This window comes from Gavia stellata, chromosome 5, assembly GCF_030936135.1.
Source record: "Gavia stellata isolate bGavSte3 chromosome 5, bGavSte3.hap2, whole genome shotgun sequence".
In the NCBI taxonomy this organism is placed as follows: domain Eukaryota; kingdom Metazoa; phylum Chordata; class Aves; order Gaviiformes; family Gaviidae; genus Gavia; species Gavia stellata.
This window is the reverse complement of record NC_082598.1, coordinates 59,018,396-59,090,484: the sequence shown is the minus strand read 5'-3', so window position 1 is coordinate 59,090,484 and position 72,089 is coordinate 59,018,396. Positions and strand designations below refer to the sequence as shown.

At 42.9% G+C, this 72,089-nt stretch overlaps 1 protein-coding gene across 1 annotated transcript; it reads right to left on the bottom strand.

The window, feature by feature from the left end:
* Positions 1-26,370: 26,370 nt before the first annotated feature.
* On the bottom strand, positions 26,371-62,728 carry ENPEP (glutamyl aminopeptidase). Its single transcript, XM_059818220.1, has 20 exons — positions 62,115-62,728; positions 56,970-57,111; positions 54,230-54,361; positions 49,920-50,040; positions 47,661-47,815; positions 46,917-47,030; positions 45,100-45,234; positions 40,755-40,820; positions 39,276-39,341; positions 37,836-37,987; positions 33,989-34,068; positions 32,181-32,308; positions 32,014-32,069; positions 31,033-31,183; positions 30,208-30,281; positions 30,013-30,114; positions 29,740-29,910; positions 27,671-27,811; positions 26,772-26,850; positions 26,371-26,520 (listed from the first exon to the last, which is right to left on the bottom strand). The coding sequence occupies exons 1-20, from the start codon at positions 62,726-62,728 to the stop codon at positions 26,371-26,373; spliced, it is 2,829 nt and encodes a 942-aa protein (XP_059674203.1).
* Between the last annotated feature and the right edge of the window lie 9,361 nt (positions 62,729-72,089).

The following is a 72,089-nucleotide window of genomic DNA, read 5'->3' as shown; positions in this document are numbered from 1 at the left end:
GGAGGACGGCGCGTGGCTGGGAGAGGGGGTCCCAGCCCGTTTGGTGCTCCTTTGAAGTCAGTGGAGCCTGAGCTGGCAGCGCTGAGTGCGAGGGGAGTTCCCAAGCAAGCAGAGACTCTCCCTAAGAGGTTTGGGCTGGTTGAATTCCCGTGATTTCTCCAGGGAATGTCATGCGTGCTTCCCACTCCTCAGCCCAGATGGGAAGAGCGGTGGAGACAGAGGTGGCTCTTCTGCCCTTTCTCCTCTATCCTCGGAGCCGAAGTCTCTGGCAATTCGCGTTTTTTTTAATGCAAAGTAAACCAGAGTTTGATTAAAATAATAATATCCAGCTTTTGGCAATGTTTCCTATAAATTCATGGCTTTAGCCTGGACTGTCTCATGGCCAGACTGTAAATTTTTGCGTTCTGACTCCCTGTGACAAATTTCTAGCCCCAGTCATTGTTATTTCCTTCAGCTTTCACATCCTGCTGGCAAAAACCTCCAACTCTGGTATTCTTCCCCCAAAACAGAAATTCCTACCACAAGGGCCATTACCCTGAGAACATTTTTTAATAAACATGTTTGGAAAATGAAAACAAGGCACATGAAATATATGAATATGAGTAACATTAAATGAAGACTTGGAAGCGCTTTCAAGTAGTGTTACAAATAGGAAATAGCTTTCCAGAGATAAAAATACTCCATGTGTTTTGTTAACGCCACCATGCAGCCGGGCTTTATTCTCAGGGTTTATTTGGACGTTAAGGGACACCTTTGTCCTACTTGATGTACTTGTAACCGCTGGCTGAGCCAGGAGGTCGGAGACTTAAGCTTGTAATCAGTGGGTGACCGGCAACATCCCCGACAAATGATGTCGGCGTGACGCGATCAGGGCGACAGCCGTTCTCGCGTGTCAACAGCTAGGGCTCAGCGAGTCCGCACGAAGGACGTGGGGAGGGATGTTTCGTAGCACAGGTCGTTTTTTTAGGTTCTGGTCCATGCACCTGAGATGCAGCCCCAGATACAGAGCGGGGAAAACGGAAAATCCCAATGGCAGGGGTGCTTTGGGTTTTTTTTCGCAACAAGAAGGGATATTAATTACCCTGAGAAGCAGCCTCATTGCTGACTTAGTGACAGTTGTAGGCTTTTAGCATCTTATAGGGTGTTTCCTTTTAATTGTCTAGGGTGCAGGGAATGTTGCATTTTTCTGTCTTCTTAACAAAAAAGCTTCTGAAACTGGAGCGCAGCTCTCACAATTCTCTCCGTGACAATGGAGTGAGTACTTAATTCTTGCAATGGCCAGGCGCTGCCATTTGAGATCGCTCAAATCCCCTCCGGTAGAACTGGCAATTCTGGGGACATAAATAACGCAGCTCGGGGACCCGGGCGAGCGTTGTTTACATGGCAATGTTATGGGCCTGCCCTGGTCAGTGTAATGTTGTTTTCCTCGCCCTGGAAGGAGCAGAAGCTGTGACGCGCTCGTCGATCCAACGGGGCATGTATATATATGCTTAAATCTCACTGGCTTCCAAGGTAAAATAAGCACATGCTCATCTTGTACTGGAGCAGGAAGGGAGCGTGTGCCCGCAGGCCGTGCTGAATCAGGACCAGGCTCCACGGCTGGAGCGAAAGGACTGGGAACCACTTTCTTCTTACGGCCTTAGACAGGCTCATTTCAACTCGCACGGCTGGGCGAGGGGAATAACCGGGCAGGTTCTACTGTGCCTGGAAAAAAACCCCATTCCCAACCAGAAAATACTTAATTTCCTGCCACAGAAATCGATCAGCTGTTTGGGACCAGGGTGTGTCTGATGTTTAGGGAAATGGATGAATTAAAATTGGAGGAAACCCTCCAAAGGAGCTCCGTGAAGGCTTTTCATGGGGTAAGGAAGAGAACCTGCAGCCCAGGCTGTGAAGACCATGCTGACCCGGTCTGGAGGCTGTGCGCGTGAGCAGACAACAACGCAGCCTTGTGTTAGAAACACCTTGTGTTAGAAAACATAGAGCAGTTCCCTTACTTTTCTCTTCTGGCTGGAGAAATGAAGCCAAAGGAGGGGTAAGAAGAAAAGATGAAGCAGCTTGAGAAGAAGAGAAGAGATCTTATTTCTGGTTCCTGTGAGATGCCTTGTGCAGAGACTGTCACAAGAAGAAACCTTCGTCGAATACAACGCCACCAAAACCAATGTGCAGCCATACTAAGAAATGTCTACGTGCTCTCTAGATCAGCTCAGGGTTGGTATGTTATAGGAGTGATAATGCTGAATCTCAGTCTTTGGTGGTGATACCCAAGCAATTATGTTTTACCGACTTATTTTAGTGTCAGACTTTGACTTTCTTAAAAGAAATCTTGTTGAAATAAGCTTGCAGAGGGAAAATGGGACAGCTAAGTTGGTAATCTTAATGTAGTTTCAATAAAGACAATGACGATTCTCATAATCTGTTCTTTGTTATTCTTCATGGCATCTGATTAATTTAACTGCAAAATTTAGCTTACACATACATGCAAGCAGAGCACGTGGAGCGTTGTGGGCAGAATGCCCACCCTGGCTATCCCAGAGGATTAGGGATGCCAAGCTGTTACGAAGAGAATAGAGCCTAGCACAGGCCTTAAGAAGAAACCCACTGCCCCTGTCCCGCCACTGTTTCCGTTAGAGGGAACGGTGGGGTGTTTCCCTTTGAGAAGATACCTGCTCGAGGAGTTGTCCTCAGCTCAGCGAGGTCTCCCAGTGGGGCAAAGAAAAGCCTCACTCTGCCTGTTAGGAGATGCCTGACTTGAGGCTGCAAACATGGACTGTAGCCAAATGAGTGAAAAGTATAAAATCGCAAAAAAGCAGTTATTGATATCCTGGCAAGAAATTCAAGACTGCATCTGACACTCATCTACGCATAATGCTATAGTCCAACACCACTTAACTCCTAAGGGCATGACATTAGATATGTAATCCTGGCTCTGTGGCCTCTGTGATTAAAATGCTGTCGTGCAATCTGGCTTAGTAACGGATGCTGGATGTGCTTACAGTTCCCCAAGAGGCTCTCGATGTTTTAGACTGTAGCCGAGAGACTCCTGCGAGAGTTGCTGTGGAGTGGAGATGCTGTACTAACCCGTCTTTCAGCTGCCCATTTACCCTGTGAAGTGTTTATGGATGGGACCTCTCTTTCCTCTGAAAGTGAACTCTTCTCTCCCAACTCCCTCTGTGAGCAAACGGTAAAACCCCAAGGGAGGCGGGGGGCTCAGTTGGGTTTGGGTCCCTTGCACGAAGAGGATGAGATGGTTGCTGGTTACTGTGCATGTGAGTGCAGAACGACCCTGTGCCTTTAGCACAGAGGGTCAGACAGACACACCGTGTCTCCCAGACCCTTCTACATGTAGGGCCCTTGGCCATGGTGTTACTGCCCCATCCTGCAAAATGGCAGCTCCTAAAGCTGAGCCCAGCTAAACTAGGTGTCAAATTGACTACGCATCTGCTGAACTCAGCGAAATGCAGGACACCAGCGCTAGTTCACGTTTCAGGCACGCGGATGAGGTCAAGCCACTAAGACTGTGTTTAAACTGATGGATCTGGGATACTTCCAGACCTTCAGATCCACAGAGTCACAGAATCATTAAGGTTGGAAAAGACCTGTAAGATCATCAAGTCCAACCATCAACCCAACACTACCATGCCCACTAAATCATGTCCCACAATACCACGTCCACATGTTCCTTGAACACTTCCAGGGATGGTGACTCCACCACCTCCCTGGGCAGCCTGTTCCAGTGCTTCACCACTCTCTCAGGAAAGACATTTTTCCTAATATCCAGCCTGAACCTCCCCTGGCGCAACTTGAGGCCATTTCCTCTCGTCCTGTCACTTGTCACTTGGGAGAAGAGACTAACACCCACCTAGTTTGCTATAATGCTTTAAGCAGTCAAAACCATGTTGAATAGTCATATATATTCAACCACGGGAAGGAAACCAGGCATGCAAGCAAGCTAAGAGGGAACCACAACGTGTTTTCGCCAGGTCCTTGGCGTGTGCCAGAGGAGATGGGCACCTGCAAAGCCCTGCGTAGTTCATACGCCATGCAGGCTTGGTTCAAGTGTACTTTGTCAGGTATCACTTTCACCTGCTCTTACCTGAACTACAGCAACAATTGTTTCCCATGTGGTGTGAAGATAAAAGCACATTGGTGGTCATGAAATGCTCAGCTAATTTGGTGAGGAAGACCATTTCAGTATATGGAGAGCAAACTAAATCCCTAATTTCTAGCTAGCAACGGGCACTTATTGGGCGCAATGCACACATTCATTTTTGTTCATTTTTTTGGTTTTGCATACGCAAGATTAGCAGTTCCAACTCCAGGCCTTTTATTCAGGTGAAGAGCATAATCTTCATAAAAGTCTCTAGAGACAAAGTGGCTTCTTGGCCTATAAACTGGAAATAGCCTACCTCCGCTAAGCGCCACAAAAGGTTTCAATCAAAAAGGCAAGCGTAGCTACAAGAGAAACTGGCTCAGAAAGAAGCAGCCACCTCACTGCAACATCATTAAGGAAAGACTTTAATAGGCTGGGACAGTTTTATAATAATTAATACAACTTGCTCATTATCTGAGACAAGGCATCTACAGCATATAGCGTGTCTCTGCGTGAAATTGTAGACTTACTTGCACAAGTGTGGGCTGATTACATTACATGTAAGTAGCAGGGTGAAGCAGGACATTTGGTCCAAATACATGTAAATAGAGTACCTAATAGTTTAAAGAAAGTCATGTCATGGGTGATTTATACCTCCCTACTTCATCAAATCACATTGACCAGGTTAGATCTTTTCATTTCCTCTCCCCAGGGAAAAGAGCATAGCATTTTAGGGACTCGTCTCCAGAAAAAAGTGCCACAGTGGTAGAGATGCCAACTTTTCATTTTCCCAGTGGGTGGTCTGCTGTGAAATCCCCAAAAGGCGAAGGATCTAGAGCTAGCCAGGGCCTCCCTTAAGCTGAGGCGTTTAAGAGATTTTTATGTGTAATTTAAGATGTTTGCTGAGAAATAGAGCCTCTGATTTAACTATTTGCAGCTTATGATTTTTCCATTAGAAAATCTTAAGGAACCATCAGCACATTCCATATTTGACTGACCACAAAATCACAATTTTTTCCCTCAAATCTATTGCCCCACAGCAGCGTCCTTTGTTCTTCTCCCCTCTCATTTGGCTTGCACTTATCTGGAAATTGTCGGAGAATACACTGTTATTCACACCAAGCAATACCAGCCTCTAAAAGGATTGCCACCAGCTTCTTCTGGGGCAATTTGCAAAGCAAGGGTTTCATCTGCAAGACTGAGTGGACTGACATCCCTGCTTAATGTTTAATACAACTCCCCCAAACACCCAAAGGTTTCGCTCAGCCCTTTCTGTGCAGCCTCCCCCCCCTCTTTAGCACCCTGGGAGCTCAAACTGAAGAGAAGGCGAGCGGCACACAACGTTCTTGCATGTAAACCTCCCAGTCATCCCAAAGATATCGGAGCTGCGTCGCGACAGGCAAACGCAACTCCATCTTATTGTCTCCCTTATTTAAGTGTTATATTTTTTTGTAGGAAATATATAACTTCTGTTTGACAGTGCAACAGGGTGGTCCTCTTTAAGCAGTCAAAAGAACCTGGAGCCAGTTTCTCCTCCCGCTCCCCCCCCAGTAAGCTCTTTTTAAGGAAGTAGACGTGTGAAGGAGCAGCAGACAAGATAGAGACCGGAGCCAGATGTTCCTCCGAGAGCTGCCTCCTGACTGGGATAGAAACCCAGCTGTTCGCTGACTCAGGGGGATTCCAGGCAGAAAGCTCTGGGATTTGCCGTGTGTGCGCGAGAGAAAGGCACAGCCTGCGCTCCCCTACGCTGACTCTTCCCAGCTTGCAGATGGAGGGGGGAGGCGTGTGCTTGGCTGGGAAAAGGACACTGCGAGGACGGCGAGTCTGTGCTGAACAGTCCTTTCAGGAGAAAGCCTCAGCTCCCAAAATCGTGCCGATGAGGTAGGTAGGCGCATTTCTCCTGGGACCTGTATTAAAAAATCCTCCTCTGTGAAGTGAACTGCTGCCTCAAATAGCCTGGGCATTTGTCTAATTTATAGGGAGAATGCCGAGGAAATGGCTCTGCTATGGATGTGCTGCAGGCTGACAGCTTGCGCCTGGCTTGTAAAATATATTAGATATTTCTGGGCATATTTACAAACATCTCCTAGTTAGGATAATAAACCACTTGGCCAAAGTCAACATAAGCTGCAGCACACATTATATCCCTGACCAAAACATACCTTCCATCCAAAAATCACGATTCAGCCTCAGAAAACCTCCCCACTCTAACCTGTGATTAATGCCATTGGTGCTGGGGGAAGACAGAGTTTTCCTGCACCGTTGGTCCACGGGTCGCAGCCCCTAACTGAGGGTCTGGCAGGATACGGCTCTACAGGCTGTACAGATTGCTTGCTCAGAGATGTCTACCGATAACGTGCCGTGAAGAAGGAAGAAAAGCCTGTCCTCAGCGTTGTTTTTATTTTATACTTCTTCCAACATTCAGGAACAGGTGCCACATGTGCGAGTGCCCTGATAAATGGGCATCTGAGGCTCTTGCATATAAATTCTGGAGAGGTGTGCCCAGGAATCTGAAGGCACGCGTGGCAAGCCTCTGTACTCTGTACCTGTTCTTGTTCACGGTGCATTTCATTATGAGACGCGACCGGTGATAATTATCCACACTGGAAAAACTAGGGCAGGCGTGTCATTCAGCTGCATCTAAATTACCTCCTCAAGCACGGGGGGCTTGGTGGGCTGCGAACCGCCCGGGTTATCTGTCCTCTGCTACCTCAGGCTGGGTGTGAGGGTTGAAGGGAGAGCTTTGCAGGCAGTGATGCCTGTGGCTTTGCTCTGGGTGGCTCAGCGGGGCTGTGTTGCCTGGGAGCCTGAACCTCCTTGGCGCTGGTCACTGCTGGTGGTCCCCAAGCCCTGGGATGAGGCGTAGCACCAACCCGGGGCTGCAAGTAGGGACGGCTGAGGTCCAGCACCGCAGGCGGAGGAAAACCTTGGCAGCTCCGCAGGCTCACTTTCACTCGCCATCAGGATTAGGAGCACCTCTCGTCCTCCTTGATAAAGCCCAGCATGGGAGCGGATTTGACCTGCTCCTAAGCCAAGTGTGGTTCAGCAGCCACAGCCTTGCCAGATCTGCTTGACGCTGCTGCACCCCACATCTGCACAGCTTTGAGGCTCGCGTCCAAAAACCTGACCATAAAGCGGCAGTGTTGGTGATGCCACGTCACGGCTTCAGCTCCTGGATAGGAAGAGCAGCAGAAGTGCAGCACTGGAAAAGGGGACTTTACTGCTCCTCTGACTGCAGCTAAGATGCCCTCTGGAAAAATAGCTTATTAGTATTTTACGCTAGTGCTTTTAATTGGTAGTGTTACTTGCTAGCTTTGCAATACGGTAATCCCAAGGAAGACGGGTTCACATTCAGCTAAGCACTGCTAGCTAGCACAAGGTGAGAAATTCCCTGCTTAGAAAGGCTGCCATTTAAATAGATAAGGCAAATTGTAGGAGGAGAAACAGAGCTAGAGAAAAGTGAAAAGACTTGCTCAAGGTCACATGGCAGATCAGCGGCAGATCAACAAAACAGTCTGGGTCCCCCGGCTGCCAGTCTGCTGTCCTGCAAAATCGTTGGGAAAAAGTCTCTAATAGCAGTAGCTCTCCTCGTGCCTGTAGTGAGCCTCTGCAAATAATATATCAGAACTCAAATTCTGGCATCCCAGAAATGAGAATTCCATATTTTATGCACTCAGCATATGATCCCCTAAGGTGCCTAATGTGAAAGCGGAACGGTTGGTTGGATCGGTCATTTGTTTTTAAAAATTAACTTTTGGCAAGCGCAGTTATCCTGAAGTCTATTTTTTCCATGGTGAGAGGAACATGCTGGTGACCATAATCTTGGCTAAAATATAGGATAAGGAACTCTTCGTCCTTCCCCCCCACGTGCTATTTTGAGTTGGCATGTGTTTACAGAGATAACATTTGATGTCATAGTTGCCACATTTGACAGAGAAAAGCCCGAGAGAACCATTAACTATAGGACAAGTCAGCAATCTAAAGCATCTTTGTCCTTTGCTAAATGATTAGCCCAAAGCAATGCTTCTTCTGAAGTTTCCACCCCAAGAAAATCCTACAAACAAACACTCTAATAGCTATTATAAAATAAAGAACCCTTTATACATAACAGAATTTTACAACTGTGCAAAATCAGCTCATCTTTATTGCCCACAAGAAAAAATATTTATTTGTCATTGACTTCTAAATGCATTAAAGCAACGTTAACTACAGATTTGAAAGCATCAGCAAATGAAAGAATAGAAACTAGTGACCAATAGGAGTCTGGATGCCAGATTTCTTTTTCTGCTCTACCACTTGGTTGCTTTGCAACCCTGGGTATGTCACTTAACCTCACCACCTCAATGCATCCATATGCAAAAGGCAACAAGGATTTCTAATGTGCAGAAAGCTGCTTCTCCTTCTGCTGTAGACCCAGTTCCTTGACCCTCCCAGGGATCCGCTGGTGAAGATTTTTGGGGGGAGAAGTTTTTTTCCCAATGAATCCAAGTAATCCCCAATGAGCTGTGAGTCCTACAGGATCATGTTATTCAGTAGATTAGGTGTTGCTGTCAGAAAGAAGAATTGCATGGAAGATACATTCCTAGGACGCTGCTGGTCACAGCTGCTTTGAAGCCCCTTGAGGGGGAGAACGATTCTGGTCCATGATGAAGCCCCAGACCACACTTTATTTTCTTAGATGCCTCCAAGCAAGCAGAAGAGCCACTGGTATTTTTACCTGAAGCTCAGTTGGTTTCTGGACTGTAAAACTCCCTCGCCATAGCTGCAAGCAGGGGAAGGTGGGAACGGGACAGGGACAGCTTAATTTGTCTCTGTAGGGGAGGGGAAGACAGCACAGAGGAGGTGCTTTGGATAACGGGATCTGAGCAGCTGGGGGAAGATCCCACGCTGAAGCATATTTAACTTCATGGCTAATGGGTTAAGAAGAGTGAGATTATTTTTAACACTCTACTTGTGAAAGATTTTTCCTGTTCCTTGAAGAAGCACTTTGGCAAAAGGTGTGGCACAGATGCCTGTAATAGTAAACGCTGTTACTGGGAAACATGGCACTACATTGCATCCATAAGAATGTAAAGTTGCCTTTTGTAAAAGACTATTTTAGGCACTTAAAATTTTTCCATACTTTCCTTCATACTAAAAACATCCATGAAGGATGCCTATCTCTGGTTGATGACTTATTTATCTTTTGGTTAAAGATTCAGCAGAAATGGCTCAACCAGTATTTCCAGGGATAATGAAATTAATCCGTTTGGTTCATTTTCCAAAGGGAGAAAAACACTTCCATCCCACTGCAAAGCATTGGCTTGCATGCGCTTAGGAGCAGGGATGCGAATTTGCTGACAGGGTTACTCCGATGTCAGGAACATGCCCTTTGCTTTCCTAAATAATATCAGCCAAATTTGTGAAATTCTAGTTTGGACATACTCTGGAGAGACATGTTAGAGCTGGGCAGCTAAATTCTCTGAAGCTTACACGTGCTGTATCCCCTGCCAGCTCTCACCAGACTACGGCTGCTGTAGGAAACATGCATCCATGTGTTACAAAGCCAAAACGCTGTAGTATGTCCCAGCCGGCTCCCCGCGATGATGGCGAAGTGAGGGCTGCTGCTTGCTTCACTTTCTGGAACCACCCAGTCATCTGTCAAACAGACCCGCAGGCTGCACTTTTGAACCCCAGCTTTCCAGCCCAGGCTCCACCGGGCTGGGCAGGCTTGTCCTCGGCCAGCTTGGAAGATCTTACAGAGAGTTTGTGGCCAAGTAGTGGCTGGAATCGCCACTTTTTGTAAAGCAGAACTTGCCAAAAGAATTAAGTCAGCCAGACCAGGCTGAAATTTAGGGAGGGCTGAGTGCTTTCTCCGTAGAGATGATGGCGAGCTAAACATTGCTGGAGACAGAAGGGCATGCCCAGCTGGAGAGCACAAGAGGCAGCACAGACACGGGCACTATGGCGTTAGCAAGAGCTGCGATGGGTTATATCCCCCCCAGAGTCTGCAAGCACAAGCAGAGGACAATTGGCATGGGTAAGGGAAGCGACAACAGCCGTTGTGGTTAGAGGAGCTCTTCGTCGGCGTGGTGAAGAGCATGCCGGGGAAAGCAGCTCAGGCCGAGGCTGGGCACCGCTGCCTGCATCACCTCTGCTGCGGCCGTGCAAAGCCAGGCGGCTGCTGCTCCCACCCAGGAAGGGCTCAGCGCCGAGGTGGAGGAAGCTGTGGCTGGCAGGGAAGCGGGGCTGTCACCGTCAACCAGACTGGGAGTGACAGGCCTCTGGCCCCAGGATTTTGCACGCAGGAACCCAGCTCCAGTCCATCCCATTTTCTCCTCCCTCCATCTGGCAAAGCGGGCTGCCTCTGCCTTTGTCTTGTCCCGGGAGAGGAAAACGGTGATTTGCTACACAGCTGAGAAGCCTCATGCTGAATCTTTACTCGTAGGTGGGAACAGGGGGCCAAAGAGCAGTACTGGTGTGCAGCCTTCAGCTCCTGAGATGGTGCCTATATGCTCGAGACTGGCAGCGCTTTAGACTTCCACAGCGCCCGTATGTGTCCCGACGATGTCCCCAGCACACGTCGGGTCAGGACCTTGCTGTGCAAAATTCCCCACGCCTGGCATGGAGCTGCGGTAGGCCCCGGGATGGAGACCTGAGGCTCTGCCGCAAGTCAACATTGGCAGTTAGCGGCTTATATCTCTACATGAGCAGTTTTACACCTATGCATGGAGATTATGACTTGTTGTTGCGATAGCTAGAGGAGGGAGATGCGGGGAGCTGGAGGTTGAGGAGGCTTGCAAACAGTGCCACCCAGATCCTCATGCGACAGAGCAGGAGGCTATCAGCAGTGCTGGCTCTAAGGGAACACTGGACAATACGTTCTTCTGCAAAATCCTTTCTTCAAACCCCATTTAGTCCAACGGAAATAATTGCTAGACATGTTACAGGTAAATAATGCCAGTGGGATTTGTACCACGTAATGGTGAGTGCCCAAAGAATAAGTGTCACCTCTGAGGTATCCTAGTTCTGTGGCAACTTCTTGACTTTAGCCTCTCTATGCTCATTTCACCATGTTAAAAATGAAGACAATGCTTTTCCTTTTTTCCTTCCCCAGGAAAATTTTATTTGCCTTCTACCCTCAGGAAAACAGAGACAGGAACAAAAGAAAAAAAGGAAAAACAAAATAAGCAAGCAGAATTACATTTTTTTCCTTAAAAACTTTGAACATTTTAAAAACCAAACATTTTTCACAAAAAAAGCTCACATCTGTTACTTATAAAATCCCATTTTTATGTGATTTTTTTTTTTTACTGGGTCCCAGTCAGATACCAACAAAACAAATCAGACATGAGTATTACATGTTGTACCAGTAAGTGCTAGAGTCCCTGAAAGAATATAGCAACGATTATTTTTTTTCCTAAAGATTTGGCAAGGGATATGCGTTTGGAGGAGGGATAGAAGGAAGAGAGGTAGCTTGAGAACAAAGAGAGGGGTGATTAATAGAGTACAACCCTCTTTATCTTCTTTGTCTCCAGATACCAAAAATATTCAGGTGAGTAAGGAAAATGGCAAGTCAGCGTTACATCCCTGATGAGAACCTCAGTCAAATGAAACGGACTTTCAGATAAATCCATTTTCTTCTTCAGATGAACATATTCAAAAAGGCACAAGCTTGTCAGCTTGGGCACTAGACTTATTTTTAAACATTTATCTAGTCAGCATGCCAAGCTCCTAGATATGCTCACAAGCAAAATTCTTAAGCCCAGTGCTTTATAACTGCAGAACGGCGCTGTTGTCTTTCTTGGGAAAGGCATTATTTCGGTTGGGTCTGCACACAGAAGCTGTGTCGCTTCGACCACTCGGGCATAAGAGCACAGGCACAACCTTTCCCCTCTCTCCCAGGTCGTGACTGCCATTATACCAATATAAAGACCCCATACCGGTATTATTATTCCTCGCCAGGAAAAGGAATGAATTGCAAGCACCTTCCTGCCACTGTAAGTGAATTGATACCAGGAGCTGTAGATGCAGTTAAAAGACCCCCCTTGTGCTTCCCTCCAAGGTCTCCCACATAACTGACACAGTTACACTTGTACAAAATCTAGCTATAGAGGGGGCTTTCACGGACCAGGAGTCTTTACCCTTTTTTAATCCACTTAGATTAACAGCAGCGCACTGCTAATTCACATGGCAAATGGCAAAGGGCTTTTTGCAAAGCGCAACTTTTTCTTGTAGCAAAAATAGACGAACCCACTTTCCTCCAAAGAATTGATTACTGGATGCCTTTGTGGGTTTTGTACAGCGCTCTGGTCGTGTGAATTAGGCGTAGTTCGGTGAATGCGAAAGCTTAACCCCCCTTCCTCCAACCATATGTGGGGAAGGAAGGAATTTGTGTTTAGGTTTAGGATTGTAAAAAATACAGCAGCTGTATATTTTTTTTTTACACATAACAGTTCTGGTTTTGCATGTAATACCAAGCATTTTAAAATAACAGAAATACAGAGCCCTCTGAAGTTTTCCTAAAATGTCTGTCATGTTAAGAATCTCAATCTCCATTAAACTGGCAACACATTTTAATGGGAAACAAAATAATAAATTTATTATGCTATGGGCTGACTTTGTCCTGTTAACATTGCTGCTAGTCGAAAGGAGTCTTGGTCCATAAAGAAGTTTCTTATGGGATGGACAACTAAATATTATGGATTTATTGAATATAAAGGATTGCATGCACTTTACATACATAACTTGTTGAGACTGGTTTTTAGGCCACTCAGTATTTTCACTAATAGAAATCAAGCAATTCAGAATCCAGGCTGTTGCTACCGCCTCAGTTGAGCTAAGCTGCTAAAGTAATTTTTAGATACGACGTGGTCTCCTATGTACTACCTACCGTTCGGTGACATCAGTACTATTTGACCTAATGCGGTAAAGATAGGTGCTGCAATAATTCTAAGAGAACAGAAATATGCATATACACACAGTGGCCGGTGTCACCAGAAATGATTGTGAGCTGGAGGGGAGGCACATGAAGGCAATTTGTACCCATGTTCGTTAAATTTTTTTAAATCTCCTTTAGTATTCAGAATTTTGTTTCTAGATATTTTCTCAAAGCAGAGGGAGATCCCTCAGCAATTACATGAAGATGCAAATATTTTAAAATTTCTAACACTGGGCATAAGTATATGAACTAGTCAGTGACATTATTCACATAGTTAAAGTTAGGCTTGTGCTTCAGTATTTTGCTGAAAGAACCAAACAGATTTTTCCCTGCTCGCTCAGCAAAGGAGTTACGTCGGTGTTGTTAACAAAAAGACTACTTTCTGTATGAACCGGTTATTAGTCACATTCTGTCGGTCTGTCAGATTTCGCTTCCTCCTTGCCTGACGCCACATTTACTAAATCTTCATTCACCTGTAGAGTAAGGCAAGTAGAATAAACCAGGACCTGATGCTTTTTGGTGTAAAATACCACTAGAAAATCTCAGTCTGGAACCAAAAATAAAAAACCTGGTGGATTAATAGAGATTAAAACTACAAAAAGTTGTTTTCTCCCACTATTCATTCGCATTTGAGGGTATCCTTAAATCTGCACTTGCTTGCGCTTGCCATTCTTTTAAAATCTTCCAGTGAAAACTGAGATTTGATTTTCTTGACAGTAAAATGTCAGCGGCAGTAGAAGAGAGGCTGTTCTTCCAGGCCACGATGGAGATCAAGATTGCACGGCCCTTCTTTTCCTCTTCCCTGCCTCAGGCTCTGTTTCAGGTTCTTACCCTGTGATCAATGGCACTTAGATCCAGGCGGATCCTGCTGTACCGCAAGCACGGCTTCCTTAAGCATAACATTGCTCTCTCTGTAGCAGCATGCGGTCAGAGCCCGGGGTAGGGCGGAGCACATACCTCCATCCAGCCTCCTGAAATGCAGCCGGGATATGGGCGTAAGCTGTCCTCGCTGTACCTCAGATCTGGAAAGTAAAACCTGATTTTTGTTTGTATAAAGCATAGAGCCAACATCATCACCAAATGTAACTGTGATGCTAATAATTTCTGCTAATAACGATAACTTCGGTCTAATACATATCGTGGGGGGTAGTGATGTTATCTTGCTTACTAACACGTAGACCTTTTCAGCTCCCGTCCTGCAAATTATATCACACAGTTGGTGCTCCATAGAGAGAAGGCTCCTCTTTAGCGGACCAGATGGCAGGTTTAGGGCTTTTAAAGGCTGTATCCAAAACCCACCAGAGCAAACAGACTCGGTCGTTTTGCATCCAGCGACTCTTTGCTGAGCACATGAAACAAAGAGCTAGCTTCTGCTCTCACATAGATGCACAAAGCTGATCATTTTGGCTTTGTGAGAAGGGATTAATTCCTGGTGGCTGTGTCTCGCCCATGGGACAGGGGTGCTCCACGTTACTGTACCTCGTGGAGGTTGTTCCGCTTCCCTCCTAGCTCGCAGACCCCCTTTCCCCCCACCCCAGACCAGGCAGGGGGCAAAGCAGAGCGATTGCATTCCCACGTTTCCTCCCAACACGGAGTCGAGACGTAGCTGAGGCAGACAGCAGGACCCAGGAGCTAAGCGGTACTCAGGGTCAGACTGCATAAACACAGTCAGTATTAAATCTGTATTATTTGCTTTCACTGCAGTGCCTCGGGTCTCTGAGAACCTTACTGTGCCAGGCACTGTACAAGTCCAGAACAAACTTACCCCGATATAGACTTTGAATAAGGACAGTATTGAATCATGACAGATTTAGAACACAGCCTTTAAGGATATCATTAAAAATATTTTAAAACCCTGGTTTTTTTGAGCACCCCCCCCCCTTCAGAGGGGAGACCTTGTCAGGCACTAAATAAATGTTTACAGAAAGGTGTTTATGACTCAACATTAAATAATGATTTAAGATGGAAATGTTGACAGAGCCTGAGTGCTAGCAATACTTCTAAGAATCTCGATGCATCTGGGAATTTATTTCCTTTTACAGCCTATGATAAAAAAGAGAATATCTCTATCCATCTTTTAAAATAAAAGCAAAACTTCAGATCAAGGGCCAACCAAAATGATCTGTAATCCCTGAAAACAGGAATCTCTACTGGAAACAGGGACAAATCCTCTACTGTAGATGTTTCAGCAGGAAAAACAACATAAAAAATCATCTCCATATGTCGCATAGATTCCTTTTTCTGTTTACAACTCATTGTTTCAGAAGTTAGGATTTTTAACTAGCTCTGTCTTTTCATTTCTCTATTCCCTTTGTTTGTCTTTTTATCTTAAAATGCATATTTGCCTCAGAAAAGTCGTCTTAATTTTGACCCACTGGTGGCCCAGCTAAGCGCTGAGCTAATATTGACTAATATTTCAAAATAAATTGCTCCCTCTAGTGAGATCGCACCAGTACTGATGTCTAGCAGATGTGACTGAAAACTGCTTGAATGTGGTTTTCTGTACCACTCGATCAAGCGGTTGGCTCATTATGGATTTGATTCTGCGCTCCTTACTCAGACAAAACTCCAGATGATCTCAAGAGGAGACTTGCCTGAGCAAGGAGTGCATGATAAGGCCTTCTGCATTTAAGATAATATTATTTACAAAGGCTTATGCCTCCTACACCATTAAAACCTTACCTTAAACAATGCGCCAGTTAACTAGCAGACCTTTGGAGAAGCACGCTAGCTCGCAGAATGCTAAAGCCTTTGCTATGAATAGGTTTCATACAAACAATACTGTTATCACTGTCTCCTTCGTGTCTTTCAGCTCCAAGGTGTTTGAAAAAAAAATAAATCCAATTAAAGGTAGACCTCACTCCAAAATGAGCTGGATGCTTTGGGATGCTCCCCTACATCCAGCAGCTTTTAAAGTAAAAAAATATTAATATGGTATATTTTGTGGCATCTTCCAAAGGCTCCTGAGCAAAAAGACGTTAAAAAGGAACAGCATTAAGATTCTTTTCAGCACCTTCTACCATGTCGGCATGGTAGTACCAGAAGTAAAGCATTTCACACGGAAATGTGTGCCCTTTCTCTTTTTGATTAATAGACCTACTCTGGGAACACTCGGGAATAACTCCCGGAGAGGCAAAGACCAGAGTGCTGGGATGCTTCTCTGCTGATTTCTGTGAGCTACTCATTAGCGGCATTATCCTGAAGCTGGCTACGCAGTCGCTGCAAGTGCTGCGGACACCACCTCCCTCCCCAAGCACCTGCGCCATGCGGCCCGGGGAGGCCATCGCTCGAGGAGGCCCGGCCCGGGCGGCCTCCCTGAGCAACACCGTGCCGGCGGAGAGGCAGAAAACCAGTGATTGTTGTCTCCCTATCAGTCATCCCTGCTGTCTGCTGGGCAGGGCAGGGGCTGCTGCTGGCGGAGGGCTTGAGCCCACGCTGCTGGAGCGGCCGGCCGTGGACCTGCTGCCTGCCCTGCCAGCGGGTTTGGGGGGCTCTCGGCAAAGGTTACCCGCCGGCACGGCTGACCTGACGCCGAGAGCAGCGGCGCTGCGAAGCGACGCTGGTCGCCACAGGGTGATTTCATTAGCGGCACAGCCTGATTTCATTAGCGGGATGATTGGATTAGCATCCGATGAGTGGCTGTAACGAGAGCGGCCCCGGCCACCCGCCCCTGCCCTCCCTCGCGCGCCAGCGGTGTGGGGGACTCGACCTGCCGAAGGTTGGAGTGTTGCCCAACCTCACGCAGAGGGACGGGGCGCTGCTGACCATACAGTATGGCAGCAGGGCCTTACTTTCTCCCTCCCACGGCCCTGCCTGCTACGTGGAGAAGACACAAACGCTTGGCAGGCTCCAGGCACCCTGAGAGACGTCTCCCTCACGATGGTGGCCTCAGGACAGCCAGGGACCATCCCTGTGCCGGGAGAGGCCATCCCCTCCCTCGTCCCCAAACACTGCCGCCATCCCCCACCGTGGTGAGGAGGCAGAGTGGGCTGTGGGTGACCCTGCCGGGGAGAGCCCACGAGGGGAGCTGAGGCAGCGACGTCTTTGGGGAGCGTGAAGGGACCTCGCCGCGCAACGGCCGGCGTGAGGTGAAGCCAGAGCTGCCCTGGGCGCTCATGGGGGTGCAGCTGCAGGAGGCCGCCATGCCGTGGGGGCCCAACTCAGCTGTCGCCTGGAGCCCAGCGGCAGGGCCAAGCCTCCACCCGTGCTCTCAGGGAAAGGCTTTTTACTTGAAAAGAGAAAAATGGCGTGAGATGAGTATCTGGAAGAGGCCTCAGCCCCCTCAGACTGCGTAAGAGCAAGGCCTCCCCATTGGGTGAGGTAGGTGTGAGGGGAGGGAGGAGACAGGCCTAAATACAGGGACTTTGTGCTCTAAACCCTTGTTTCTCTCAGGCAAACGCTGCCCTGCCACTGGGCACAAGGCTTTGTTCACCATCGCCCGTAGAAAGTCAGCCGTGCAAGGGAGGCCGGTCCCTCCGGCAGCTTCTACTCCCGGGCCTGCCTGCCTGAGGGAGAGGGGCTGCACCGCCTGTGCCAGCCGCCATCTTCCCGGTGCTGAGGGGACAGGTGCCTGACTGCTGGCTGCTCTCCAGCCTGGGCCACCATTTCCTCGCCTCCTGCTCTCCAGCCTCCCTTTTTAACGCCGTGAAAGTGTCACTGAATCGCTGAGGCTACAAAGTCGTGACCATGAGCCTGGGTCTGTTTTCTGTAAGCAAATCTTGACTGGCTGGGGCAGTTCTCCGGAGGTCCGAGCAGACCCGTGTACGTGTGGGAGAGCAGCCACCACGGGCAGCAGTGGATGATTCGTTCCGTAAATGAAGTAACGACTTGAAGGCAGGTGCTAAGGTTTCTTAAACAAGCATTTCCTAACTTCTTTTCAGTGAGGAATAAAAGAACATATGACTTTCCAAAGCAATGGATTAAAAAAACCCAAACACAAGCCCATCCTGGAAATGTTGAGGGCTTTGTTGCGGGCTACTGGCAGGCCTTGGGGGGATACTGCCTCTGGGGGGAAGCGACTCTGCAGCATGGGCCCTGCCATTCCCTGCCACACCTCCAGCAGCGAGAGCTCGTTCCCGACTGCAGCGTGGGTCCTGCCATGGCCCGTCAGTGTTTTGCTGAGCGCAGCGAGTTACCCGGCATGATCACAGGCAGACGCTTGTTTCCACAATCCCTTGAAGCACAAGTGTGTGTGTGTGTTCTTAAAGAAAGTCAAGTTTGCAAGGAGAGGTAATATCTTTTTAATGCCTCCGTTGCTATAGGTGAAAAGAGCTAACAAATACCTGGCTCAGGATGGTGTAAGGGACTTTATGGGCATTTATGATCGCTGAAAATTACACATGCCTCTTTTTGCTAGGAAGCTTTTTTTTTTAGCTGCAAACAACTGCTTGAGGTAAACTAGCCATCATGCCAGAGTCCAGTGCTCCTGCTGCGTACAGGCGTGTACGCAAGCCCATCGCAACTGTCTTTGCTTCTGAGAATTTAGCTTCTTGGTCCTTTGTAGCAGTGCCCACTGCTTTTTGAAACATAACTTGCATTGTCAGCAATTTCTGATGGCTCAAATGGTTAAATGTAATCTTCAAAAGTGACATAGAAGCTTATTTTGTGGGTTGGGTTTGGTTTGTTTTTTTTTCCCATGCCTACAAATTTTAGCCTTAATGATTGCCATTTATTCTAGGTTAAGCAGTCTTATGCCATGTTACTTAGAAGCACCTGTGTGCTTAATGACTGGTGCTCTTCATAAGATCTCTAAGGCAACTTGTTGGGTTTTTTCCAGATGTATTACAAATAGTTAAGGAAGTATTTCCGTAAGCACGCACTCTGTGTTAAAGCCGGTATTATTAAATGTAATGGCTACCAACTGTCACTAGAGGCTGCTCTTAATACACTATGGAGAAATAAAAATAGGGAAAAACTTCACTGTACGTCTTCCGTCTCCCATAAAGGAGACCTTTTTTTCTTTCTTTTACTAGAGGAAAAAAAGTTCATCACCATGATGCATCTGCATGGTTATCCTCTTTATTTCCATTGCTAAACCATTCGTTTAACCATAAAATCATTCTAGCTATTACAACCCTGTGAGATTAGGCAGTACATGGACAAACCGCATTTCCCAGAGCACCAATATTAATTTTTTTCTAGTGCACACAGAAAATAAATCAAAATTTTTGAGTTGCATTTTAAAAAGTATTTGAGCAATACCTCCTAATTATAGTAGGAAATTTATGTTTTACTTTAACATATGTTTTTGGAGTGATACATTTCCCATAGTAAAAACTTAATGATACTACACAACTGTGTTTTCTAATGCTTGCTGTTTTCTGTCCTTAATTTTCCCCATTTGATTTGTCTTTGACAAGTTGCACTCATCTCCTGTTTAAGGAGTCCTAGCTAAAATAATAAAAATACCGTCAATATTTTGCAAAGAACTCTTAAATATTTTGTGCAGAACTGTCAACATCTAAACCAGGTGTGTTTAAATAAACAAAACACAGGCTGTTTGTGTCACTAGGACACACGCATCAACCTGCATTGACAACTTAACTGCATCTCTGTTCCCTTGTCTTGCACATTGTTTCCGTGTTCATTCGGACAGCCCAGAAGGTACACCAAAAATGTCTTTTTCCTGCATAAACCCACCCATCCATTAGATCAGAATGAGCAGTTTGTTTTGGCCAAATGAGGTGTTCTCGGTTCTTTCAAAATGCAAAGACGGCCAAACATTTTTCACTCCACTCTGTTCTCTTCTAGCCGTGCATCTGCAGACATGAGTAGGGGATGTGGGGAGCGGTCTGGCTGTGGTGCAGAGCAGAGCAGAAGGCGCCGTATCGGCATGTTAGCATAGCATGGTGCTTGCATGAATAACGTCCTTCGTCCTAGCCCTGACTTTTCTGACTGGGTCACTCTAGTGCCAACTAAGACACGCTGTTTGGTGGCGTACCTGATTTCCCCCTCCTGCAATCTGATCTTAGCCGTATCTGACCTTCCCCTCGGTTGTGTTGTTTCAATGCTAATTACGTGTTGTTGGCTCTGCTGGCTGTTCTGTTTTTGTAATAGGCGGTGACTGACTCAATGTTCATTAAAACCAGTCCCTGCTTGCATCAGCCTTTCTCAAATTGCGCAACTGTGTGCTTCTGTTTTGTGGCTAGGGCAATACCTGAGGGTGTAGTTTACTCCGGTTCACCTCCTAGCTTGCGCTGGTTCACTTTTGTGCCTGGAGCTTGTCTTTCCTCTGTTGCAGTCTGGCCCGGGAGCTCAGCAGCCCATATGTGAAGCCAACAGTCATGTTATTTCGGGAGCGCATTTTTGTTTATTTGTTTTTCTCCTGAACTAGGGAGGAGGGGAGTGACTCTGCAGCTTGAATGAAGCTTTGTTTTCTGCTGAGGAAATGAAAAGCTGGAATCTTGTCTCGCCTGACACAGAAACGTTCCCTTTCACAGGACTGAGCTTTTTGGTTTGGAGTCCTTGAGGTGGTAAAGTAAAAGAACGGCTGCATTTACAAGAGCACTGGAGGAGAGGAATGCCCCTTACGTGCAGTGGTTGGAGACCTTGTGCGGGAGGTGGAAGACTTGTTGAATTATTGTTTCTGCTGGAGAGAATTTTAAACCACACGTCTGCCCTTTCAAGCTATTGCTCAAACCACTGTGCTATGGAATGGTGCTCCTCTACATTTCTAATTACTTAGGGCCTATTAATGCAGATCTGAGCTTATTAGCAGCCTCCATCTTTACTTAAAGTAATAATAAAATCTAAGGGTCAGTCAATCCTGTGTTCTCAGGTGCTCATGTGAAGCACCAAACTAGAAAGTTACTAATTTGCTTTTGATCCTGGCTATTATTTAAGTACCATGGGAGAATTTGGAAGACTAGGCCCAGTTTACTGCCATGTGGAGAGTTCATGTGCATTTCTGTGGAGGAGGCAGAACTGAGCCTTGATCGGCTTGCTTGCTTTGCAAGTGCTCCAGCCCAAGAAAAAGAGGGGGGTGATGACTTTTCATCAGTGATTTTGTAACTTCAGGTCCAAAGTGTTTTCTCCAGCTGAAGTTGCTTAACGAACCTGGGTGGGCCGTAATTTCAGTTTGCTGAAAGTGACTATTTGCTAAAATAAATGAATCAAATCAGTTTTTGGCTGCCCACCAGACACCTGGAAAATCTGTTGCTTAGACTGCCACAGCAACTCTTTTGGCTCATAAGAACTTGACCTACGGCTTAACACCTTTTTTGCCGTAACGTTGTGCAACTTTTGCTCTGGCTAATAGCTATGTTGACTACCCTCCAGAGAGCAACCTGCAGCCGTTTGGTTTCAGGCTCCCTCTTTGCAAAAGACATAAAAAATACCCCCAAGCTGCAGACAGGTATGAGCTTTGTAGCTCCATGGTATGCAGTTCCTGGTTGGAGAGGCTTCTTCGCTGACCTGTGGTGTGTGAATGCGTTTGACAGCAGGTGATAGAGAATGGGAACTCTGGAATGGCAGAACCTCGTGATCTGTGCTTGGCCTTGCACTCCTTGGAAGAAACCATATCAGTGACCAGTCTCTTGTTCACTGCAAATGATTTAAAAAATTCAAAAGGGCTGGAAAGCATATTTAGAGGTCATTTGGCCTTTTCATCCACCTCCAAAGGAAAACTAACACTGATAGTTTAAGCTAGGGTGAAGGTTGTATGCTGGATATCACATATATAACTGCAACATATATTTCAAATTAACTTTTGATCCTTACTAAGCATAATGACGCTGTATCCCCAGCCTTCCTTTTGAAGAGTTAGGCTCCAGTCCTCTCTCATGCCTGGATCTCTTCCTTTCCCTGACTGCCTGGTTCTTGAGACCATCCGTACACATTGTTTCAGCATCACTAAACCACCGGCAAGCAGATGTCAGCTTGATAGCCGTCTCTGGACATCAATTTGTGAAGAAGAGAGGGTTGATATGGAAAGGTTTTCTGCGGGTGAGGGATTACTGAAACAACTAGTGACTGCTACTTGAGAATGGTGTCTCTCAGATACTATGTCATGGTCATGTTTTCCAGGATTTGTTCTCCCCTCACAACTCTTTAGAATATACGCTGGGAAGCCAGAAACTCTCAGACTTATCTGAACCAAATACATTTCAGATGCTTTTATAAATAGATTTATGTTTTTTTCTGAAGTGCATCTTGGAAAAGTTCAGATATCTGGGCAGCTGTATGAACCACTGTAGTACCTGTGAGCTGGAGAACATCTCCTTAGTCTCATTTAGCTATATCTTTCTGTACCAGTTTTCCACATACAGGCATACATTCAGCAGCCATAGGTGTGGATGTAAAGCTGGAATACCTCCAGGTCAGCTGGCTTCTGCCTAAACACTTGGGAAAGCAAACACAACCTTGTTTGACTAATGACTTGTTTCATAATTGGGTACAGAGAACATAAGATGAAGTTTTAATCTGGCAGGGTGGTGCTGCTGCTGCTAGCAACAGGATAAGGTCCTATCCTTCTGATGCTCTTTAGCTAGTCTCTCCTGTGCCCATCACAAACTAGCTTTTCCCCTTTCACCTTGAGTCCCAAAAGCTGCTGGAAGATGGCATCACCCAAAATGATGGTAGCCAAGAAATGGCACCGGTCATTGCAGGAAGACTGGAGGGATACTTCCTAGTCATGTCCTATTTCAACAGTGAGACATACATACCATCCCATATGGTATTTTTTTAATGTCTGCGTACTTTGTAGCGACCTTAACTGCTGTTTTAGAAACTTGCTCAGTGGGGGAGTTGTAGACGCCTTGGTATTTGCATTGGTGCTATTCATTTTTTGTTCTGTGCAGTAATACAATGTTTTCAGTTGTTTCTTTACCTGAACCATCAAGATAAAGCATTTTCATGCGCCTATCAGGTTTACTGCCTCCTGGGGCCCGCGGGTTCAGGCTCTATAGGACACACAGCTGTGGCTGATATGAGAAGGATTTGCAGAGCTAGTGTAAGGCAACACTGCAACAGTCACAAGTGGCCCCTCTTTAACTCCACCACATCGCACTTTGATTACTCAAAGTGTTTCTCCACCTCACTGCGTGCAATAGCTTTTGCTGTGGTACAATAGGAATAGCAGAGCCTCAAAAAGCTGTGTGGATCTAAGGGGCCAGCCTGTTCTGCACTACCTCACTTGGCTTTATCAGTGGAAATTCCTTCCTCGCTGATCGAATGACCGAGGGAAAATTATCTCTTTTTAAAACAGTTCACATTTCTTTGGATTCAGTTTCAAATTGGCATTCTTAAGCTTATCACAGACCATTTGTAAATGCACTAGTTCCTGACCGAAAGATTTAGCATGTACCAGATTTGTTATCCGTCTAGGACAAACAGTCTGAAAGAGGCACATGCCATACAGTACATTCTCCATGAGCCATTTCAAGGTAGCAAGAGCACTGCATAATCTAGAGAACATTATTTAAAATTGACAGAACTTTTACCCTACCATAAAAGCAGCCTTCTTCTGGGGCTTTTGGATTTACTTCCATGTTCACCTACCCACTTAAGATTAGTGTAGAAATCCAGCTAACCTTTCTGTAACATCAAAAATATTCAAGCATGAGCCAAACATCTCTCTGATCCAGTGTGGCTCAGGCACAAAAGCTGCACGTGGTCCCATCTTCCTGAACAGAGCAAGAATCAAAAGACAGGCGGCAATTGCTTGGTTCACTATTTAAATCCCTTTCTCTCCTCCATTCACTCAGGGTCACGAGCCCAGTAGTTGTTCAGGCTTGTCCTTGCCTTCCTGCGCTCTCTTTGCCTCAGTGGTATTTTTCTGTTGTCTTTCTCTGATCGACCTTTTTAATTTTTTCTACCACAGCGATACACAATGCTACCAATATGTGCCTTGTCTTGAACAGTGGTATGTCTGTGTGATTTGGATGAAGGCTGCTTTTCCTATAGCTTTCCAGCACCACAGAAAATCTTCATTACTTGTTATGTTTTCCTTGACGAACGCCTACTGCTTGTAGCTGACAACATTGGCCAGCCTGATCCCTCTCAGTGGTAGTAGGGGCTACATGTAACGAAGGATAGAAATCTTTTAAAGTAACTAGTTAATCTTGTATCATTCCCATAGCACTCATACTTTTCTTTCTACAGCAAATTGTGGCAGAAGGCTATGAATAGTTAAAGAATCAGTTCTTTCTGCCAAATTTCATTAAATCTTCTCTAAAAGGGAAAACAACTGAGCTATGTGCTTGAACATCTTCATATCGGTTTTGCATTGTTGCACGTCATGGCCAGCTGGAGTTCAAAACTTTCAATTAAAACATACAGCACCAGCAGCACACGGAAAATTTTTCTGAGCTGATCATACTATTGTATAGTCACAGTGATGCAACACGCTGATAATATTACAGTGCGGTGCTACCAAACCAGTTCGTGACCTTGAAACCAAGAGAGCTGTTGTTTGGCTTCTGCTCCTTCAATTCACTCATCGAAAGTGTAAAATTGTGAAGGCGAGTTGGCATGTGTCCTGCTGAGCAGGCAGCTGCCCAAGGACAGCCCACTCCCCGTGTGCTGAGCTGCTGATAGTTTGGGTGTGAGCAGCAGCTTCACTTTCACTGTCCTCTGCATGTGAATCTGAGCAAGAAGAAAACCTGGAAAAAATTGCTTGGCCCTTTGCCACCTCTTTACCTTAAAGAGCAGCTGGTATCTGTAGCAAGTTGTAACCACTGTTAGTCAAAATCCTGTCATGTTTTGTTTGCAGGACTGACATCTTCCTTTGACAGGACAACTCAGTTGGTCACAGGATTTGTCTGGGCTTGTTGCAGCTGTTTGCATAGCTAGGGAGAGGCCCAAAACAGTACCAGCCCTGCATCTCCTGGGGGAGCAGGGTGAAGTGTTTCCACCTGGGACTATATAAGCTTCTCTGGAGCCCTCTGTGCGGTACCGAGGCCCAGAGGCAGGCAGAGCCTGTAGCCCCGAAGTTTTGTACATTAGAGCCATCTCCCCAATATCTCTAGCTTTCCCTTTGAATGGCATTGCAGGATGAAGGGAAGAGCTTTTCCGTGCTTCTGTCCTCCCATCCCACTGCAGAGTTTCCTGACAGCTGTGTCTAATCCCTCCCAGGGCTACCTACTATGAGATGCTCCGTGGTCCTGCTCCCAGGGCATCCGGACAGGGACCGGCTCTAGCTGGTTCCCTTCTGCCGCGCCTTTCCACTCAGGAGACGATGGAGAAGGCAAGGAGGATGGGGCTGATGCTCACGTCTGCTGCCCGTACAGTGTCAGGACACAGCACATGGAAACATGGGAGCTCCAAGGCACCCCAGCTCCCAGCTTGGGAGGGGCAGGCAGAGCAGCCCAGCTGCCTTCTCCAGCATCATAGCGGCAGAGGGACTTGGGACTGAGACTCGTTTCTTTGCTGCCTGTACTTCTGCAGTAGACTGAATTGCAGCAGTAGGACTCATCTGCCCCCTCTGCCTGAATTTGCAATTTTTTTTTTTTTTTATTTTCTCAGAGGATATAATAGAATTTTCCCTCTCAAAAGTCACTGAAACTATATGTATGGCATAGCTGGGCTATGTAACAGCTGCTTTTCTATATGCGAGAGAGTTTTGCCACTTTATTAGAAAGAGACTGGGATTTCCAGGTGGATTTTTTAATTTTATTTTTCCCTAAGAAAAAAGACAGTAAGTACCATATGTCTTGTTTGCAGGAACCGCTGCCACAAGTTCTTCTTTTGCGAAGATTTAGAAATAAGACAAAAATAACCAAGACAACCCCTACAGTACAGAATCCCAACTAGTAACATTGAAAAAGAAGCTGATAATATTGATCCCTTGTGTACTGGTAGTTAAACTTCAAAAATCAATGGAGAGGGAAGTTTAACTGGCCTTTCTGTAGTATCAGAATACAAAGTTAAATCCCAAACGTTGAATTTTTATAGCTCTAAATATAGGGGATGATTTTCAGACAATGTTAAAATTACTGCTTAATTCCCTTTCCTTCAGGAGAAAGCTCCTATGAGGTGCACTTGGAAAGGAATCCCTGAGTGTACTAGATACACTTCCGTGCAAACCACGAAGTAGCTTTTCAGTGGTATGTGGAAGGAGTGAGACCAGCTTGATCAGCGAGGACCCCAGTTCTGTCATCACTTCTGCCTTGAGTAACTTTAAGCATTTTTCCTGTTTGTTCAGGCAAATTCATCTCTCAAAATATAAAGCTATTCCTGCACACAAGTGCTGGCAGGATCTGGGATCAGCAGCTACACAAACATTGCTCTGGCAGTGGTCTCCTGACTGTTTGTAGAAAAAATATTAGGCCTTGGTCCTCAAAGGTACCTGGGTGAGAAATCCACATTGCTAAATATCTCTGAGGATCTGAGTGCCTGGTATTTTTAACAAAGTAAGACTTTAAGGGTCTGGCTGTGCTTCTAGCCACGTTCGTATTTCCTCCTTGTTGACTTTTAGCCATTCAATGTTGTTCTTCACCTGCTCAATTGACTGACTCCTGGGCAATTCTCCTGCCCCAGCATTAGGATATTTCTCAAAGAAATTTTCCATCTGGAAAAGAGAGAGAAAAAGAATTGACGTGAAGCAAATAACGCTGCTATCGGGCAAGTGGCTTTTTACAGGGACCTGGTCAAGGGCAGTGTTGGCTGGGAGACACATTTAAGCTCAGGCTAGTAGCCCTGGGATAGTTTTACAGTAACTCATACTGCTTTACACATTTAGAGGATAAGAATTCAAGTTTCCTGGCCAGTAGACTGTTAAATATATTGACTTAAAACCCAAGAGAAGTGCTGTCACCATACCTGCCAAAGCTGGAGCTCAGTGTTGAAGGTTTGGGTAATAGTTACTATTCGACCAAGGGTTCTGTCATTGATAGTGAATCTAGAAAATCAATTTAATAAATGATGTTTTATGCAAAACCGTTAAAAAAGAAAAGGCACAAGTAATTAGCTGAAGCTTAAACTTCTAACTGTGCTGCAATAGAACAGGTGCACTCAGATTTCAGCATTTTTGGAAATACTTGAAAAATAGTACTCCTATACAATATCTGTGCTGTTCTCAAATATGTTTACTAATGGATTGATCTCTTCTGGGAGATATTTTTTTTTTTTATTAATGGCTTATTGTCTCATGCTGGAAATGAGGTGTATTGCTGCTCAGCAATACAAATGCTGTCCAGTTCACAGCTCTAGGCTTGCAGGCGTGCTTTGCTTCTGTGCCCTCACCAAGTGCTTAGAAAGGAGAAGGAAGGAGAGAGTCACTCAGATAGGGAGGAGCAAGGCTAAAAGGTTTGCTATTATTTCCACTGCTCATCTGTATGTCTGCTGCTTGCTGTCACCACTGGAAGGAATTAAAAAAAATTCTATACACTGTCTTCTTGTTATGAAATCAATAGAAAGAGCGGAGACATGACTGACTAATTTCCATGCCATAACCAGATTTCTATGTCCTCGGTAGAACTTTCTATGCTTTTTAATCACCATTTATTGGTAGCAACCATTTAGGGAAAAAATGGTTTTCAAGTTAGCAGCAAAGTACTTTTTCACAGCAGATGGATATAATTGCGTTGAATATGCTTTCAGTTTTCATTATGCAAGGCCAGTGATTATAGCTGTATAGTGAAAAAACAGAAGTGTATGGCATATAACAAGATATGCAGATGGATGTAGACCTGCAGTTTCCGATGAGTTCATTAGCATACCTGTCAACTAAGTACTGCCAGTTAAGTCGTATCCAGTCCCAAGCCATTGTTTTCCCATAGGTGTTGTAGGAGATGTATCTCAGGACTGTGAACACATCTTGGCTTTTGATGAGGCTGGTGTTGTAAATATATTTCAGATACCTAAGGGAGATGCCATAAGAATCAATGAGAGCCTTTCATGAAAGACCATGGAAAGCAAATAATAAGCTAACACTTTCAGTGTAGACTTAACTGATGATGATGAGAAATAATGCAATGCTAATGTCTATATTTCTGAAGTATTTGCCACCACAGTCTATAGCCCATTTCCAAGCAGGAATATTATTTTTGTCTACAGCATTTTAAAGGTGAAGTATACTGATTTCAAACATAAGTATCTGTTGATAACTGTGTCAAGAGATAATTGTATTGAAGAAATCTAAACAGTTAAGCATCTCTTTAGAAAGTAAGTAGTGTTTATGTCTCTAAGTTACTTGAAAATAGCCAAAACCCATTATTATTCCTATATTTTAATCAAATAGTGAAAACAAGATTGGATCAGTCAGTAGTCCAGCCCGTTTGGGTAGCCAAGCGCCAAACAAGTAGTAGTTCAGGCTATGAAGATCTTACAGGGACCATGAGTACACATGCAGGTGGCTTGCTCACCCTGAAATCGGTGCTGTTTGTTCTGAAACTCTCATCCACACAAAATTAAAATTCATTTGGGCATAGCATGCCTGCAAGTGCTGCAGTTATACTTGCAGTTACAGCACACATGGTTTTGGCTGACAGAGTGGAGGGATCCCTCGGCACGCACGTTTGCAGGGATATGAGTAATGTGGTCATGGCTTCACAGCAGCAGCTGCAGAAGAACACCCTTAAGCTGTTGTGTGCTGGGATTAAGGATTGTCTTCTTTTTTCCTATATGTAAGGGACAATTTTCTCAATCTGTTTGCTCTTTTCCCCTTCCTTGTTATTTTAATAGTAAATTAAGAGACAAATTCTCCCTGATTTAGGGGGGATTTTTTATTTTCTGCAAATATAGGCTGATCGAGCTAATTAATTAATGTCTTAATCATGTCAGCGATTAGTTATTGAATGGCTGTTGTGGTCACAAGAATTTAGGAATACAGCTGCCTCCTACCACTATTTTAATTACTCTAACTCTTATATTTACTATTCCTGAACCTCCTATACTTCCTTGTTTCATCTTGTTTAAACTTGGAACACTTCCAGGCAGAGACTGCTCCATCTTACAATATTTAGATAGGGCTCCAACAAAGTAGTGAATGGCCCTGGTGAAGATGTTTGCCTGCATCTCTGCTACATGATACAACTACATGCGAAGTTATCAGATAAGCTTAAAGGAGCTCTGCAGAGCGGCAGCCTGGGGAGATGCTCGCCCAGTCTGACAGCTAGAGCAGCCTGGGGCAGTCTCCAGACTCCCCACCACTGCCATGGCAGCGTGAATACATCATTTCTGGTTCTAGCTCAAGTACCTCTGCACAGCAGTTCCTCAGGGAGCGTTGCGACTTCACATGGATGCCTTCATAGGACTGTTAGTAACAATTGCTCAAGGTTGTTTGCTTAATTTTGGCTACTTAGAAGGCAGACATCTAGTCTAAGCAGACTCCCTCTCTAGCCAATGGAGGGCGACCAGCAACACCCAAAAGCAATTCTTCCCATTGATTTTAAGTCCCTTTCCTGACCTGGGATTAACAGTGCTCTGGAAGCCCTGCCTCCCTTCACTGATTATAGAGGAAACATAGAAGACTAATTTTCTCCTAATGGTTAACTGTGAGGCAGCTAAAATTACACAGGGTGAAGGCACTGTTGGAAGAGCTGAAGGCTGTTGACTGTGTGCAGAAACTACCATGTGTTCAATATCTTTCCACTAAAGCAGCAAGGCTTTTTTTCTACTATAGTACAATCTCAGAGGGGGGTGTTAGATAACTGGTCTTGAAAATGTGTTGCATTCCTCATGCTGTAATCTGACAAAAATGACAGCACAGGAGAGAGGAGAAGGGAATGAGCAAACGGTGACCAGTTGCTTCTGTAGGGAAAGAAAAATCTTTGTGTGTTTAAACCACCTGTCCAAAAGGGTGATGTTCTTCACTGATGCCAGGCCATACAGCAGCTTTTCTTTTTCTTGTGCTAATGAAGTTTCTTGGTATTTCTTGAACATGTAATTCCACGATGACTCATTGCCTGAGTTCTGCATTCCATAGCGATAGACCAGGAGTCGGAGATTTGCAGGAATACTAAAATAAAGAAACAGGACTTGAATATTCTTCCCTCTTTCCTGCTTGAAGTCTCTGACACATGCTGTGTCTTCACCAGCCACGAAAGCCATGAGCACTCACATTTTTCCTTGTAGCCATTGCTCGAATAGTTGAGAAGCATTGTTCAAAGAGTCTGTGTCATCCATACTGCAGGCAAAGTCTAGAACAGATGCACGGAGAAGCCTTTAAAAGAGAGGGAGAGAGATATATTTTCCTACTGCTTAGCATTCTCTGAATCCATCAATAATATGAGAAGGAAAAAAAAGATTGTTCAACCTCTCCAAATGGCCTCCAAAATCATTCCAGTGCAGTTGATCCACAATGGGTTTTACCAGGTGGCGAAAATACCCCTAAGGTAGAAAAAGGGGGTTGGTTACTTGTGTAGATTTCTTTAAATAATAATGTATTTGTGTTCATAGTTTTTTCTCCTTTTTTTCCCAGAACTAGCACCTCTTAAACAAAAAGTAACACAAACACGCACAATCTTTCCAGATCACCACAGCATGCTAAGCCTGAATGCTTGCAATACTGATGTGCAGATAGGACACTGGCAACCTGCTTCTCTCCGGCCTTGTCTGTGCTCCCAAATGAAGGTTGGGGTACAGCAAGGACACACTGCCACAACTGTTTTCCAGAGGTAATGCTGAGTTCAGGACATACTTATTTTAGTGACTGTTAAACCATGTTCAGTGTGCTAGGTCAACTAACAAACCTTCTCACTGCCGCATTGAGATATAGCCATCGTTCGTGCTGAGGACAGGTGTCAGAGATTTTGCTGCCCTATACATATTTCTTTATTGGATGCAGGACAGCCTTGACTAACAAAATGTCTGTACAATGACTTATGGTGATGGATTATAAGACTAATTAGGCATAATTTCTTTCCTCCAAGCACATAGTCCTGAATTGAGAATCCAGGTAATTCAGAGATCAGTACTAAGCAGTTTTCAGCACTTTTTTTTAAGAGTACAGTAACAAAAAGTAAATACTGATAGCTCAGCAATGTTGAAAATCACTTGAAGTTCAATATTATTGCTGTTACAGATCCTGAGCTGTCAGATCCAGTGGTCCCATGTAGGAATGTTTTTTTTGCTTCATCACCTGAAACCGGGGATAGAGATTTGTATCATCTTCAAACATGTTTGCGAGGTAAGTTACAGATGATATAGCTCTATGCCAAGGTAAATAGTCTGTTTCATTTGTTAGGTATTTTGTGAGCTCCAGGGGAACAGAGTAATTCACAAGTCCAGGTCTGTGGAAGGAGAAAACATAACTTCTGTTATTTTAATGAATTTGCAGAACTTGCTTCTTTAAAGATATTAGAACACTATTTACTTTAGAAGGTCTGAAATAATAAATTTTGGGAGAGGGAAAATAGTCTGGAATGTAACTTGGGAGCTGTTTTCCAAAGAGACCACCGAGGATTACTGTCGGTCAACGCCTAACCGCAGGAGCTCTCGCTGCCGTGAGGAGGCTGCTCAAGTTGTGCAGCAGCCCAGTGTGCCCAGAAGTGGGTAGCCCTCAACTGACTACATTAACTCCCATCCCACAAAAAGGAATTGCTAGCTCTGGAGACATCCTGAAAGGCTGAGGAGAATCAGACTTACAGGCTGTCACAGAAGGTCGCCTGAAGTTTATCTGTGTCAGCATGGCTGGGTACAAGAGCTAGAAATTTCCAAGCAAGTTTCTAAACAAGATAGCTGAGGTGGTAGCTTCCTAATGCCATGCTATGCATTGTAGGCATGCCTCTGATTTTCTGGACACCTAACTTCTTCTGGAGTGTTTCTATTATTGTTACTTACATGGCAAAAACACCCCTTTCTAAGACCTGTGCAATTAAAGCCCTCTTTATTTCTGCCACTGAACTGAAGGGGAGCATTTCCCTTGACTGCATTGGCACTGCAAGTTGCCAATGCATACTTGAATTTGCCACTTTTGGGGGACAACATAAGCCAATAAACAATTAAGACTTGTAACAAATTCAGAAATTTTCTTTCGACCACCTGAGCTGAGTTAATTCTAATTAATAGGCAATGGAAAGTGAAAACCTTGTGTTGAAATCTCTGCAGGGAATTAGTTTACCTTGCTAAAGAAAAGGCATCATCTAAAATCCCTGCACGGTCAGCAGCTGAAAAATCCTGTGTGAAAAGAAGAAAAGAGTGATCAAGAATATATAGATTATTTGCAGAAAAAACAGCCTCTGCAGACCTCCAGAGACCCACCAGACAGGTCAATGTTATGACACTCACTTTGTGGTTGCTGACCAGCAGATTGCTTAACCTGGCCCAGTTTTGACCATCATAATTCACCCGGTAGAATCCAATGTGGTCTGGATTAACGTTTGCAAAAGTATTAGGAGGCGATACTATTAGAATTCCTGCAAAACAAACAAATGGTGATTGGTTTGTGCATCTTATATGACACAGAACTCACTGGAGATTCCTTGACTCCAAAAGTAGTATTTGGTTTTAACGACTATCAAAATAAGAGCCAAACCTTGATTTTATTTATTTCTTTTTTAAATGGCTGTGGATGAAGATGAGTTATTATAGACTTTAATGAATGCCAGCACTTAGAGTGGGGAATTGTGGTAATTACTTGGGCCAGCTAGTTTGTTAAATTTAAAATGGAGATCATTGCGTTTGGAGTGAGGATGGTGAAAATTAGTAATTATAAAAAGTAAAAAATTGCAAAGAAACAGTTCTTACAAATACCTCTTTTAAAAGGTTTTTCACCCTCATGATTACTATTAGTTTTAAAGTTCTCATATTTTATCTTCTGTTCATTGCATTTTTCAATTTATTTCAACTAACTTTTTAAGGGTTTTCTTCCCTGTACTCTTCTCTGATTCCATTTTTATAGCTATAGATAAAGGAATTACAAAATAGGCTGAGACTTTACTCAAGCACTCATGTTTAAGGAATTTCCCATTTAAAATGAATCCTTGAAAAATGTTCCTTCCTCAGAAGCTTGGCCTGGTCTAGTTGGTGCTGCTAGTTATGAAAGTTTTTCTATTGCCTATTGAAAGCAGTGATCTGCAATCTGTGGTTTGAGGGTGGCTGGAGTTAAAAAGCACTTTTCTGTTTGGATGGCCCACACAAGGTATTTCAAAAAGCATTTTTTCCCTACAGTTGCTGTTTGCCGTACCAGCCAACATTTTTATGGATGTAAAAGTGAGCGCCTAATCATGCCTTTTCAGGCTTTGTCAAGTTAATAGTCCCTCGCAGCCCACCGTAATGTCATGTGGAAGTTAGAGAAGGAAATTTTCTTTGTGTTAATCTCTGACTTGTATCATGAGGTAGGACTTTTTTGTTTGCTTTTGCATGGATACTAAAAGCAACCAGGTTAAAAAAAAAAAGCAGAACAAAAGACAAATTACATTAAATAGGTAACATTCAAACAAGTACAAGAAGAGAAGAGCTGATTCTGATATTTCTGAAATTCCAACATGTGATGAAATTTAAAACCTCAAAAAGTCAGTAATTTTTTTTTCCTTTTTTCCCCTTTTTCCCCCCATTTTTGGCCACTAGGGTTATAGAATGAGAAGTTCAGATTTGACTGTATAATAGAGCAATCATCAAAAATATCCATGTAGGTATTTCCTCATTCCTGAAATCAGCATTAGAAAACGTGTTTAATCATTTGTAGCTCTTTTTCTTCAACTGAACTCAGATTGCCAGTTTACCATGCCACAGATGCGTTCATCAGCCTCCCACTTCACCTCTTTTCTTAGACTCGACAAAGGGCACATTTAAGTCCCATTGATTTTAGTACATCATAATTAAAGCGTGCTTAGATGCTTCCTTGAATAGGACTGGATTTAAACACGTGCTTAAGCACTTTACTGAGTTGGGCCTAAGTTGACATAATGTGTGTATAGGGGAAATAATCATCTTATTGTAGAAATGGCTAATAACTTCAGCACAACCAAGCTGTGTGCAGGTTCCCGGATCTGAAAACTGAAAAGCACAAAAGTTAATTCTGTATTTTATTTCTTGTTAAGGACATTGAAAAGCTTTATCCATTCTTTACTCATAAAAGAGAAGGGGAAGTTTACCTGCAGAATCTGATGTGTTGTAGAAAATATAATTTATCGAACTCCCAAGTCTCCATTTCACTGGTATATTCCATTTGTAACTGAAATCATTTAAAGGGAAAGAGAATCAAATGACATTTGAAACCAAATGCTAAAAATAAAACTCCAATGTATCTTTTTATTTGGTTTAATGCTTACATCTTGTTTTATGAAGCCAGCTGTGTGCTTATGTACATATACAATTACCAAATATCCCTTGTAACAAAACACAGCATTTTACCAGTAGCTGTTGTTTATGTTTTAAAGATGTTTCTGTGCTATGATACTCTATTCAGGCAACGAAATGTCAGACATTGGTGTGGTACGATTGGAGCAGGTATATTCCCTGAAAAGCAAAATAAAAAGCATGAAGTGTCTGAGCATGTTCATGCTCTAGAGGTGGGGAATAGCAGCAGCTTATCTTCATACTTTGTATTTATCAATAGTTCTCAAAATGTATCTGGTGGACTGAGCAAGGGAGTGGAGTAAGATTTTGCCCAGTGCCCGATGTTGATGTGTTAGTCAAATTAATATGGTACTGTGTTAATTACGTGCCTAAAGTCTGAAAGCTGCACAATTTATCTGGTTCTTTTTTTTTTTTATTTTTAAAATCAATGAAACTGCTAGGGCCATGTCCTTCTGAATGCAATCTTTACCTCCTGGTGACTCTGTATGCTGGAGAGGGTAATAATTACCCATAATCAGAGAGAGATCACGTGAATGAATTTCCATTGTGCTATACTGTGTAGCTTATTACCACAGCTCTGGAACATGCAGCCCTGCTAAGCAGTATCTTCATGTCATGTCAGATAATAATCAAGCAGGGTACAAAGCAATTCATTTAGTAAAAGATGATTGTATGTGGATGGTTGGTGTCAGTGTTAATGTTGATGTGTCTAGGGCTTTGTGCAGACACCAGTTCATCTTTGTAACGCTGACTTGAAATAAGCGGGTAAGTATTATGAAACCTTTTTTACAGATGGGAAAAGAGAAAGGGCTTAAGCAACCACTCCAATACAGTCAGTAGGACCTCTTGTCTTTTCCAGCCTATTTTCCTTCTCCAAGACAACCCTAATTCCTCCATTATAAAGCACTGGGAGCCAAATTTGACCTTACTTCTTGCTCTTCAATTCCTTGAATACCTTCAGTGGGTAGGTGCAGGCTCCTCAGTCCAGGGCATGCCCAGGACGAAGCTGAGACATTTGGGCTGGAAGGGAGCCATGGCACAGCCTGACCAAGACCGTGACCAGGCAGTCAGGGAAGTAGGACAGTGGAACATGGCGTGAGCGTACCTGCACAGCCACCTGCATAGGGCTGCTAAAATTATTAAGCCCTTTTGAGCAGTCAACTGCTGTTCCATGTTAGCATATTACAGTTCACTCCAGGGAGATTTTTCTTCCATCTTAAACCCCCTGGTGACCAGTGCTACATGAAAACATGAGTTGTCTTTACAACCCTGGATTAAGTGAATGGTCATTAACTTCCAGAAAATACCAAAATGAAGGCTATGGTATCTCCTGCTGCCTCCGGGAAGAAAGATCAGCTATTGTTTTGTATCTTCGAAACAAAAATATCTTAACAGATTTATACACTTCTAGATTTTACTAGTTCTCTTATGGAGCTTACTGCCATGGAATTTAGAGAGGTTATTGTTTGGCCAGAAGCCCCAGTATTGTGTTTCCCCAAGAGAAAGCCCATAAAAGATTTTTTTTTTTTAAAACCCTGGTTTTGTAAATGCATTTAATGAGGGGGATTTTATTTAGGTTTTTTTTATATGTTCCTGAGATTACATACCTAAATACTTTTCCTGAGCATAAGACACAATAGCTGTGTCCTGTTAACTGTGCATATTGAGGACGTGTTCCTGACATGCTATGCTGTAGCTACATATTTGCCCAGCAGCACTATTTTAAGAGCACAAGTTTTTGAACTTCCATTTCTTTTGAGTGCCAGCATGCAGGAGAGGACTCTTTCAAGCCAAACAAGCTTGAAACAAGCAGGCAGCTCAGGAGATTATTCCTGCAGGGTTCAGAGAATAAAGCATACACAAGACCTGGAGTTCTCACTGCTTAAATCAAACCCCCGCACCCGGACATGAAATAGGCCAGTCCCATCTGGGGTAGGAGCTCTTCAGGAGCTTCCTCGTCCCCATCTGTGAGGGTGGAAGGAGGAGGTATTGATTTTGGGTGGATTGACTTTTAGGCAAGGGAGTAAGTCTGTCCCAGGATAGATAATATCAGCATTACAATATGTATTACTATTACTGAATTTTATTTTTAAGTCTTTTATAAAAACCAGATATTCAGAAACAAATTCCCCTCTCGCTTTGGGAATAGCAGGGGCAGTGCACACCTCAGCTCCTTGACAGGTTAAGGTAGGAACAGTGCTGGGATTTCTACTCAAGAACTGACAAATGGCAAGGTACTGTAAGTCTTGAAGTCAAGCAAAAGTAGGATTCCTGAGTCTGCTACCTCAGAACATAGTGCAATAAGTCAAAATTTTTAACACAAAGAAGCATTTTCGGCTGAATAGTCTGTAACACCATCCTTCAGATGGCACAGTGCTGTAGTTTGCACCTAGAGCTGCTTAAAAAGCCTGCAAACTTTGCTGCTTATTTTAGGAGAAATACAACGTTGCGAATATATGAATAATTATCTCATCCCAACTCTTTTGATACTGCCCAAAACTGCCAATACCATCGGCCTTCTGATTGTTCAAGTTTTTTCTTTTTAATCAGAGTGAAATAAAGTGGCCACAACTGTTTCATTTTCTCCTTGTTCTTGCTCTTTGTATTAAAATAACTAGTAGAAGCTAATGGAAAATTGCATTTGGGTAGATTTAGTTCTGGCTCATACAGGCAAGTTTTACTGGTTTAGTTGATTGGGCTAGTTCGAGGAACGACACCTTCCTAATATGGGTTTATTTGAATCTCTTTCACTGAAATGTTAGCAAAGTTGTATTGCCTCAAAATTGGGGCTGGCTAAGAATATCCACAATGCCAGCTCCGAACAGTTATTCAGCTGGTTAGTGCCATGGTGCAGCTGAGCCATTTTTCTGTCCAGGTCTACCAACCTGCAGGTAGGGTTCATCTCTCCTCAGGTTAGTCATCTGTTAATTAACAGACATGATCCTATACAGTATCCCACCTGTCTTGAATAGGGTAGATGAATGCAGCTGGCTCTCTGGCTACATAAGAGCCCAAGATGGCTAACTTTGACTAGATAACTATCTTTTAGATGGGTAAAATTAAGCCATACCATCCTGAGTTAAATAGGAAAAAAATAGCTCTCGATGAGGATTAATAACATTTATATGTGACTAGCTATTTCACAGTGACTCATGTTTTTAAAACATGTAGAGAAGACCCTGTACAGTATGTGAAGACCCTGGAATGTATTCTAGATCCTATACCATATAGGAAAAGGAATAAACTATTGTGGTATAAAATACCTGGATCATGGTATCTGATTTTCAGACAGAGACAATTTTGTGTCAGTCTTCCTTCGTCTGGCAGACTATAATTTGCAGTGGTTCAACAGATGATTTGCAATCATCTGAACTGTCTGTGTATGGAAATAAGATTTTCTGAGAGACCCTGTCCAATTTTACTCTGCTGTGTTTGAGAAAGGAACCCTGAGACAAAGGGCTGATGCTGTCCTAAATTTGAAATATTTGTATCTAACTTCCTGCTGGTTTCTTTTTAAAAACAAATGCTGAGAGTAAGTTTGGCAAGAATGGGTATAACACTGCCTGTGTGTATGTCAGTTGAAGAGAGCATCTGTACAGTATTTCTACCTGCTTTGGATAGACATTTACAGCAGGAACTTACCCAAGATCAGAAGGAGGATGAGAAGCATTTGCACTGGGATCCAAGAGGAAACGTTTCTGTGTGAATACTGAATTGCTTCCCATCTCCAAAACAGGGTAGCCCATCTGCCTAGTCCATGTGTCCATTACTTCCTTCACAGGTTTATTACTTGCCTATGAATGACGGGAGAAGATTGCAGTGAAAAAGCAAACTCAGTCCAAAGAGGAAAAAAAAAAATAAATCTCTGATATTGAGAGGAAGAAGAGCAGAAAGGGGCAGAGGAAAGAGCAGGTTCAGTACAAAAAGTACTCCTTTAAATACTTTTATGGTGCCTGCCACTGAAAGAAGGAATGAGCTGGAAACTTGAATACAGACAGATGAAATGAGAAGTATGTGGGCAGGGGACTGGCCAGTAACATGGACAAGAAAAACTGAGGAACCTTTGAGGCCCCTTGCATGCTCTAAGATCTCTCCATTTTTTCTAAGGAAATAACCGAACAGGACAGAAAGGACATAAAGAGACTTTTCAAAGCCAGAAGTCTCCTTGCAGCACTCCCTGTTTTGAGTGTGAAGGAGGAGCCAGTATTAACCACCAGCAGCTGCACTAATGTAAAATTTGATCCATTCTGTGGACTGTGAACTTCTGCCCTAGAGAGTGGAGCTGGAGAAAGCTGCCACTGCCTCCCCAGGATGCCACCTGTGAGGGAAGGGAGCTAGGGTCATTCTTTCCTTCTTCAGACGAGGTAGATGATGTGAAGATGCAGAGCACCAGAGAGAAAGCAGAAAGAAGTCCTGTTGAGCAGGAAGAAGTCTGGGACCAAGGAGAAGATGGGAACTTGAAAGGAGACACAGAAGTGCAACTTGGCCTGTGTGAGTGTCCACAGTGGTGGAAGGAAAGGAAATCTCATCAGGGGAAGAACCTGGTAGTATGCAGGTGGGCTTTTGGGGGTGATGAGATAGATGGAAAGAAACAGCCCAGCCTCAAGGAGAAGGAGAGATCAGAAAATGGTGGCACAGAGAATGACCCAGCTGGGACTGAAAAGCTAGATAAAGAGATTAGCACCAAAATTACTTGGGAATGGATACTGTTGAGAGCTTTCAAACAGCTGAATCTGGTTAGAGATAAGGGAGAGTATGGGGTGCATGTGTGTGGTGGATGAGTGGTGTTTTCACCCATGAAATCAGTTTGAATTGGGGGGGGAATGTTTCAGTAGCAGGCTGTTTATTAGCAAGGCCTCCTTTCTTGTTTCTTATTCCACTCGCACAGTCTTCTGCCAAAAAATGAGGAAATAATAGACGTTTGCTGGAAATAAGATGTGTTGGAATATACTGGGAGGCTGCCTAGCTTGTGATCTCTCATTGACAGAAGAGCTACAGAATATAAAAAGTTTGTGAAACTGAAATCAGTGGGTGGGATACGAAACATTTATTAGCAAGGGTTTGGGTTGCTGCGAAACATACCTCTTCCAGAGCTTCCCAAAATTGTTGTGTCTTGGCATTCTGGAAGTGGTGTTTCCTTAAATATGCCTAGAGAGAGGTAGAAGACTGTGAAAATACTACCAGGTCTTTATTCTTTTCCTACGAAAACAATACACATATTCAGTTGTACAGAGATACAGAGAGTACAGGGAGTACGGATCAGCTGTAGAGAGTATCTATCCATGGGTGGCGGTATTGTGAGTAGGAGGTTAAATGGATCAATATTCAGCTGATGAAGTTCCTTTGCTTTCCAATGCATCCTGTAACGCTAAAAGTCAGCGTTTTCCAGTGTGACTTGTTAGTACGAAACAAATTTGTACTTGAAGAGTTCTTTGTATTTTGTTTGAACAGACACCAGCATATGCTGTTGCAAATCTCTACCTAATGTAAGAGGTTGTTTAGGAGGAGGAAGCTATTTCAGGAGATTTCACTTAGCTGTGGACTCAGAGTGGAGGTAGGAAAGTCTAGTCGCCTCTAAGTTGTGATCAAAATGACTATTCCAAGGAATAATGGTATTCAGTGAAGTGTTTGCACCTCCTAAACACTATTCCTGTCCTGTGTCTTACCTGGCTGCTTAACGAGTGCTTTCCTACCCTGTTATCTGGATCCTGGTGATGTTTAGTCAGTAGATGGTGCTGTTTGTTTCACTGTTAGCCACAGCTACCTACTTTAATGTTCTTGAAGGCTCTGAGTAGAGAGGAAGTATTAGCCTCTTGTGGACAAGGTGGCTGTATTTTCCCATCTTGTGGAACTGTCCTGATTGAATATATGAAAGGAAAAATAAAGGAAAATACAACTGTCTTGTAGAAGTCCATAAATGTGCTCTCCAGGAGGGAGGGAGGTAAGAACAAATGTGTTAAATCTGCGCTGTAACTCTTTAGAGGCGACAGATGTCGGTTCAGAGGAAAGGGCAGATACCCTTCCTCTTTCTTGGAGGGCTCCTTTCTCCCATTTTTTCTTTCCATAATGTTGTAGCATCACATTTTTTCCTCCACAAGAAAGGACTATGAACTGCGCAATATCTCCCTTTTCTGCCTTCTGTTACCTCGGCTCTCTAGGGCTGGGTGTTCCTGCATCAGGGCACGTGAGCCTATGCTTGTAGGAGTGTCCCTGCACAGCAGGCTTGGGTGGCCATATGAGGTGCAGACATAATTTACAGCTGAACAAGGGGACCCTGGCTGACAACAGGGTAACAGTGGGGTGGAGGAGGTTTCTCTACTAAAACCTGTCACGAATTTAGGTCCTTACTGCCAGGCTATCAAATCTTAATGCATTTCACATTCCTGCTTCGGTGGGAGCATGGAACTTCTTTCCCTTGTCATTGTCCACTCAGTATTGAAATGCACTAAATACTTTTGCTACTAATATCAGGTTCTCTGATATTCACTTTTTGAATAATGGCTTTGCTGATGTCACACAAGGATGGGCTGCATTTCTGGCGTGTTTTGGTGCGACCCTTACCTGACAGCCTTTCTGGAAGAGCTTTGGTGTAATCCAGTCTCGAAGCATTCTGAGGATCGATGCACCCTGAGGACAAAGGGAAAGGGGAGAAGGTCATTCCACGCTGCTCTAACACTGGATTTCCGTTCATCTGAAAAGCAACATGTGAATGAATATTTTATAAGGCAAAAATAGAAACCATCCATCTGACTAAGGAAGTGGTTTTTCTAATAATTCCTTCGTGGCACGGCATGCCTGCCTGCCGGAGCTTAATTCTGGATGTGAGAGTTGGTCATTAAGCCATGATCAGACACCCGTTTCCCAGTTCAGCTGTGCCAGCGGAAGGGCTCCTGAGTGCTACTGCTGGGGGTTACTGTCCTGCCGCTCTACCAGCCTGTGTGAGCAGGGCTCCCTGTTTCACCTTGAACAGGCCAGGGGTGAGGGCAGCTGGGGAACTAGCCCTGTCCAGCAGCACAGCATGACAGACAAAGTGACTTCTGCTGAATGCCCAACAGGTAGGGAACTCCAAAAATGCGCCAAGTCTGGGGCTTTACATGTTGGGGATGCCATCTCAAGATTCAGAATGAGCTTTGCTGAGGACTAATCTAAGAGCTTTGGCCTCTGAAGCAGGGTAGAATTGGGATCAGAGAAGTTACTTACTTGGGTGTCATAGAAAAGAGACAACTAGGATTTTGAAAGAAGAAAGAAACAAAGGGAAGACAGGAGAGAGAAGTAGAAGAGTCATGTGGAACAAAGAACAGAGTGGACACAAAATGATGAAAAACAAAAGCAGTGCAAACCCAATCTAAAATGCAAAATACGGTTTTAGGATTAGCATGTTTTCATTTTCCGAACTAAATCAAAGGGCAGCTGAGAGCCTAATGCTAAGAATAGTTTAAAAATCCGGTTGTCCCATGAAAACAAGAATGTTATCTGAATTCTCAGTAAATCATGTCTTCTCAGTAAATCATGTCTCCCCTATTTACATGTCTGAGAATAACAACTTGACTGCACGAGTCACGGCAGAGGGACTGTTTGAACAGATATGCCTCAAACTGCTTTCCAGACGATTGTTGCAGAGTCAAGGTGGTCAGCAGATGACTTTTCTGATACAGTAATTTAATGTGTTTGCCATGAAATATGTTCAAAAACGATTCACTAAAATTTAGAACAGATACGCATTAGTGGTAATCATAAGGCTGCTTATGATTAATGGTGACCATAAGGCCACATGTATGCACTAGGTACCTCAGTTCCTCAACTTTGTCTATCAGCCACTTTGTATCTGATATCACCTCTCATAGACCATCCCCTCCCGTTTATATTAAAAGTCAGAGTAGAAATACGCACTTGTGCATGCATTTGGGAACAGTGGAGATTTCTTTTGCTTTAAACTGCAATGTATAATTAGCCCCTTGCATCTTCTACTACTGCTTTTCAGTCTCTTCCCCCTTCTTTTGTCATTCCTCTTGTAGTCCTTGATGGAGTGTGTTTGAGAAAAACTCATCCTAACAAAATCACTGGTTATAGGAACTCCAGTGTTTTAATAACTTTCCTTTCTTTCAACAATTTGGGGAGGTTCAGGAAAGTGACCTTGATTTGAATAGCTGACCTTGTCTGATGGGGAAGTGGGGAGAGTCTTTTGTCAACACCCACATAACTTCTCCTAGAGAGTTGTAGTAATTGCCAAGTATATGACAAGTTTGTATGTGGCAGAAATGTGGAACGTTTAATCCTAAACTTCTTTAGCTAGGAGGTTCAAAAAATGTGGGGATCCAAGAGCAGATTTTTAGCAGAACTTGTTTAAGTATCTGTTTTCTGAAAAGGTAATCAATGTGTGAACTCCAAAGACAAAAAATCTCATTGTTACTTTAACAGAATCTTTCACACTAAGAGAGGGGATTAAACTGGAAAAGAGGTGAGATGCAATTAATTTTTAAGAGCAGATTAAAAAAATTATATACATTAATTGTGTGGTCACCAGCTCTACTCTAGTACAGCTTTCCTAGGTGCATAACGCCCTACTGATCATACAGCAGTTAGAGGTTCACTTACAGAATACACTGCAATGACTCCACAGACCCTTAGGCAATTCATTAGACTTTTAGGATTGTATAAGCGCTGTAATTGCTCTGGTAAAACTAACAGAGAACATTGCAAATTATGCTTTATTTGTTTAGTGATGAATATTATCATGAGGAGATTGTTTTTATAAGAAAAATGCAAAAGAGAAGCCAAAATAAGGCCAAAAAGAAACAAGTTAATTTTGTCATGCATTTATATATAAATACCAACAGTAATTTGAGCTAAATCTATGTGAAGACTTTCTCATTCAAGCCAAATTATATCCCAACCAAATTATATCCCAAGCAGACTGTTCCCAAACAATGCACGAGTCCTCAAGTGTTTTTGCTTAAAAAATATGAGTTCATGTAGCAATTATGTAGGCACAAAGAGATGAGTAAAAGCTAGGATTTTTTTTCTCCATTGTTTTTTCAGACCATGCAAAAGTATGTCTCTTGCTTAGCTCCCCACTAAAATACATTTTGGTCCAGAGTATTTGATTTAGCTCTGTATGTTTCTTGACTTTTGTTAGCTTGATTTAAGAACAGTGTTACACAATGCAGGTTTTCACATGGTTTATGATTTGACTGTGAAGCATTTATGATGCAATAAATACTGGTTGTATTGTTGGATAGAGGATTTAACAATTGAAAACAGAAAACTGATGGAAATGGATGGATCAAGTCTAGCTAATAAAAGTAATATCTACAGCTACAGACGCTAGCACAGCTAAAGCTAAAGTCAATGCAATACATACTTTATGTTTAGCTGATAATGGGAGCTTGGAGGGAAAGCAACAAGCAGGATTTAATAATGGTGGATTTTGTGTGTTCAGTGGAATATTGTTATGGCATCAGATAGGAAACGCTGACAGAGTCATACAAGAAGCTGTCAACACAACCATGGTGTATCAGGGTCAGAAGCAACATGGGAGATGGCTGGAGGAGGTGGTGGAGGAGAGAGTGAGCAGAGTCTCATCTCCTTCCTCACCTTGGTGGCATACGTGGTGGTGAGAGGGAAGGGGGACAGGGGTGTTTCCTCCCGTGCTTCTTCAGACTTGTCTCTTAATGCACTGAAAAAAATAACTAGAAGCCCCAGTGTTGTCAGGGCGCTTGAGTAACAGGGCTCCCTGGTTAGGTACCAGGCAGTCTGGGGGAGACCTGCTTTGTGTCTAAGGGTTGTCTAAGGACAAAATGGCTTTGGCTATATCTGATATGGAGGGAGACGAGCCGGCTTCAGCCTCCTAGCCTGGATCCTGCTGACCACATCAAAGTGGCGACACTCAGCACAGCTGCTAGGGTCTCTAATGCTCTGGACCTCAAAGCACTTTTCCACAAGTGCTGAGCTCCTGGCTGCTGCCCCACACAGCTAGTACTACCAGAGGCCGTGGGCTCAGGGAGGCCTCTGTGCACCCTGGTCGCAACAGCGGTTGGATGGCACCAGCATCCTGGCATCCTGCTGCTCAGACAGACCCAGGGTGTTCTTCCAGTCAGTTCCAGGCTCCTGAGAGAGCCTTTATAAGCACAGGTCCCCACCATCACTGACAGGGACAGCCCCAGGATGAGCTTGTCAAATACCTAATGGGATGTCCTCTACCACCTCCTGGGCTACAGACTACTGTACTCAGAGTCAGTCCTGAGCTCCACAACTCTCAGTGAAACGTGGAGCTAACTTATCTCCCAGTTGAGGGCCAATGCCAGTAGAGGCTGATGTAGCCCATCTTTGCTAAGACTTGTTGGGTGGCTGGGATACTGTGAGCAACATGAGACAAAAAAGTAACTTTCCTGTTTTCACTGCTTGGTTCCCTGCCTTGCTTCCTCAAAATAGAAGTTATACTGCCCCAAAGGTGTGATGGGGAAGTGAGAGAGAGAGGACGTCTGGATATCTGCCCTTGCATCATCTGTCCTTGCATTAGATTATGAGGCTTGATATAACTGGTCTGCATCAGCACATGAGGTCGTGGCAGAGGGATGTGCTTAGTGTCTGGTTTAGGATAATTTTAAAACCGACAACTCTAGTGACAGAAGCTACTAACACTGTGATTTCCCTGCACCTCTGCATGCTGTGAGCAGGTTTGCATGGTGCACAGTGGCTGACCGAGGCTCTGGCTGCACTGCTCCTCTCACAGTTGCTTTTGACTTAATCATCACTGACAACAGCTGGGAGTGTCCCAGAAAAAAAGATCCGCACAGGCACAGCCCAAGTGGGTAGGAGTTATGATTACGAGCTCCCCTGACTTTTATCTCCTCTCCCAAGCCTCCACTTCCTTTGCATCCAAAGTCACAACAGGAGGATATCCTACCTTACTGTAGGATATCCCGTCAAACACAGAGGTGATTTCAGCTGGAGATGACACGTTGACCACAATTGGGTGGGAAGACAGCAAAGAGTCATCCTTCATTACGGGAAGCACATCATCAGTTAAAACCTGTTCAAGCTGAGAAAGAGAAGATGTTAGAATAGAAACAAAGGCAGGACTATACGCCTAACTTCACCAAATAAGTAGCTTGAACTGCAGCTTCTCTACGGGGAAGCAGGTGGAAATGGAATGACATTTCACCTCCTCTAAAGAAGGACTTGCAAACTCTTACTTTACATCTGAGAGGGGAGTGAAACATTTTTTCCTTAACTAAAACAAATTGCCCTTTGCAAATCCTGTTTCCCTGTGTGTATCATAACACAAAACCCCCCACAGCAGGCAAAAAAAGGAGCCTGCATTACCAATTTCACCACTGTGACAGTATCTGCAAAGCATCATGGGCTCCTCTGGCAAAAATGAAGCTGGGGAGGAAGGGAAGGAGGGAGGAAGGAGGCAGGTTCCCCATCCCAAGGTTTATAATTTTTTTGAAGTTATTATAATTGTTTTAAAAGATTAAGTGGCCTGCAGTCAAAATCCCCTTACTTCCTAATCAATATTGACCAAAAAAGACTAAATTTCTTTTTAGTTTTCCTCTTCTAATACTCACTAGGATGACAACACTGAAACGGCTCTAGATCTTAAATGAACATGGTGTCTAGATAGAAAAAGGTCTTTTAAATTTTAGGCTCAGTAATTAGAATTTTTCTTGTGTAGTTAGCACAACAGATCCTCTAATTCAAAGTGTAAAAGAAGTGACCCAGGAATAATTTTTCTCTCAGCCTCACATAACATGGATGAGAAGAGATGTTTCTGGGGAGCAGGGAGGGAGGCGGGGGAAGCACCGAGTAGGCACTGCCTGCTTCTAAAGTCACTAGGATCAGGGGCTAGTAGATTTTGACAATGGGCTCAACCTATGCAAAACCTGGTTCCTTCCACTGGCATATGTTATATATTTTCTAGTAGCCAGAATCTCATTACACCTGGACAGCTGGGGGAAATATGCATGCTATGTGCCATCACATCCGTTTGGGAGGGGAGGAAGGAGAGAGCAAGAAACCTCCCTTTATTCACACACTGTTACCATTCCTCAGAGTATAATGCATATTTAAGGCTACCCTCTTTGTCTGCAACCCCCTTAAAGTGACAGGAGTTGGTTTTGCTGCACAGTTAGTGCTGGGGCCATTTCACTATCACTACCTATTTTTGCGCTGTGTGAAGTAGAGATTGTCCAAGTTGGAGCATTCGAAATTACAATTAAAATGCTGGCAGCAGCTGAATGGGGATCTGATATTTTTCCTGACGAATAGTCCAAGCTGTGGAGACAGGCCCAGGTTCCCAATCCGCACCAGGTCAGATAACAATCCTAAGACAAGTGCCGTGAAGAGACACTACAGTCCAACTAAATAAATAAGGGGAATCTCCGTCTTCCAGGGTTAGACCTTTAAACAACCTTGCAAAATTGCTAAGGCTCTGTCCAGAATCCATCTAGGTATTATTTGCCATAATAATAACCAAACACTTGACTCACTTTTTAAAAAAGAATGACTCTTCCCTGCAGATGGAAACCTTACAAAGTTTGACTGGTTTCAGACTATAACATAGGTAGGTGGAAAAGCTTAAAGCAACTTTTTCTTTATATTGCACTGCACTTAGTTTTCTATAAACATACTTTAAGTTTTCATCGTCCTTGTCTAACTCTCACTCCCTTTCAAAATGCTCCCCCCAGCCCTGTCAACCCTCCACAAGACAGAAATAATTACCATTTGCCAATCTGGTTCTGCAGCATTTACTCCCAGGAACTCAAAATAACTGGCAAATCCTTCATTTAACCACAAGTCATCCCACCAGTCCATGGTCACAATATTTCCAAACCACTACAATTATAAACATTGAAAGACGTAGTGTTAGTTAAATAGTAAACGTACATTTCAGTATCTCACATCTCCACATAGAACATTCATTTGTTCACATTTCTTCCTGTTGCCAGATGAAAATTACCGTAATTCTGGGGTTTAAATAGGAATTCAGGCCTTGCCTTGTGTTAAAACATCACTTTTATTATAAAATTACATATTACTGGGGAGATTGCTAATGATTCATGTGCCACTGAAAATATTTTTAGTTTCTTCCTCTTGATTTGATGATTTGTGCTTGTAAGGATATGTTTTCAGACAGCCTCCACAGTGTATAGTTGTCCCTTTCTGCTTGCCCAAAAGAGACATCTGCACATGCAAATTAGTTCCTTTAAGACATTTCAGACAGATTTTCATAAGCTGGCTCACAGTCTGGACCCAAGCATCTAACTTCCTGAGAAAAATTCAAAGGCAGTAGTTATGGTACTTCAAAGCTCTAGCGGGGAACTGTTTTAACATGACATTTTGCAATCAAATTGTGAGCACACGTAGAAGATTCCGAGACGGAGTTAATGACAGTATTTTCAAAATTAAAATGTTGCGACTACACATTTGAAGCACTGTAAAAATGAATTGTGTCCTAAAATGTACCTGATGAACGAGCTCATGGGCTACCACAGCAGCTACTCTCTGTTTGTTAGAAGTGGCCGACTCGTTGGGATCATACAGCAGGTTTGTTTCTCTGTACGTGATCAGCCCCCAGTTCTCCATAGCACCTGTCCCGAAATCTGGTATAGCTATTTTATCTGCATTGGAAGAAAGAGAACATGATTACCACTGTATTCTTTAAGCCACTTAGCTTGTCCTCTTTCTGCGTATTCACAGCCTCTTTTGCTTACCATTTGTGGTTCTGGCTTACCGCTGTGGACTGCAGTCTATAACCTGTGTTTCGGAAGCAGGGGAATGGCCTACAGCAGCTGATAGCCAGCGCCCTGGCTCTGCTGAGATTACAGAGCTAGGCTCAGTTGCACTAGCTGAGGATCTGTCCTGCGAGGTGATGCTATGCCACCTCCTGGGAGCGCGCGTCTCGTACATTCCTTAATTTTGGCTCCAGAAATTAATAGTATTGTCTGGGGATGTGCTGTAGGCAGTAAACCTCCTGAAACTATCTGTAGCATAATGAGGCATGTCATTGTTTGTCACACTGTTGTATTAAAAATATTTATTGACATGTTAACTGAAGTAAATCCCCCATGCAGTGAACAACATCTGCTTCTACTCCTGGCAATTTGTGGGGGTCACTCATTTATGGTCAGTAATCAATACAGGTTTAAATGAGAATTGTGGACTCAATTGGACTGGCATTTTCTTCTGCAAATAATGACAACAGCCTTTCTATGTGGGTTAGTGAAAAAGTACAGATGGATTGAAAACTGAATAGAACAAACAACCCTCACTCCACCCTAACAGAAGATAGGAATTACTTATTTTAATTTAAACAACTTGATTACCGAATCAAAGCTGATAGTCTGGCAAGGGCTTCACTGACAGTCAAAATGAGGATCACAAGGAGAAGGGCAATGCCAGAAGCCATAAATCAATGTGAAATACAATATTTAAATAAACCATTATGCAGAAATATATTTGATTCATCAGGTTTGATCTAGATGACTTCTAATATTGAGGGAACAACATAGTAAGTCAAGATTTGTGATCCAACAAATAGACATTCCACTGACCTGGGGTTACCAGTGCACCCTGTAGCGCAGACAGGCCCCTGTCCATATACTGACATGGCAAAACCATGAGGCTTTTATGGAAATGAAAGTTTGAATGTGAAGCATAGGTGAGATGTCCCAATTATTACTGGGGACCAGTGTGCAAAAGAGCAACATATTATACTGGTTTCCCTAATTCAGTTGTTGTTGAAATGCAGATATTTACAGTAAACTCAGATGATGTTTTGAAAGGAGGAGGTAAAAATCTGGTGTTAAAGTAATACAGATTAGCCTGATAGGTACATGTATAAATAGCCAATAAAATGTTTGCATAACATTGTTAATCATCTTCAAAGTTTTGGGTTTTTTTTCCCCCATTACATTGCCTTAACTTGTTTGTAGTTAATGTTTTTCCATCCTTTTAAGTTCATGAACCTAACTGTATTACCTCTTTGGAGGTCTTAGGAGGGGACGTTTCCAAAACTCTGATTACATTCTCAACTTTATTAGTTGAAACTGTGCAAATCAGATCCAGAGTCCAGATAGCCCAAGCTAAAAGATGCCCAACTGCACTACTTTTTTTCTCTTATTTTGTAACCACGGGCAAAATTTGATAGTGTGCTGCTCTTGTTTAGCTCTGGGTCTTTATTTAGCCCAGCAGTAGAAACTACAAATTATACGCTGGACCATATTCATCTTTCTAAGAAGTGGATATACACCCACTTTGCACTAAGGTTAATAAATAGTATGACATACTCTCTGGCAGTTTATATCTTCACTTATCTCACTGCTGACTTTTGTCCAGAAGTTCCCATGGAAGTGGTACATGTTTTTCTCAAACTTCTTCTGGCTCTATTTTAGCTCACGATGTTCCTTTTCTGATGACACCAATGCTTCCCCTGATTTTCCACAAGACACTTTAAAGTAACCATGCCAGGACCAGTGCTTCAGTTCAGCAAACTGAACTGTGAGAACTGGTAACTAAACTGTTACTGAGACCAACCCTCCCTCATGACATTTAAGAACATCTTGAACTACATGGGTACAGTTTTAAAACATCCTGACGTAATATCAGCAGTTAGCAACCAAATGCTTTCATCCTCTGTTTTCCACCAATGCACAGAGACCTGTAGGAGAAACATAACCATGACAGTGAATTAACAGAATGAGAAATATAAGTATTAATAATCACCTAGCTTTGGAAGAGAATAGCTCAAATTAAAGTACTCTTCAAAGAAGTCGAATACAATTTTTGTTACATTTGCTGCATATTCTGCTGTGTGTATTTGCAGTGGCTGGGCATAAACTCTGAGCTGTAAAATACAGAGAGACAATTAGAACAGTCTTCAGTTAAAAGAAATTATAAGGTCGCAAGCATTGAAAAGTCATTTAACATACGTACCTATAACACTGCAGGTTTTCTTTAAGAGACTGGCCTGAACGCTGAATTCTGTTCCCTAACACATTCATTCAACAAAGTTTTTCAAATGTTGTACATAAGAAAGACCAAGTCAACATAATCTGTGCACGCTTTCCACAGCGTGCCTAAATTGTAAAACTGGCAAGACCCATGTCCAGAAGCTCGAAGTGGCCAAGCTTGGAGCAGGGCCTGGGTGCATACCAGCCCCTCCTTCCTTGAGGGCTGGTTTTCTCAAGAAGGAAGCCAGGTCAAGCACAACCGAAGGCAATCCACTTGTTCTGAGCAGTTCATTGATCTGGACTGATCCCATCAGACCAATCTTTAGGAGCACATCTGTCCTGAAATATGTCTGAAGCCCATGACACCTAATTTTCTTCAATTTCTTCCTACCTTTCCTACCTACTATCACCATAATTTCCTCTTGTCCTTGTATATTTGAAGATCTCAGACCCTTTGAAGATAGCGCCTTTACCAGATCTGTAACTCTTCCCGGACATGCTGGCCCATGCAGGTTGAGTGGCTGTTTGCCCAGGACCTCAGGCCATACAGCCACCCAGTCACAGCTATCGTGCCTGCTGGGCTGCTGCGCCTCTGGAAATCCCAGAAAAAAATCATCTCTCTCTCTCTTCCCACCAGGCAGGTCCCGGAAAACTGGCACATTTGGTAGCCCTGTGTGCAATGAGTGATCATTTCTGTGCTCCTTTTGCATATCTGAGCATGCTTTTTTTCCTGAACGCAAAAAATGGTGTGTTGAGTGCTGACCTTTCCATCCCTGAGGCTTGGTGCCTGTGACTGCTTTGGCTATTACTGTCAAGTAATAGGAAACCTCAAGCCCTGGAGGACCAGAGGCACCCATAACCATGATGAGGAGGCCTACAGCTTGAAAAAGCTTTTTGGGATGTTATCTCCACATTGTGAAGACAAAGTTTGACTTCAGAATTTATGGAGTCTTTTGGAGGTCTTTCCCTCAATCTCCCAAAGCTCACACTGATCTCTGCCCCAGAGCAGAGCCGTAGTGCTGCAGTGTCCACTGTCAGGAGCTGTAGGCTGTCCTCTTTACTGTCCCCCAAAATCTCCAATGTGGAAAGTAAGAGATCTTCATAGAGAGAGAAGTTTCTGGCTTTGGGAAAACCAATCCATCTCATTTTGCAGGCTCTGCATCCCTTATGAATGGGCCACATTCTTCTGGCTGCGTTGGTGTGACTTGTTTACGCCCCAGTCCTGCCTTCAGCCAGGAATTTAGGGTCCAAACTGAGCAAAGGATCTGGCCTACTCCAGGAGCCCTCTTGGAGCCTGACAACACATTGATTTCAATACCGTGAAATTACACTTCCTCCAACAAGACGGGAGGATGGAAAAGTGGTCAGAAATAAAGCTGGAATGAAAAAACAAACCCCAAAAAAGCTTAGGAAATTCAATCGGGAATCCATTCCAGGCAGGGGATTTCCCTCAGGGTCAGTTTGCAATTACAATCTGCAATTTCCACTTCAGTAAGGTCTTTACCCAATTTAGCAGTCTTCGGTCCCCTAGCTGATCCATATTAATGGTTTCCAAAACCTTCAGCATGCACTAGGACTGACTTTGGCTTTCATTTGTATTATCTCCTCCGTGATTTTCCAAACCAGACATTTGGTACCTGACAGGTAATCAGCTCAGGGGCATCATTTCCAGCTGGAGGCACCTTTCCTATGATTCCATTAATATCTTTCTTAGGGCAACGGTTTTCAGAGTGAATGGCAGAGTTTTTAAATAATTTACTGTGTCATGTGAGCTGTATGCTGTTGCTGTTGTTTATGAAAGTAATGTATGGATCACATGGATACTTTCTGTTGGATGAGGGATTTATTGCTAGCAATTTGTACAGCAGACTATGGAATGCTCTTTTCAGCAGTTGGTGAATCTAAATACCTCATTGCTCGGCTGGGCTTCAAAGTTTTTGGAAAAGAACTGTTTGATTAGGAGAAGGACTTTCTAAATATCTGATTGAAAGCTCTAAAGATAGTCTGGTTTTCCTGAGGAAAAGGTAATTTTTAGTGATGGAGTTTATGTGGCTCCCTTAATTAAAAACAATCTTACATGTATATTTTATATTGGTAAAACTCTGTCCATACTGAGAGAAGGGGAACGGTTATGACTTTAACCTCACTTAAAACCCAAGTTTTCTAGTGCAAGCAAGTCCTCAGACAATTGTTTAGTGAATAACATTAATAAAATATGTAATAATCAAGGCCTGAACTGGAAGACATTTCTTCAGGCAACCACTGTACTGACACAAATACCCCTGCTTCTACACACACATACACACACACTTTAATTACCACGTTTCAGTGAACACTCCCTTCTATTTAGAAAAACTACAACCAGTCAGGAACATTGTGGGCTTTACTGTTTTGCTTGGGGAAAAAAACCCAAATATTGTCCTCAGAGCCATATTCTGGAGCGTGGCATGGACAAGCAGAGAATATTAACTTTTGCATCTAGAAAATAAAGAGCTTTACGTATGTCTTCAGCACTTTTTTTTTTCCCCTACTGCACTATGTTCTACAAAAGCTGCACAAATTCTGATTCTTAAAATAACTAAACTCTAGAGAATATCTATTGAGGCCAAATAAACAAAGTCCTGTCCCTGATAATGAATGGAGCAGCCGCGCTGAAGAGCATCTGGTTAACAAAATTGTGTGGCTGGGTGGCCGAAAACGTTCTCCTGTTTTGCAAGTTACTCAGCCAAAGAGCAGGGATATAAGAATATTGCATCGCTATCTCAAACCAGGCTTCATTTGCTTGGCTAAGTGTAATTTAGCCTTAGTTATTTGTCAAGAAATAGTATAAGCGTACGGCATGATGCTAGCAAGAGCGTAGAGGAGAGAGGCCTCAGCACAGCGCTATGCCAGGAAGTCTTTGCTAAGAACTGCGTCAGCACTTTGGAGACTTAGACAAGCCAGATTTTCACATCGGTGGACAGCCTTAAGTGGGGAAGGATTTGCTGAGCTTTTTTGGATAGAGAAGCTCAGGAAGAGCTTACTTGCTAGGGAAACAGTGGTCTGGCTGGGGCTTTGCTCTACGTGCCCCGTCCATTGGTGTCACTGCCTCCAGAAGTGGAGGAAAGCGCTGCCAGCTCAGCTGAGCCTCAAGACCATGTCTTACACCCCTAAGGGGAAAGGAAGGGGAAACAGCAAGAGCATACAGCTCTGGGATCATCCTCTGTCTCAGATGTAAAAAAGATGTACATCAATAAATAATTAACAGTGAATTGAGCATCCCAGACTAGGTTTAGGCTAAACGAGGAGTTCATGTTGAGGGGCAAATTGTATTTAAGCTTTCAGGTTGTGATTCAACGTAATGTCTTGTGATCTCCTTACGCCTGATCAGCTGCACCTTCAGAGATTTGGATCTCAGCGAGAACTGGATTGGACTGCCTGTTGCATCTAAATAAAGGAGCTTTTTTAATTGTGTGGATTCAGATTCAAACACACTCACTTCATTAGGACACCTACCAAATATCCAGCTGTTTAGGCAGGCGCTATGACTTCTACACTTATTTGTAAAGAACTTACACTGGGCAGTTGCCTTTAGCCACTGTTGTAAAATAAAGGATATTAGAACCAATATGTAATGGCACATGGCATTGTAGTCCTGTGTCTCCATGACTGTAAATAGGAAGACATCAAGTGCATAGATTCACACCTTTTAACCCACAGAAAATTGTAAAATACTTGTATCTATGGCCTGTGAATCTCTTGTACTCCTGGACTTGTGCATTCCCTTAGACCCTGGGCTTCAAGTTGGGGGTGAGGTTGGAGAAACAGTGCTCCTTCCTCACCTGTATGCCTGTATGGGAGGTACTGACTGCGATCTCACCAAGATGGGAGACAGGGAAGGACTGCAAAACACTGTATGTAGTCGAGGTCAGAGGGACCACTGTGAACACCTAATCTGATAAAACAGGCTACATAAAATAGGTTATAGGAAAGGGAAAAATATCTTCCTGTTTGTATCACAAAAAGAGATGATTCCTTTTTTTTTAAATGCAAATCACAATACATCTGTCATCTGAACCATGTTCAGGCTGCAACAGGACTTACAGGTTTTCCACTAGCGGATGTTCTCTCTACCCACTGAAACTGGTGCACCGCAAAGCATACCAAGTAAGTGCTCATGGGAACTGACTTCTCAAAAGTTGTCCGAGTCCAGCCATTGCTCAGCTGTACGGTTTGCTGCAGAAATGGAAAAATAATGAATTTGATTTTTGGAATCGCAAACACATGCAGAAGAGGGTACAATATTTCTATGAAGGCTGCAAGTACGTAGGAATGATAAATCACCTCTCCAGGTTCACGTCTTCTGGCATCCCGTTGCTGATGGCATGAGAACAGACAAAATGTTTTTTCTGCAGTACTGCAATACACGAAACGGGACTTTGTTTTTCTGCACTAAGTAAGTTTACCTGGTTCTAATTTTGCATCAAGGATTTGAAATCATTTACATGCCACCAGGAGTTTTCCAGTGTACGCTAGTGTGTTTTGTTCTTGAAATAATTGCATAAAATAACATCATTTCGGACAGATCAGAGAAGAGACTGCATTCTCTCCTCTCTTAAATACACCCATCATGTAGGAGTCAGGGATTGCAGAGATGCTACTTAGGATAAAGACCAGTCTAATGAATCTATCCTGAACCATTCAGACACAAATTAGCACTGCTAATTGGTGGGTTGTTTAAATGTACATAAGGTTTAGTGCTGATCATAGTTTTTATTTTGTAAATCAATTTAAAACCATTCCTGATTTTCCCAGATGTCCTTAACTCTCAGCTGAACCAAACCTGCAACCTGTCGTATGTGATTCTTCCTCTAAATATTTATTTCTGCTATTCATTATCTGCTGTTGCCTGTCTGATAATTTTTTGTGCTTCTGACTGGATGACTAACTTAAATAGGACAAAAGCAAACAGCATGTTAAAGACACTAACCTTCTACTAGAGGTACAATACTTCATGAGATTTGTTTGTTATAAATACAATATAAATAAAACACAGATACTGAATGTTACAGGTAATATGATTCCATGAGCGAAAAAACCTTTTCACAGATGTATTCACAAACCCCTTTTCACAGAGATATTCACAATCTCCTTTTCCACTATTTGACTCATTTTGACTTTATTTTGATATCTTTTGTTCTTTCAACAAAGTCCGAACTTCAGTGAAAAAAAAGTAAAAAAAAAAAAAAAATCACTGCAGTGAAAAATGCAAATGAATTGTGCAAGTTTCTGATTTTGCTGAGCTGATTTTGCCATGTTGATTATAAAGCTCCACACCACCAAAACTACTACAGGATGTGCAACACACAACGTGCCTTGCATTTACAAACGATTACATTTCCATCCGTTGAAAAGATTTCCCAAAGATCTTTCACAACTAAGAACAGACCTACTGACCTTGTGAGCACACCAGATGAAAAAGTGCCCTGCTATCATCCGTTCGTCAAACCTGAGTACAAACCCAGCATAATCTACATTTCCCTGCCTGTATTTGGATTTTAGCAAATTAATTGACAAGCGGTAGCTAGCCCTTTGAAAGCTTATTTTTGTATGTCCATACTAGAGGCAACGTCCATGTGTAAAGGTGTAATGTAAATCTCAAAACCCACTAAATCTTGATAACATCTAGTCTCATCCCCTCACCTCCTTTGCCTGTACCCTCACTTATCTGAGGTCTGTGAGGAAAGGTACAGCAAACACTCCCCTTTCATGTGTTGTTCATCAGAGTGCCTGGTGCTCTTTTAGGTATCATAGAAATATTTTTAATAACAATAGGTCAGAGCTCTAAATTTGCAAAGGGTCTGGGAGGCAGCTGTATCAGATTGGTAATAGTTCTCTCAGCTGCATTGCTAGGGGATAGTTAAGGTTTGGGGGACTCTTTAAATAAAACAGTACGCAGTAAAGCAGACCTTTGTTTTCTGGGTGGGGGAGTGATTGGGAAGATGCAAATGTCAACAGCCTGGGGGCTGGAAGCTCTTTTTTTGTTTTTTCTTTTTTTTTTTTTTTAATCTTGGCACTTTATCTCCCACTTCAGAACACAGTCATTAGAAATTATGCATCAGACTGCACACTCAGTTAAACTATTCATTAGAAACTCTCTCAGCTGAAAGCCATTCAATCTTCTTCCAGAGGGCCCAGAGGTAGATAATTGATGCCATTGAATTTCGTACAAAACTTGGAATTTGACCCACCAGGCCCAGAAATAGATGATTTAGGCAATTACATTCATGGTGGACTGACAAATGTCCACACCCCTCAGCTGACAGATGGGATTTCAGATGCTGTATTATTAAAAATAATAATCTTAGACTTTCTTGCTAGCAGGATCCTTTACCATTAGATTGTGATCATCAGACCTTTGCTTTGGAACATTATGTAGTTTCAGTGATTATTTTAGACTTCCCATCTGGGAAGCAGGTGTCTTCCAGAGTATTCCTTCTCAGAGTCCACCTGGCTTGACTGAAGAACCTGCCGTTACCTATTTATAGTTAGTAGGGGATGCTCATCTAGAATAACTGAACAGAGGGCCAGCTAGCTAAAGACAGAAGAGACGTTTCATTTCTGCTTTGGATTTGGCTCTGTAGTGCCATGTTGTGTGCTGGTGGACCACCAGTAGTCCTAACTAACCAACCAGTCCTGTTTTATGGAATATTTATTAACCATTAGCTTTACAGTGTCTGGGTGGTAGAGTCTGTGAATGCGCAAGGACCTTGTGATCTGTGCTACCTTTCCAGTGGCTTTAGAGAACCATTCCACTTAGGCAGCAGGGTTGGGAAATACATACCTGTACCGGCATGTTTGAAAGTGCTTGGTAGGCATCTTGATGGATGATGGATATCTTGTAAGTTGCCTTTTTGTTGGGCTCGTCAAAGCAAGGAAATGATTTCCGTGCATCTGTTGGCTCGTGATCAGTAGCTGCAATGCTCCTTAAACAAACAACACATTGGCAAGCCTTCATTATATACCTTTTAAATCTTATCTGCAATTTCTAAGCATAATGTTTTAGCAATTTTGCAAACTAAAGTCAACTACAAGTATTTGTGTGTACTTGTCCATTCATAAAAGTAGGTGACATCAGAAATGCACAAGCTGACATCGTACAGTCATGTGTAACATGTATACCTCAAAGTCTGTCATCCTCTAGGTCTCAGAGCAAAAGCTAAAGCCAATTTCTTATCATCAAATATTTTAGGAGCCAGGCAATAAGATATGAATGACCCCTTATGGATGGTAAAAATTTTGCTCACCTTCCTTATGAGCTTTCCCATAGATTTTTGTGCCTAAAATAAACTACTGATGGTAGCATCTGAAATGAAATCAAGGTGCTGGTATAGGGATGTTTACTTAAGTCACTCCATGTGTTGTTTATCCACTAGAGCATATCTTGGGATTGGAGTCCTGAACATCTCCTGAGAAGACACCTTAGAATTGCATAAGTGCCCCTAAAATCTCATCCTGCTTGTGTGCTTCTTTTTCTGCAGTTACCATGTACAGTTTTCTGCTGGTGCTGTTATGCTCCCCTGACTCCATTAATGAAACTGCTGGAGAAAGCATGGAAAGTTCGGGTGAACATCTAGTACATAACTGATGCTATGCTAGTCGTGCTGGGCGGTTTAGAAAGTCATCTCAGTTAGGCAAAAACAACTGGAGGGGCTAGACAATAGGGGTCACGTAAAAAAATAAGGTGAAGGTTGTGAACGTTCATATCGTGTGCTTGCTTCTCACAGTGACATCGGGCTCCCCCATTAATGAGCCATACAGTGGCAGAACATACTCTCCAGTGATTGATGGTGAAAGGGATCACAGATGTTTCTTCAATTAATCTGGAATGTTGAGCATTTTCTGACAGCACTTCTACAGCTGCTCCAACTATATTAAGGTAGTTTTTCTTTCCAAAAAGTAATTAAAAGTGTACATCATAAATTACAGATCTGCAGCAATCCTATAAGCTCACTTGACAACCAATTTTTCAATGTTTCTGTTGCCCTTGGCATTTCCCTGTGACGGTTAAATACTAAACTGGTCATTAGGAACTTGTAGCAGCAAGGGTCATTTACAAGCCTGATGGAGGTAATATGTCTGGGTTCTTACCATTCATGTTCATTGGAAGAGTAACTCAAAAGTTCATGGGCAGAAAGTATAATGAACATTCACCTTAACGTAACTTCAGGTTCAATAGAGTTTCTTTTGCTCGGTAAATTGTTTGATGTCACTCTCTACTTTTTGTAAGATTTGCAAGGTATTTCACAATTAAGTTAACTTCAAGTCCCCAGGGCAATGCTTCACAGTTATTGCTTAAAAAATTGGCTATATATTTTGACACATTTATAACTTGTTCCTACAGACTGATAACACTGTGATATCTCTGTTGATTTATAAGGTGATAATCCATCTATCCTCATATATTTGTGGAGGCAGACAGACATCAGCAGTGCAAAACCTTAGCACTACCATTCCTATGGGGTAGATGATGAGAACTCCAGGCTATGGCATGCTTAGAAATGGCACTAGAGACATGAAATGTTTCAATTTCCCTTCAAACTGTATAATGTAGTTTTTAGATAAGATTTTCTTCACTGCTTAGTGGCTTCTGCCCTTCTACTTGCTGTTGATATCCAGACCTTTAAATGTGAACTAGAGGTGACAGTTGTAAATATCACAGTAATAAGAAGTGAAGATCTGGCTGAGACTGCATCCAGCTGTTGTTCCCAAAATAAAACAGTGCTGCATTTAGAACCATGATGAATTTCCTTTTTAAATTTTTTTTCCCAAAGCACAGGGGGTGACTGTAAAAACCCCTCCCCTTGAGCTAATTAAAGCATTTTTCTCCTAGTCTTTCCCTAAATTCAGATTCATTGCTGCTTCTGAGAAAATTTTCTCCTTGACAAAGAAATCCAGGAGTGCTACTTCTGTACACTAAAGAATATTTTGCCTTTCCCTAACCAATAAAATCCTAAATGCAAGTCTCCCTGCTAGAGATGTGCCCAGCTGAGTATCTTTTATAAGCCTCTTGTTCACCTCTTATGAGGACAGAGAGAATTCCTATAAAAGGGAAGCCATACCTTGTCACTAATAGTAATGCAAAATCAAAACCAGCTGCTGTGTCATGTTTGTATTATCTGTAATGTTAAGGCGAAAGTAAAAGGGGGTTTTAGCACATTCCTTGAGAGGAACTAATGAGTTAAAAGATCCCATTACCCCAGGCAAGGACTCTTGTGCTCCTTTCCCTAATACCTGAAAATAACACGATTGTAATATATTTACACTCACTGCATCATGCGAAGTAGGGAAGGACTGTTAGTCCCCTTTTATCAATGGAAAAATGAAATGTGCAGACAGAAGAATAGCTTTACCAAAGGACTTCAGCGCTTACATCCGGATTCAGACACCCACAGGAAGATCTAGGCAGGTCTGTCTAAAATCTGCATTCTCAAAGTTTCTGCTTTGCAGCTCCCTACCCACATGTGCACATCAATTTAAATGGTTGTGCTCCCAAGGTATCTCAAAATCCGCTGCTGGGCATGTCCAAAAGCACCTTTGTCCTGATGGGGATTGTGAGATCTGTCTAAACAGGATTCCCGAATGAGGCATTCTTCTCCCTAAGCCTCCCAAGGATCCCAGACTAGCAGGCATGTTCAGCACATGTCTACCTGTTTTCCACAAAATGTGGTGGCAGATTTGAATCTAAGCAACAGCAGAGCCTGGACTTGTGCCCAGTTTGTAAACAAAAGGCATTATAGCAATGCTTTGGCAAACCTTTGCCTTCACAGATAGACAGCTGGGGAGCAGCTCAGCCCTGGGAGCTGACTTTCCAGTGTTATTAATTCTCTCAAAAGGTCCCACTGCTTCTAACACTGCCCAGAAGGGATGGGGGAGTAGGTTAATTACACATTGCCTCTCATTTTCACCTCAACCCCTTCTCTCTAACATCCGCTACTAATAGACCTGCTTGATTTTTGCTATTACCTGATCCGATTTGTATTTACTTACAACATGACAAAAAAGGAACTATTTAGGTTGAAATTTTCCAAGGGTGATGTCTGCGTCAGGCAAAGGCGAAACAAAAAATCTAACTCCAGACAGCATTGGTTTTGAGTAGAAAGCCAGGGGAAAATGCAGTTTTAATAAGTAATCAAACACTTCCCTCGCCATCCTTCTTCACCCCATCCTATCACCTACCCTCATGCGTCATAGCAGCAACTTGGCTGGTGGTTGCTTTCACTTCAAAGCTGTACTTATCACTATCACGTACATCACCTCTTCCACCCCCACAAACAGTCTGCCCAAACTTAACCGCATGAAAAGCATTTCAGAAATCACCATTCATTCATTCTTATTAGAGTCCTTCTCAAGCCTAACAAACAAACTCGCATGCTCAAGTTCCTTTCTCTATTGAGTGTTTTCAGTCTGCTGGCTGAAGCATCAGCCTTGCAATTGTAGCTTCCAGCATCCAAATCAAGAAGTAGGAAACCTCTCAAAGTGAGCTCATATTTTATGCTTTCTTTAGCTTATGAAGTTCTCCTTTCTTCCTGACATCAGATGCTTGGTCCTTGTCTTCCTATACTGCCTGGATCTGAGGGACGGGCACTCACCTCTTGCACTTTGTGACTCAGGAGACCTGCGTTCTGGTCCTGCTGTTCTGGTATTGTGACAGACCTGGGGCAATTCATTTAATATCTAGGTATCCTTCACCAGTAAAAAGGAAGTAACACACCTCAGCTTAGAAAGATGCTAAGAGGTTACACTTTACAACTGCTGTGGGGATGTCAGGTGCTCAAAGTATAAAACCAAAGAAGCTTCTGAGTCAGAGCAATACTGAGGTGCTAGTTGAAGGAAAACAAGAGGGAAAGAGCTGTCTGGGGTTCAAGCTATTCTCTACATAGCTTCTTCCCAGATCAGGTAACTATGTTTAAGTACAAAAAATAAACGATTGCTTTTTCCTCTGCCTCTTGGATTTGCTGCTGCTGGTGCCTGTCACTGCTGCTACTCCTGGCATTGCCTGTCAGCGGCTGAATGGAGCTGATGCGAATCTCACTCATGACACCATTGTCCCAGGAGGGCAAACAAGTGCCATGAAAGCACACCAGTGTTTGCCTCCGTGTTCCTGCTACAGGGCCTTGGAAAAGTCTAACCAAGTTTATCTTCTAGCCGTAAAGGCTGGAATGAGTAACTTCAGAAACGCAAATATTGGAAAATGGATGAGTGTTCTCTCCCTATTTTAACTGCAAAGAAATGCCTCTGAGCAGTGGGCAATGGCTTTTTCAAGCTTCCACCTTGAAGTAGTGCAAACCTGGGAAGTGGAAAGGGTTAATTGAACTGGCAGAGGCTTTGTAATCTTTCAGTAACTATTGATATATTAAAAAAGAAGAGCTGGAGCACAAAAAACCCAAGTCAAAGATTACCTTCATCATTTGGACTTTCCTACCCATAATTTAAACCAGCTGCAGGAGGGACAGGGAAGTTCTGGTTTGGATATTCCTCAGGCTTACAATGTCAAGGAGACACGATGTCAGGAAAACTATCACAAGAGCATTTTACACTGAAACTGTTACCTTGGGGAGCGACAGGAGAGAGTGGTGAGAGCTGTATGCTATTTATTGCATTACAGAGATAAAAACACGCCTCGATCCCTCCCGCTCTCTGAGGGAACCACTCATAAAGCTCAAGGGTAACCTGGGACCAGTAGAGTTTGAAAAAGTTTTTCAGAATAATAATAACAAACCCCTCATCTCTCCAGCCCACATTCACTTGTCAACAGCCAAAGGGTTTTGAATACAGCATCTTCCTTAGGGGAATGAGAAAATTAAAGAACAGCCCAGAAATGTCAGCAAGTTGGTGAGAGACAAGACTGAGAAGCTGAAACAGGAATAGAGCAGGCCTGAGCAAGTAGGAATAGAAAGTGTAATAAATAAAAGAAAAACTGCTTTACTTGATCTGTCCATTCTCAGTGTAGGTGGTCCTATAAAACCCAACCAGAGAACCATTCAGCCAGCCTTGAAACTTCAGGGTGAGTATATAAGGGTCTCTTTCATCAGTGACAGCGAGCTCTGCTTCTGCCTTCATCACTATGTACTCTTGCGGCTTGTACCCAAAGCAGTCGTTCAGAGCAATCTGCTGTCCTGAGGATTTCCGGAGCGTGGGCATTTCTGTAATCTTGGTCTCTCGCAGGTGGAGCCACAGGTAGCTGGTAGATTTTTCCAGAGCAATAGAAATGCTGACTGTCCCAGTGTAAATGTCTGTCTCCATTTCAGGCTTAATTTCCAGATCATAGTGGACAGGCTTCACATAAGTGGGCAGCCTGAAATGTCTCCAGTCTCCAGTCTCATCATTTTTAGGAGGACAGGGACCCAAATCCACGGGGGGAGGTGGGTTTGTTGGCTGATCTGTTCCCCCTGAAGGTTGCTGAGATTTAGGTCTGCTCAATCCCACGCCAAGACCCACGGCAAGACCTACAACAACCACGACGCCACAGATGACAGCCACATGCTTTGTCTTCATGCAGTATCTCTTGGACTTCTCATCCTCAAAATCCATGCCCTCCATCTCTGCTTCCCGGTCTGTTCTCAGAGCAAAACATTAACTGTAAAAAAGCTTATTAGTCACTTCAGCACTTACATTCAGTAAACTCAGCAGACTTGGTTTGTATTTTAATTGTGCAGCTATAGCTGTTCTCTGCCCGTCTCCCCCACCTCGCTTTCCACGAGACACTCAATTAATTAAAGACAACATGCATTTGGAGGAAATGTGAATGATCAAAAGGAGCGCAGCTGGGCTGGGAGACGGAAGGAACCAACACAGAAGAACATTGTTCCCGCCGTGCTCCCCTTATAAGCAGCGCAACCCCGCCCCCAGCCCCTCCTGCTCTGGCCTGAGTTAAATATAAAACAGTGCGATGTTAATCAGCAGTTAGGAGATGATCAGATGCCAAAGCTCTGTCAGCAGCTTTCAGAAAGAGTTTGCAGATAGAGGTGTAACTGCTCCAAACCCTCAACCTTTGCCACTACCTCTTCCTTTTTTTCCCCTGCTGTGTCTTCTTTGGGTTTTTGAGGTTTGGGGTTTTTTTTTTGCTTTTTCCTCTTAATAGCAAAGACTTCCTTGAACTTCCACCCTATAGTTTGTGAAATGACATCTCCAAAGTCTCAAAAATCCAGCAAAAGTCACATACATCTTTCAGGGCCTTTTCAACTGTTTCCCCTCTTTTCTAGGCTCATTTACCTTTGCCAAGTAATTCGAGGCAGTCACGGGCAGAAGAATGCACAGTGGAACAATAAATTTTGATCACTGACTTCAAACTTTAAAACATGTCTAATTCCTCTCCCCCTCTCTCTCATAGGGCCAATTTTCCAGGAGATTGCTCATAACCATTCATGCAAGCTGGTAGCCTGGGATAGCGTTGCCTTGTTGGTCAGCACAATTACAGTGCTGCCTGTGAACCCTTGCTGTGGGGGACACTTCTAAATATGCAGTTATGTGATTTAAGTACTAAAGAGCTAATTTAGCATTTACTGCATGTTATCATGATGTGGTGCTTCATCGAAACAAATTAATCGAATAGAGCCTGATTCTGCTTGCGGGAACTTATTGTAAGTAAGGCCTTGCTAAGCCTGCAAGCAAGATATTGCTAATGCAGTATGAAACTGAGTACAGCAGTAGTCTTGACCTTGTTTGATGCTGAACTGAAGGAAAACAGTGTACAATAGAAACCTCAGTCCCCGGACCTCTTAACCCTTCTTCTCCACTTACGGAGCCCACTTGAGTAGATTTTTAATCAGGCACATCAGTTTGGCTTCATGCTTCCTGTTTTAGTTTATTAGGAGACAGATTAACATCACTCTTCACACCAGTTACAACTCTCTGACTACTTACCCTCTATTTTTTTTTTTTTTTTTTGGTGATGGATGAAGTTTCACCTGGATGGGTTGCCTTAGGCCCTAGCCAGCACATGCTCCGAGTGAGATGCACTGAATCAGGGAAGGAGCTTTTCCAGGATAGACTTTATCCAGTCTGTTTAGAAATGGATCTGCTCTCAAGCTTTGTAAGTCTCTCTTTGAAATGTCGCCAGCCACCACGGGGAACTTTAGCCACCCAATCCACATCAGCACTCTTACAGCACACTACTATTTATATAGCATCTTGTTTTAAAGGCAAGGTTTTCCAACAGGAACTGAGAAAAGGTATTTTTTGCAGAGCATCAAGTTAACTCTTACTCAGATATTTTCAAAAGTGAAAAAACAATGCAAAAAAAAAAAGAAGCAGAAAGCTAAAAATCTGTTTCACATTATGTCTGTTTTTATTGTTTCCCATTTCTCTGCTGTGATCAAAACTAGATATGACATGGGAAACCAGTGGCCTTTAATGGATTGGGTAAGAATTTAACTTCTAGCAGCAGAGCCAGCACTGAAGAACATGGTGTTAACATTTAAAACCATTTCAGCTTTTCTTTTGTTCTGATTGGACAGGACAAGGAAAAAGAGCAAGAATAGATTTTAGATAAGACATCTTAAGCCAGAGCAGGCCATAAGTGATGAGATAGTAAATGTGTCTCGTTTTCAGGCATGCTTTTTACATCACTCCCATTTTCATTCTCCTTAGCCATGAGGTTTTCTGTTACATTTTTAATCTGAAGATGAAAAATGCTGTTTGAGCTTGTAGACTGCGGAGCTGGTTATTTACTGTAATTATGAAGAGACTTGCAGATTTCTTCACTGGTAACAATTACCTCCTTCAGGAAGAGCTAGAAAACGTATGTGGATGAGCTGGTCCTAAACAGCAAAAACATATGTATTTCTTACCTTAAGTCTTAAAAACAACACTAGCAGTAAAAGCCATTACAAGCTAATGAGGAGTGACAAATGAATTAGCTCAACAAGTAGCAGAGATTACTGGTGTCTTCTGCCAGTCAAAAGCAGTAGTGCAGTTATATGCAAGCTCTAACATTCATCTTCTCTTTATAAAAACTGAGTTTCAAGCCTAGTTGCAGACAAAAATAGGAATAATATATTTCTGATAGTGGCAGTTATGAGCAGACTTATCCCTCTAATATCAGAAATATGCTTTGTTCCTGGCTGACATCACTGGGGTCAGCTAGCAGTGCTAAGGAGCTGCCTAGCTGCCAAGACAGGTAGGGACCAATGACCCAATATATACATGTCCAAGGATAAGATAAGGCTCAAACTGTTAATTCCTCTACACAGGAGCAATAAAGGAGGGCAGAGCTCCCAAAGGCAATGCCAGTGCTCTCCCTGCTTGGCGGCCTCCAGGTAGAAAGGAGCAGGGAACAGGATCTGCCTCCCCAGAGAGGAGAGCACCATGGCCTTCATCAACAAGGTATAGATACTTTGTCTACTCTGCCCCCATGGGCGTAAGAGGATGAATCCCCATATGGAAAGCGGAAGAAAGCTCACCCCAAGCTGCTCCAGCATAAACCACAAGCATGACTGCAGGCAAGTGCTGGCCAAGATTGGCAGGGTTTAAATTGCTTTAATTTAATTTCTAGAAAACTGAAAATAGATTAAAACAATCTTATCAGTCACCTGGACAATGCTAACACCTGCTGACATTTTTTTGGTGTTGATTTTTAATTGAAGCAGTTTCATCTTAAGTTAGGCGTTAGTTCTCAGTCTGCACCAGAAATACGCTAGCTTAACCCTGTCCCTCTGGCTACCTAAAATGGAGGGGGGTATGAAGTCACCCTGCTCTGTCATGACATTGCTGGGGGGGGCATGTACATGCCTGTAGGAGCAATATCCAGATATCTTTTCAGACAACTACCAGCAATATAAATGAATCCTAGTTTTTATCCCCAAATTGTCAGCCATTCATTTCCAATATAATTTCCCATTTTAAATTTGGATAATGGAATAAAATTTCCGCAAGCGACAGCCAGGATCAGCACTAGAGCAGGCCTGCTGTAGGCATTCAGGGAGAAGTCACATAGTCTCAGGAAATGCTTAATTGAAGCTGACGATGAGAAAAGAGCTGCTTTGGAAAGCACCAAGGACATGGAAATAAATGAAGAAGTATATTAAAAAAAAGAAAAAAACCTCCACTGCAACTCACAACAAATGAAACTTCTCTGAGCCAAGTCCATCCTTGAAATAACACGAAACACTTACTGGGCCTATGCCAAGGAGGTCTTTGGCTCCCTGCGTCCAGGAACATTAAGGCAACATGAGGGCAGCAGTCTAAAGGACCTCTGATTTCCTTCTGTTCTCTGAGCTGTCCCTGCTATGAGATTTAGGGATAATAAACAGAGCCTCTCTGCCTCCATCAGGAGGAATTTGGCTCTCTTTATGCTAAACTAACGCTCCTCGTTAGATTGTCATTGCAAAAAAAGAAGACATGAAGCAATCTGCTGTAGTGACTGCTTTCTGGCAGAGCTGCACTGTAGACTTCTCCCCTGTGGCCCTCTACCAAAAAAAAGTTTAGGACATTAATTTGAGAAATGTGAAACTGGTTGTGGTGTTCCACCAGGTCACAAATGAACTGTGTCAGAAATAATTCCCTTGTCTAGTGTTTTCCTACATCTGTAATGACTGATTTTGCCTCCATCTTTGGCTTTGAACACCCTCTAGAGTGTTAATCCCCTGGAGTTCACAAGTCTTAGTAATTACTGGCTTGCAGTGGCCCTTGTTCCACTCACAATCTTTTCTATGACAGTTTTTAACTACAAAACAAGTCCTTTTGGGTTTGTGTTGTTTGGAAATGCAAATGTTTTGAACTGATTTGAGAAAGACGGTCAGGATTTCTTCAGTCATAATTGTTTCCCCATTTAGATCTTTGAAATCTGTCCTCAGCTGTGGGGTACTGTCGCTGCGGTGCCTTGGGAGGACTGCATTATTTCCTGCTGCAGACTGACGAGCCCCGTACATAAGACATCGGTTGAAGTGCTGTGCATTCCCACCACCTATTCTGGGTTCTGCTGTGTTCCCCCAGCAGGTCAGTGCTGCATGTTTTATTTATCACTAGGGTCAAGGCTGAAGGGAGTTACCTCTTCACGAGGAAGTATCGTGAGTTACCTTTAGTAGAGACTTTATTTCCTTTCCTTCTTTTTTTTCCTGTTTCAAATTCCTGGATGTAGGTTTTGTGCCTCAAAATGTGAATATAATCTCTTATACTATTTGTGTAAACAAAGCAAGTCAAACTGTGTTCATTCGCTTTGCTATATCACATCATATAATATCATTTAATCTTCCACTGCTTTGCTACCAAGATGATCTTGCTTGGGTTCTTTCATTCTAATCATTAACCCTTAATACAAGACCAGAACAATAGTTTGGATCCTGGTGAATACAGTTCCAACTTTCTAATTCTAACGTGTTTTATTATTTTTACATTTTAGTACCCTATTTCTTGTCAACACTGGTCATTAAAATAGTTACAGTTTTTGGCTCTGCACTTTGAAGTGTAGCATCCAATATGAAATTTCCTTTTTGTCTTTAAAATCATGCCTGAGGAAAGTTCTATTGTATCAACAAAATACAATTTAACTTATATGGACATTTTTTCAACCTCACTCAACATACATCTTGTTTAAAAACTTCCTCAGCAAAAGTGAGAAAAGCAACAAGCTTTTGCAATGTAACCTCTAGGATATGTTGGGACAACAGCAGGCCCACAGGAAAACCAAATACTGTAGTTTAGAAATTCAGTGGGAAATCCCTTGAACTTCTGGAGGCATTTTACCATCTTAGAATGAAAAAACGTGCTTTCCACTCTCTTCGCTTTTTTTTTTCGTGAGTGAGGGTGATACCTTAGAAGACTTCCTCTCTCCACTTGCAATTCAGGGCACTACTTTTAATCTATCTGATATGAGTTGCAGTTCCCTGAGGTGCCACCTCTGCCCTTGAGCAGTGCCATGTCATTCGGTACGCAGCTATATTGATCCGTTTGTACATCTAGATAGCAGGGCACGAGAAGAAAAGCATTTTGATGGAGGAGAGGTGTAAAATTTCCTTCCTACCTTGACTGGCCCCTGCCTGAAACTGTTAACCTTCAGGGCAGGCTTATTTGTACTGCTTTGTCCTTTAGAAGCAGGAGGAAGTTCAGAGGCCGAATAAATGAAAACGAAGCATTAGTCAGCCCACTAATGATTTCTGCTCAGCACGCAGTGATAGTACTAAATCCAAGTATGCTTCATTGAGCAGGTAATGGAGATTACTGTGGAAAACAATATTTTCAGCTGAAGGCATGTTTTCACTTACAGTAAATTGTGGGTTTCTCCTCTTAATAAAAAAGATAGAGTGGAAATAAAAGAAGGCATCGAACTAACTGGCAAGACAAACAGAATGGAAGGGTCAATCATCCTTTTAATCACTAAGAGATTAAGACACCGAATTTTGCTGTCTTACAACTGTCTGCACTAGGAACATTTCCATAAAAGTCAATAGCAAAGTGCTTGAGAATCTGAAAAAAGAACAATAGGCTATGATAACTGTGTAAAAGTAGTCGGTAGTTTAGATTAAGATAGTTTACCTATCCCATAATATAATAGCAAGGAAACTCATAGAGCTTTCAAAGGCACTACATTTGACACAGATTAGAAGAAAACCTTTCATGTAATCTCACATGTATCTCACCTGTGGCATTCATAGTGAGGGGCCATAGATGCTGTTTATGAAGCATCTAATGCAAGACACTGAGAAGCAGAACAGTGGACCCAGAAGATTTCTGATCTGTTCTGCTGTATAAATTCATGCAGTCCTTTGCTGCTGAAGGTGCATCAGAAATCATGCCAAGTCACAGAAAAATAATTGCTCGCATCATTTCCAGCACTAGAAAAGTCCCATAAATGAAACCAAGTTAATAGAAGAGGAGATGACAGTTAAACATTTTTGCTCAGTTGCACATGTAATCTCAGGGGAATTGTCTGTCAACATGTATTTAGGTTACTTCCAAGCCTGTTACCTCTGCATTTGCCCTTGGTTTCATTTTCTTGGCCAGGGTGATGAAGCTGATAAAAGAGAAAACAATTGCAGTGGAATAAACGGTTTCATTTACTATTGTATAAAAAAATACTTTTTTTCTCCCTTTGTAAACAGGATTGTAGTTATATTAAGGCATTTGAAAATGAATTGAGATTGGGGGATGACAGAAAGTCGACAGTTATAGATCTGGCTTCCTTCCCTCCCTCACCCCCAGTTGAATCTATTTACCTGCAAAATGGAAATAGAACAAGCTATATCTTTGGGACTTCAACGACATTTACTTCATCTGTTTTGCCCTGCATGGAATACCTCTCTTTCAAGGACTAGCTATATTTTCATCAGTCCTTACCTCCCCACAGCCGCTGCCAACAGCTGCTGCCCTGGTTGGGTAGAGCAGGAGATAGATAGAGATCAGTTGACTGATTCCCAGGCAAGTTCCTAAATCACTCATGGCACACGCTTTCGCAAAGTGTATGTGAGGGGTGGTGAGGTATATGCATTGAGTACCAGTTAGCAAGTTTGCCTGAAAGGGGGTGTCAGATTAGGAGGAGGGCTTTGGCACAAGTAATATTTATTTTGATGTTATTTGGGAGTCATGTCCTTCAGAGCAACAACCAGCCAACTGTTTTCACACAGAAAGAATACTATAAAATATTTTGCTCTATTTTAGCAAACCCAAGCTGATCTGGAAGTACAATTTTGTCGGCCAATAGTAAGTCCTCATATCTAAATTATTTTTTTATATGAGCAGCAGCAACCAAAATAGTAGGTGTTTCTACATAAGGATGAGGACATCTTTATTCTTCAGGCACATAACATGTTATTTTGAGCTTGTATGCAGCAGTACAGGTTGCCAAGAGCAGAAATGAACAGACCAGCAAAATTTAGCACTTGGTAAATATTGCACTGAAGAAAAAGCAGCACAAGCAAAATCAAAGAAATGCAGGAATTTCAGATCTTACAGATGCTCAAAGCAATATTTCGTCTTCCTTTTAAAACCAGCAAAAGAGTCTCAGCCTTTATATCCAACACCAAATGGAGCCAAAGAGGCTTAGAGTTGGGGAAATAATCAAATAGTGTCTTGGGCTATCTGGATCCAGGTCAAGGTTTTAACCCCTTGACCAAGACCTTTACTGCTGATAATCAGATGTCAAATGAGATTGGATCTTATGCACCAATTCACTTTTAAATTTGTAGGATTGCTGCCTCTGCTGTCCCTGGAGAAGTTTAAGCACTGGTGTTTTACAGAATAAGCTACAGGATGGGATATTGCTGTACAGCCAGGTATTTCCTGCAGAGTCTTCTTTCCCTTCTCACTTTAATTCACTTTTTTCTTTTCCTTTTCCTCAAACCCCAGTGACAGACTTTAGCAGGAACCTTCCTTTACTAAAAAGAACTTCCTTCCAAGAACTTCTGGCAATAGAAGCCACAAAAAATACCAACAAACCTAATAAATGAAAATGAATATAAAAGAGTACTTTTCAGCCTCTGTCCTAATGTCTCTTAGAAACACTACTACTTGTATATGCCGTTTTCAGGCTATTTCTGGTTCCTTCCGAAGTCAATAACATTTCCATTCTCTGCAGAGAGACCAAGAATGTTTAAACATAGGATGTTTGATGCTTCTTCCTCACAGAACTTTTTTCTATTTATATACTTACATTCAAGAGCAGCTTAATGGTTTTAGATGGAGTAGAGGCTTGGCCCTTGCCCACAGAGTACATCTGCTGGTATTAGACATGAGAAAAAAACTAGGGCACTAAAAAATGGAAAGGGAGAATGAAATGAAGTTGTAGGACAATTATATTGGCATAGCCAGGCAGGCAGGTAGGTATATGCTATTCATCTTGATTATTTGTAATCCAACATATATAATTCATATTACATGTAATTCATAATACAAGACAGGCTCTCATTCTGTTGGCTTGCTTCTCATAATTACACAGGACTTTAAATGAAGTTCTTTTAAATTAAATAATTCCATAAAAATACCTGCTCAGCCCAGAAGAGCACTTACTGGACTCTCAGACAAAGCAATCTCCAGCTGAATTATCAGAACTCATCTATGGGGCAATCAACAGTGTTTTTCAATTCTGGTGAGTCAGGCTAAAGATTAAAAAGTCAAAGGACAAACTGTTCAGCATAGTTTTACAATGATCGGACCTTACTTTTCCAAGGAAAGAAAGTCATATACTTAGGGTAACAATAAAGGAAGGCGCAAACTATTTAAATCCCCCTCACACCTTTAAGTTCCATGTGATTTTTAGAATGGAAATAACATTTTTTTTGAGGAAGATACACTACTACAGTGATACACAGCAACAAAAAGCTCTCTCAGAGACAGAATTTTAATAATTTTCTTAAGTTTATATAAAAATTTGTGCATCAAGTTGACTATGATGTAAGGGCATCTCTGTACAAGATCTGAGTGTCTACTCCAGTTGGATGGTCAGACGTTTTTTTCCAGAAGCTATGCCACCCTCTTCCTTCCATCTAGTTTGGTCTGTAATATGTCTGTTATTGACAGAGGTGTTCAAATTTTCAGACATGGCCAGTAGGAGGGAAAAAATTGGAAAAGGATCTAAAGCTAATCACAAGTTACGGAGAGGCTCAAAACAATACTGTCTTTGTAGTCAACTACGAAGTTGTTAATGTAAAAGGACACAGAAACCTATTTCCACCCCCCACTCCTTCCTGCTTAATATTTTAATTGTCCATTACCCCAGACCAGGACAGATACCTGAATTGCTGATATTCTGGGGATATTTTGCCTAGATTGCAAAGGAATGCTTCTGACTATGTGGAACATTTTAACGGTGCTGTTTTAACAATACCAGATAAAAACCCCTAAATGTTCTAGATGGACAAATAGAAAGGGCTTTTTCTGCTTTGTCAAGGTGGGGTTTGGTTTTCCTAACTCTTATGTTCCTCTAAGATGTAGCTGCACATTTAGTGCCGTAGAGAAAGCAGAGTTCATA

What these genes read in the sequence shown, in the direction of transcription:
- ENPEP (XM_059818220.1), bottom strand. Translation starts at nt 62,728, where the DNA reads ATGGAGGGCATGGATTTTGAGGATGAGAAGTCCAAGAGATACTGCATG. An exon ending in CATCCGCTAGTGGAAAACCT is followed by an intron (nt 50,041 to 54,229) that starts GTAAGTCCTGTT and finishes TGTATTTTACAG; the next exon opens with CTCAGAGTTTATGCCCAGCC. An exon ending in TTTGGGAAGCTCTGGAAGAG is followed by an intron (nt 37,988 to 39,275) that starts GTATGTTTCGCA and finishes CGTCATTCATAG; the next exon opens with GCAAGTAATAAACCTGTGAA.